This window comes from Rutidosis leptorrhynchoides, chromosome 4, assembly GCF_046630445.1.
Source record: "Rutidosis leptorrhynchoides isolate AG116_Rl617_1_P2 chromosome 4, CSIRO_AGI_Rlap_v1, whole genome shotgun sequence".
NCBI classification, from domain to species: Eukaryota; Viridiplantae; Streptophyta; class Magnoliopsida; order Asterales; family Asteraceae; genus Rutidosis; species Rutidosis leptorrhynchoides.
Window position 1 is genome coordinate 543311614 of NC_092336.1, and position 72089 is coordinate 543383702.

Genomic DNA, 72089 nt, shown 5'->3' on the forward strand with positions numbered 1-72089 from the left:
ACATGTTGTTGACTAATAACGGCTGCTAAGAGCAGATAATTGAGGTCTAATAATTGGTATTTATCAATAGTGAATACATCTAGAAGCTGCGTATAATACGGTTACATATACCCTAGGTATACGTGTAGAAATCTTGAGGAAACGGAACGAGAATTCAAATATAACTATCTTTTGTGAATATACTTATATTGTTTTATGTATTTAAGCCCTTTCAAAGTGATTAAATACGTATTTATACGATACTTGTATAAGCATTATAGGTTATAGGTATATATGTCAAAGAACGTTACGTATAGTTACCGTTTTGAAAACTTAAGTTAGTAGTCTCAAAGTATACTTATAACTCATTGTTATTAGTACACAATGAGATGTTAAACCATCCTTAGATCATGTTAAATATGTATAAATACATATATGTACACAATCGTATAATTATCGTATGTTATATAGTTCGTGATATCATCAATCAAATTGGACGGTCAAACGTTGTGTAAAACTCTTTTCAAAAACACAAGACTCAACAAATTGGATTACTTATCATGTTGGTAATGTTTAATTTATGTAAATATTAATCTTATATGTATAAAACGATCGAAAAATCCGGGTCGTTACACATTCATATCCCCAACTGCAAATTCATTAATCAAAACAAAAGCATTTTTTTTTTCTGTATGATACCTCTGTTCTTGGTGCTTTTTGTCAAAAATTCAAAAACGAATCCCATTTAAAAATCTATAAATGCCATCTTTTTATAATTCTTTTACTTAAACTACCTGCAAAAGCTCAGATTCCAATTCCTAATATCGAGTTAGAATTTCCGAGTCAAAGTTTTTGATATAAAAAGTCAAACATTTTTCTTTGATCAAATTCGAGTTATCTGATATGTTTTAGGATCAATTAAGGGTTTAGAAAGATTATAATGAAGTTTTTGAATATAATTCATGTTATAATCATAAGCTAAAAACACCTTTAATTCGAAAAATCAATTTTTTTTATTTAAGTCGAGCGACAGCGGGCAGCTTGTTTTAATTTTTTTATTATATTTTTTTTTCTCAATAATCATAAACACTTGTTTAAGTGTTGATATTAAATCCTAAAATGCAATTACTAATGGTTAGAGGGATTTGATCCCTGGTTCGGTCGACTGTTATGATGAAGAGGAGAAAGATGAGAAACAGATAGAGATAATATATATATAGATTTAGGTGAAGTATTTAATCAGAAAAACAGCACATGGTGCGATGGTTAAGGTATTTGTGTGCGAGCGAGAGGTCTCGGGTTCGATCCCGGCTTGGGGCTATTTTTTTTTAGAAAAGAATATAAAGGTAGTTCTCATTTATTATTATTATTCTTATTATTATTAGTATTATTATTATCTTTATTATTATTATTATTATTATTACTAATGTTATTATTATTGTTATTATAATTATTGTTACTAGTATGATTATTATTAAAAGTATTATTAGTATTACTAGTATTCTTAATTATTATTATTAATTATCATTATTATTTTTAAATAATAGTATTATCATTATTATTACTATTATTATTAGCAAAATATTTATTATCATTATCATTACTAACAAAATAACTAGTGACATTATCAAAATTATTATTTTCAACATCATTATTAAATCCAATTAATAGTATTATCATCATTATTTTTAGTATCATCATTATTATATTACCATTATCATTATGAATATTATTATTATTACAAAATAATACAACTCTTTATTCATTATCATTATTAAAAATATCATTTTTGATAAAACTATCATCTTTACTTTATAATTATTAGTAAAACTATCATTTGTATTAAAATTATTATTATTACCATTATTATTATAATTATTAGTAAATCATTATTATCGAAACTATTATTTTTACAAATAAATATTCTGTACATTGAATACACTTATTTCATACACTACAATTATATTTCATACAATTATATATCAAACATATTAACATTTTATATAAATATTCATATATAATAAATTAGGTATTTTAATATAATACTAATCAAACATATATATATATATATATATATATATATATATATATATATATATATATATATATATATATATATTAATATAACTACAGAAATATAACAATTGAAATAACATATATAAACTTATTCGATTACGAGTATATGTGTTAATATATATACTTGATATAGGTTCATGAATCCGCGGACAACTCTGCACTTGTTCAGTGCCATCATACTCGTAATTACTACGAAATATCATACAGTATCGTGAGTTTTCATAGCTCCCTTTATATATATATTTTTGGGCTGAGAATACATGCGAAACTTTTATAACTGTTTTATGTTAGACACAATTACTCAAACTTTTATGCTATATACATGCTTTGTCATGCTAAATCCCTGCCGTAATATCTTTAATTGCTGAGGTATAAGATACAAGCTTAGTTATTGTGAGTAGCGCTACTGAGAGTGACGTCTCTAGTCAGTTGATCATTGGTCTTTGGCTACATAATAATGATTCAACGACATGAATAACAAGTGTCACGGGGTAACTTTGTTTAGTCGCGATATTACAAACAGCAACTCTTTCGATTGATATATTTGGTATTAATCAACTTTAAACTGAAATCTTGTGGTCTAACACTATTATTGAAATCATTATTTATGATAAACCTATGAACTCACCAACCTTTTGGTTGACACTCTTTAGCATGTTTATTCTCAGGTCCTACATAATGCTTTCGCTGTATAATTGCTAATTGAAAGCAACATTTCAACGAGTCATTCATGGATAATTTGAAGGACTTGGATTTGTTAATTTGATGATGATTGCTTGCTATGCTTGGAGTCTTCATTACATATCATATCAATTAAAGACATTTAATGCGTTGTTCATTAAATACAATGTAATCTATTTATCTTCCGCTGCAAAACTCAATAAAACATCTCATATAGAGTCGTTCTCATTTATACAACTGTAATTTGATATAATTAGTCACAAATACCCCAGGCCCTATTTGGGGGTGTGACATTATTGTATATGGATCTTCTTGGTCCAGTTAACTGCAAGACTATCACAGGAGAGTTATACTGCTTGGTAGTTACGGATGAGTATTCTCATTTCTCTTGGGTTGTGATGCTGAAGCAAAAATCAGATACTTTCGAGCACATTAAAGTTTTAATTCTGAAGCTTGAAAGTTTGTATAAGTTGAAGGTTCGAAAGATTCGTACCGACAATGGTACGGAGTTTAAGAATAACAACATGATGCTATTTTGTAATGAAAAGGGGATGCAGCAAAAGTTCAGTCCTGCTTATACACCTCAGTCAAATGGGGTAGCTGAAAGAAAGAATAGGACGTTAATTGAAACCACAAGAACTATGCTAGCTGATGCGTGTTTACCTATTGTTTTCTAGGGAGAAGCGGTGAGCACGGCGTGTTATGTGATGAATAGAGTTTCGGTGGTGAAGAGACACGGAAAGACCTGTTATGAACTGTTACATAAGAGAAAGACTAACATTAAGCATTTTGAACCCTTTAGTGCTCCTTGTACTATTCTAGTACAAGACACTAGAGGGAAATTCAATTCAAAGGTTGTCTCTGGTATCTTCTTGGGTTATGGAAATCCAAATAAGCGAGTGTACAATACTGAATCTAAGTGTGTTGAAGAACGTTTTGAGGTTGATATTCAGCTTAACGCTCCTGCTCATGTTAGTAAAGGATTCGCATGACAATTTCAATATGATAAATTGTTTGACTCTTTCAACGTTCCACCGGAGGCTACAGACGATGAGTTACTTACTCAGATGTTGTATGATGCTCAGAATTTCACAGAGAATGTCATTTCTATTCCTCGACAGACTCAAGTTCAGACTTGAAGTTCTCATCAAAGTCTGATTCAGAGTCCGAGGCAAAGCATCAGAGTGACCATTCTAATGCCGACCCTAATGTGGAGATTGTGTATGAGACAGATGAAGATAGTGATTCAGAAGAAGATGAGGGTGTTAATCGAGCACGGTTGACAGGAGAACACTTAAATCCTCTTTATAATCAACCTCCAACTGTAACAGGGACTGAACAACCAACTGAAGCAGGAGGAGTACGTAGGTCAAATCGTGTTATCATGCCTCCAAAACGTTTAGATGATTACTATGTTGATACAAGAGGCATACCTCATATTGGGATTCCTCATGTCACGACTAATGAAGCATCTACGTCTGAAGTTCCTAATACATCTGAGACTCTAGTAGTATGTGAGAGTCAATCATTAGCAGAAGGTGTTGAATCAGAAAGTGCGAATGTGGTAACAGCCTTCTATTCCTCATTGAACAAGACAGGGAGAGTATTTGTATATGCTCATTCATGTTATGTGTAGGGATGGCAATGGATGTTCCATCCATGGATATCCATCCGATCCGATCCATTTATAATGGATATGGATATGGATGATTTAAATATTTTGTGGATCGGATATGGATTACAATATATCATCCATGGATATATTCATTATCACCCGAAATAAATCTATATATACATAATACGTACTAAAATATAGACATATAGATCTACATATCGATATACATATACATATAACCTATAAATTTTAAAATTATTAACAAAAATAAGGGTTATAAAAGTTACAATTACTAAACTGTTATTAATAATATTAAACCGTACATATTTATATTTGTTTAAACATATATTTTGCTTAATTGAAATCACATTCGGCGACAAAATAACAATCAAAACATGTGTAACAAACTAAAACATAAAGATTATACATTTACATTTGTTAAAATTTACATTTAATTTTCAAATCGTCGTTAGATTAATATTTTACTGAATATGCAATGGATATCCATTAACCCGCTTAATCCATTGGATATGGATATGGATGGATGAAACAAAACTAAACGGATATGGATACGGATATGGATGAACAAAAATTAAATGGATATGGATGTGGATATGGCATCACCCGATCTATATCCGATCCATTGCCATTCCTAGTTATGTGTGACGACCCAGAAATTTCCGACCAAATTTAAACTTAATCTCATTATAAATCTGACACAATAAGCAAAGTCTGTATTGTTAAAGTCTCATGATTTTGAACTCTTTTATATATTAAAATACCCTGTGACTATTCCCGACGATTCACGAACAACTAATTGTAAATAGATACATGTATATTTGAATATATATATATATATATATATATATATATATATATATATATATATATATATATATATATATATATATATATATATATATATATAATATATATATATATATATATATATATATATATATATATATAGGTAATAATTTGAAATATTAATTGAAATAATATATGAGTTAATTGTTGGAAATAAATATGTAAAATAATATGCGATATAATGAAAACTATTATTACAAATGTATATATATATATATATATATATATATATATATATATATATATATATATATATATATATATATATATATATAAATACTACTTGTAAATATATAAAATAATATTAAATCTATTTGTTTAAAAATATATAATATATATTTATGTGTTAAAACTTGTTATTTAAAACTGATTATATTTAGAGAGAGAGTAAATGGAAAATGATTGATTTCGAGCTTAATTAGTAAAAGTCAGTAACACTCGGTTGATGTTTTGTTAGTTTTAATATAGATATTGTACATGTTCATGAAGGATTGAAATAAAAGTTGGACTGTAAATTGATTACGAAGATTTTAGATTTGTCAAAAATATTTTTACCTTTTTAAGATTAAATATTAGCACTCCGTACATATAAATTGGAACAGAAAATAAATAATTATTGAACCTTTTTGATCAGGTTTCAAACAGTTAATGAGTGAAATAATTATATATATTTAACCTAAAAATTTGGGATTTTTAGGGACACTTTTATATTTTAACTGTTTATCAATGGACACGAGATAATACCCGTGTTAAAGTGTCGGAAGGTATTTAATTATAATGCTCCCGTGACTTAATCATTTATGTACTGTGTTTCAATTCTAATCTATCTAGTGAATATAATATAAATATATATATAATAGATACACGATACATGGAAAATAAAACATCTTTCTTCTCCTTGTGAGACTTAATTGGCTATAAAGGAGGATATAAAGCCCGATAACAACACGTAAATTACAAACCGTGTATGTTAATGTTTATCACAACATAAAGACACGGGAGAATTAAAAACACGATAACCCCAAGGGCGAAGTAGAAGAAAACAGATTCCTCCGGTGGAAGTTGGAAAAGGAGAATGATTGTGGCGATAGCCAGGATAAGGACAAGGATCAGAACTGAATTAAGCATTTTCACAAATATTTTGGATGTATGAACTAAGAAAGAAAGTATAGGAATGGTGAGAATAATAGAACGGAAGAGCTTAATTTATAATGAAAATATCAGACAGAGAAATCGAGGCAAATCACCGTATTTAATTATAGAGATCTTAATTTTCTTATTCGCCGAAGAATCAAATCTTTTAGATTTCGAAGATTTTCTTAAAATTCCTTGAATTCCGGAATTCATCCCTCTACGTCAAAAGTTAAGACGCACCTTATTTTCTAAATTCAACCACGTATAAGTCGAAAGTTATGACGAACTTTATTTTCTCATTTCACTCTTTTGCGATAACTTCACTCGTACGCTTCACAATAATCGGATCGTTTTATCTATATTAATCAATAATGATAAAACTCTATTTATCAGCTCATATTCGTCATGAAAACATTTTTATTGTTAGCCATGACCACCTTGCTCAAATTTCGGGACGAAATTTCTTTAACGGGTAGGTACTGTGACGACCCGGAAATTTTCGACCAAATTTAAACTTAATCTCATTATAAATCCAACACAATAAGCAAAGTCTGTATTGTTAAAGTCTCATGATTTTGAACTCTTTTATATATTAAAATACCCTGTGACTATTCCCGACGATTCACGAATAACTAATTGTAAATAGATACATGTATATTTAAATATATATATATATATATATATATATATATATATATATATATATATATATATATATATATATATATATATATATATATATATATATATATATATATATATATATATATATATATATATATATATATATGTAATAATTTGAAATATTAATTGAAATAATATATGAGTTAATTGTTGGAAATAAATATGTAAAATAATATGCGATATAATGAAAACTATTATTACAAATGTATATATATATATATATATATATATATATATATATATATATATATATATATATATATATAAATACTACTTGTAAATATATAAAATAATATTAAATCTATTTGTTTAAAAATATATAATATATATTTATGTGATAAAACTTGTTATTTAAAACTGATTATATTTAGAGAGAGAGTAAATGGAAAATGATTGATTTCGAGCTTAATTAGTAAAAGTCAGTAACACTCGGTTGATGTTTTGTTAGTTTTAATATAGATATTGTACATGTTCATGAAGGATTGAAATAAAAGTTGGACTGTAAATTGATTACGAAGATTTTAGATTTGTCAAAAATATTTTTACCTTTTTAAGATTAAATATTAGCACTCCGTACATATAAATTGGAACAGAAAATAAATAATTATTGAACCTTTTTGATCAAGTTTCAAACAGTTAATGAGTGAAATAATTATATATATTTAACCTAAAAATTTGGGATTTTTAGGGACACTTTTATATTTTAACTGTTTATCAATGGACACGAGATAATACCCGTGTTAAAGTGTCGGAAGGTATTTAATTATAATGCTCCCGTGACTTAATCATTTATGTACTGTGTTTCAATTCTAATCTATCTAGTGAATATAATATAAATATATATATATATATATATATATATATATATATATATATATATATATATATATATATATATATATATATATATATAATAGATACATGATACATGGAAAATAAAACATCTTTCTTCTCCTTGTGAGACTTAATTGGCTTCCACCATCCTCCAACAATACATCACCAGAACCACCATCATTATCTTCCTCCTTCGTTCATTTTTTCCACCTAATTTAACAAGTATCAAAACCCACTACTCACCACTTCTTTCTTGATTATTATCCCTCGTGAACTCACCATCACCACCTTGAAACATCACTCATACTCAGCTTGCTTCTTCTCCATATTAGCCTTCGAGACCACCATAACCTACTACCTAAAACCACAATCACCACCTTTGTTATCATCACTAATATCACTTGCAATCACCACCTTAACTCACCACTGTCGCCACTTTATTATTCCTGTTTGCAACCGTTTTCCCATCACCCATTCGCCATCTTCAACAACCACTTCGATCACCATGGTACATCACTCCTACGACCACCAACACCCTCGGCTTCCTTAACCACCATGACACCACACTCCATCACCTACACCATCACTCTCGATCATCTGTCACCACCATGCTTGAAACCATCCTCCAACCTCACTTTAAACGCCACCTGCCATCTTCTATTTCTATTACTTATTGATGCTACTGCGTACTATTCTGATCCTGATCAAACAGCAACTTCTGTTGCTATTTTCTGTCCAAACCCGCCACCAGAAGTCACCCATTAAACCACTATTAATCATCACTTTTAACCCCATCATAACCGCCACCCACAGCCTCACTTTCTTGCCTCGTTCACCGCTGTAAACAGTTGGATTAACAACCATGAAGGTGCAGCTACAGCTACACTATTTTTCTTCTGTTTCCCATTCGAGTAATACCCCAAATCCCATCCCAAATTACTGCTGTAAGTTCCTATTTATGTTCTTGTTAAAATGACAAAGAAGATGATGAAAATTATATCATGATGGTGGTGGAACATGTTATAATCATACTAATTATTTATTCATACAAAGAAGTATTATTTAAATTGCTGGTGAGCTATTCTTTATGCCTTTGATAGTGGAAGATGATGGAATGATGATGATTTGATGATGATGCGTGATGTTTATGTTTTTCTTTTTCCTGATGACCGCAATTGTTGATGAACCGAAAGTAGGACTCAAATTAGAATCTTAGACTATTCAGTTTTTTGGGCTAACCATTAAATTGGGCCAATAACAAATAAAGTTTAAGTGGGCCGATATGTTTATGTTATTGGACTAGGATCCATATCAATCAGGAAAACCACTACCATATATATTTCTGTTAGAACTAAAACGCGAACCAAGATGTTTATGTTAGTTTAAAGATGATGATTCAATAACTAATTAGTGTTTTCGGTTTATAGTCAGCTGAAGGAAAATGATGATGGTACCGAGTAGTGCATGATTTGATGATGATGTGATAACATGATCGATGATGTTTAGTATATGATAATGATGAAGTGAGTAAGACCGATGGTTATGATGTTAATTGATGATGATAGAATTAAGGACGATGATGATAATAGACTTGATGTTATGATGCTTGTTGATAACTGTTTGGTTATATTAAAATTTTAAAACGCATACCATAACTAGAACTCATGAGTGCTTTAATGGTTTAGGTGTGTAGTTAGGAAATGAGAGGTCATGGGTTCAATCCTTGACTGTGGCATTTTATTTTATTTTTGAATAAGAAGAGAAAGAAGAACATACAGACGTAAGGGTTATATGGTTTTAATCAGAGATTATTTCAGAAAAATATGAATCAGAGCTTTGGTTAAGGGTGTTATTCAAGAGGTCAGGGGTTCGAGCCCGAGCTGGGGCAATTTATTTTTTTAGAAGCCCTTCCCATTTAAGGTAGTCATTTTTATTTATTATTATTATTATTATTATTATTATTATTATTATTATTATTATTATTATTATTATTATTATTATTATTATTATTATTATTATTGGAATTACAAAAATTATCAATATCATTATTATTATTAACATATAACAATTTCATTTACTTTTATGATTAGTATTATCATTATTTATTGTTATTATTATTATTATTATTACAACAAATATTTTTATGCAGAATATATTCATTACCTATATCATAAATATACTAGTATTACATAATTTCATGTTTTTAACTAATATAATATTATTTAGAGTAATTAAATTATATATCATGTACATACTAAAACAGAGTATAAGTATTAATATGAAAATATATATAGACATTAGTCTTAATACAATATAAACTTAGTTGAGAAATATTATGTGTTAATATATATACTTGATATAGGTTCGTGAATCCAAGGCCAACCCTGCATTGTTCAGTTTCGTCGTATGAATATTTTTACTACAAAATATCGTATGGTGAGTTCATTTGATTCCTTTTTACTCTTTACATTTTTGGGACTGAGAATACATGCGCTGATTTTATAACTGCTTTATTAAATGCTTTTAAAATATATTTTGAACTGAGAATACATGAAATGCTTTTATAAATGTTTGACGAGATAGACACAAGCAAAACATCCCTCGAATGAATTATTATGCAGACAGAAGTTCTGTGGATTATTATTGAATTATGTGGACATGATAATTGCCACCAATTGATGTGAATATTTTTCCCTTGATTATTATTGCTTGGTAACCTAAGAATTAGAATCGTGTATGGCCCTAATTCACGCGAATCCTAAAGGTAGCTACCGGGTCTAACACCCCCACCCAGAATGTTCACTAGACGGAAGGGCTTGTGGGCGTGGTGTTTAGTACTTCGAAGTTTATATGATTATTATATAGACGAGATGTTCTATTTTGGGGATATTTTTATGCGCATTATATGTTAAGGTCGGTTACCAAGCCAAGTTATGAAAGCAATGAAAAGTGAATGTTATGTATCGAGAGAATGATTTTATACACAGGTTATGTGTATGTTATTTTTGTGCACGAGATATATGTACGGTTACTAAGATTTATGAAAGATGATTTCGTACACGAGAAAGGTGTACTGTATTTAAAAGATATCGCATGTACCTTACAGGTGGGTATAGGATTCGGGCCCATTTGTACCATGCAGCATTTAAAATCTTGTGGTCTATCAAAATGATGAATTTTATTATTTTATGATAAACCTATGAACTCACCAACCTTTTGGTTGACACTTGAAAGCATATTTATTCTCAGGTATGAAAGAAACCTTCCGCTGTGCATTTGCTCATTTTAAAGACATTATTTGGAGTCGATCATCGCAATGGGACCAGATGTTGGTGACTTCGTCCAGATGAATTAGGACGGGGTATGACATGTGGCATCAGAGCTGGTATAATTCCGTCCATGTGTGGCGGGTTAGTCGTAAAGGAGGTTCTCACAGTGTTACCTGTGACGAAGCATTGGCTCTTACTCCTTGCGATCCCTTACGAGGGTTGGCAGTAGCCGAGAGGCAGACCCTAAAATCAGTATCTGAGGTACACTCAGTGGTCACCAGGCGGTTAGCTGGGAAGGCACTGGGTGGGACGGTGGTTGTTCCCACTGTATCGACATGTTGTATCAGAGCGGTGGTCTAAGCGAACCAGGTCTTGCATTAGTGTGTCTAACTGATAGTTGTTTAGATGCATTAGTGAGTCTGGACTTCGACCGTGTCTGCATGTCAAAAGTTTTGCTTATCATTTTGTGTCAAAAATTACATGCTTATCATTCTTAGGGAATCATTTGCTTATCATCTTTAAAGTCTAGACACGTCTTACTGCCTCTATTGCATAGACAGTGTATAGATAAATTCATATCTTAGCGTATCTGTTATTGTTACCTTTGCCTGACAGCTTCCGTAAATTCCTCCGTAAGTTATGGGATTTTAGTATTATATATGCATGTGTAAATTATGTATTGCAGGGTGCTAATCTACATCCTATAATCTATTTCATATCGAAAAATCTTTCATCCGATCGTACGAGATGAATTCCTCAACCAGTTCGAGTCCCTCAGATTCCAATAGCTATTTCGATAGTTATTCCGACAGCTATTCCGATATGGAGTTTCACCTAAGCTCCGAAAGCAGTGTCACCAGAATGAATCAACCAATCATCCATCCCCAATTCATCTGATGAAATCGTAGCCTACTTAATCAATGGAGACGAGAAGAAGGCAATCCTTTCCACCAACCTGAAAGGACCCGTCCTAATCCACCTGGACAAAGTCATCAGCATTTGGTCCCATTGCGATGATCGGCTCCAAGTAATGTCCTTATATTGAGCAAATGCACAGCGGAAGACTTAATTCGTACCTGAGAATAAACATGCTTTAAAGTGTCAACCAAAAGGTTGGTGAGTTCATAGGTTTATCATAACAATCATTTCAATATGTTAATAGACCACAAGATTTCATAATCATAAACATAATACACTCGCAAGTGTATGTAAAGCATTCTAAGTGGTTGAGCACTTGGTAACCATACTTAACATTTAATCAACGTCGCATATTCCCTTTATTATGAAATCTCATTACACCGTACCAAGTGTAGTCACCCAAACGAAGTACTGTGCAACCGTTGAATACTGGTCGTCCAGTCCGGTTGGAGTTGTCAGGCCCGATAGATCTATCAACAGGATTCGCGTTTACAATACCCATGTAAATAGTAGTTACCAAGCTACAGGGAAATATGCCAGTGGTACAACTCAACGTAGAATATATTTTTAAGTACTTGTGTCTATTTTGTAAACATTTATAAAAGCAGCGCATGTATTCTCAGCCCAAAAATATATATTGCAAAAGCAATTAAAAAGGGAGCAAATGAAACTCACTTTTGCCTTGAAGGTATTTAATTCGACTTGGTCTCCGATAGATATCACGAACCTAACCATATATATAATATATCAACATATTTTCTTTTTAAGTAATCGTTACATATATATATACTTTTAATACTTTTAATATTTTCTTAGTCCGTAGTTAGCAGTCCGATGTTAGTGGTCCACAATTAGTTGCTTAAATAAAATAAATAAAGACCCCATCATATTCGTATTGATCAGAATTAATCTCGACCCATGGTACCATGTTGTCAAATGACGTGTTGCGTACATAAAGTACCGTGTTGTCAAATGACGTGTTGCGTACAATCATGAGGTCTTGTTTACGGGTGGTCCTGAAATATATAAAATCAAATCATAAGTAATTATATATAAAATATCATATTAATTAGAAAAGATATGATTAATTTACTTTTTCTCCAAATATTTTCGTAGCTAAACTAGCTTCGGATACCCAATCTTGTTTTAGTCGTAGTTTCTTCATTACAACTCCGTTTTTGTTGGTTCAACTTGCCACTTCCTTGGATTGAGTCAAATTTTAAGAATATGAACTGAAAATACCTTAGTTTGTATTCGAAATCATAGGTTATAGGTCAAACTTTGATGAAACTTATGAAAGTGATCATTTTCCATCATAAAAACAACATTTAATGATCATTTTTCTAAAAATACTTACACTTTGAGTTAAACCATGAAATTTTTATGTGTTAACATATTCATAAGAAATATCATTTTTCCAGAACATGAACTTCCAATTCAAAGTTCAAGATGGTTTTTAATTATCCAACCCAAAACAGCCCCCGGTTACACTCCGACGACGTAGATTCAGTTTTTAAGATGTTCTTTGTAAAACCAAGTTATATCTTGTTTGGTTAGCATATCATTATGATATATTACAGGTCTTGAAGTGTTTTAAAAGTCAAGTTAGAAGGATCTATTTAGTTTGCAAACAAGTTTGAAATCATTCAAACTATGTTCTTGTTGTTAAAATTTTATACCACAAAATAAGATAGCTATATGAATATGAATTGAATAAGATTATGAACAAGGTTACTACCTCAAGTTACTTGGACAAAGTTACTGTAAAAGATAAGAAATAATCTTGGAATCAAAGAGTGGTGGAGTTAGATCAAAAGGTTGGAAGTAAACTTCTTCAAATGGGTGGTTATTTTGATATGTTCTTGAAAGAGTTTTCTTATAGTGTTTAAGGCTTGTAATTGAAGCTAAATGATGGGGAAAATGCTTGGAGATGATCAAGTATGAAGTTAGGAGTATTTTGAGAGAGAAATGAGGGTGTAGGTATGAGAAAATGGAGTGAAGAAATGGTGTTCATTTATAAAAACATTTTTAGTTTATAAAGAAAGAAAAGGATTCCTAATTTTGTTTTCTTACTAACAATTCATACTACTTGACAAATTCTAGTTACCTCATATCTAGGAGAGTAATAATGTTGATTAGGATGTTGATTTGATGTGTATATACCAATAGTAAATACATATAGAAGCTGGGTATGATACGGGTACATATACCCTAGATATACGTATAGAAATCTTGAGGAAACGGAACGAGAATTCAAATATAGCTATCTTTTGTGAATATACTTATATTGTTTTATGTATTTAAGTCCTTAAAAAGTTATTAAATACATTATATATACGATACATGTATAAGCATTATAGATTATAAGTATATATATCAAAGAATGTTACGTATAGTTATCGTTTTGAAAACTTAAGTTAGTAGTTTCAAAATATACTTATAACTCATTGTCATTAGTACACAATGAGATGTTAAACCATCCTTAGATCATGTTAAATATATATAAATACATATATATACACAAACGTATAATTATCGTATGTTATATAGTTCGTGATATCATCGGTCATATTGGACGGTCAAACGTTGTGTAAAACTCTTTTCAAAAACACAAGTCTCAACAATTTGGATTGATTATCATGTTGGTATGGTTTAATTTATGTAAATATTAATCTCATACGTATAATTTGGTCGGAAAATTCCGGGTCATTACAGTACCTACCCGTTAAAGAAATTTTGTCCTCGAAATTTGATAAAGGTTGTTATGGATAACAATAAGAAGGTTTTCATGACAAATATAAGGTGATAATGGAGTTTTATCATCATTGAGTAATGTAGATAAAACGATTCGATTATGCGAAGAATATAAATGAGACTATCGTAAAAGAGTGAGATGAGTAAAATATATTCGTCTTAACCGATGACGTAGTTATGATTGATTTCCGGGATTTAAGGGATTTAAAGAGAATCTTACGTAATAAGATTTGGTTCTTTGGTGACTAAGGAAATCAGGATCTTCTTTGATTATATGCAATAATCTGTTTCGATTGCTCTGTCGGATATTTCACTATAAATTCATCCCTTCGTTTCCTTATTTTCCATGACTCACACCTTCTATTCTTTCTTCCTTGATTCTTACTTTAAAGCATTCATCAATATGCTCCATCCAGTCCTGATTCTTGATATACTCCTAACTTTTATATCTGTCATTCTTCTTTTTCATCTACCACCAGAAGAATCTATTTACTTCTACTATACTCTTGTGTTTATAGTGTTTCTAATTCTCCCGTGTCTCTATATTGCTATCTGCATCAATATACACGGTTTGTAATTTCGGGGTTATTATCGAAGTTTATATTCTTCATTATTTTTCGGAGCTTCATGCTTTCGTTTTCTCTTCCCGACTTCGAGTCAAGCGAGTAATGGTCCGGAATTCGTAGATATGAAATTCAGAATGAACATAGCTAATGCTCTAAGAAGAAAATGGTAATAGAACGATTTTGATTTGTTAAATTACCAGAATACCCTGGAGAAGACCGAGTCATCCAGAAAAATATTCTCTTGATATGTTTAGAGATTAGATAGAATGTAAGAGTCGTGTAAATGGCACATGATGACGGTACTGTGAATCATCATGCTTCATTAGAAACTCAGCATGACTTACTGTAATATAATGACGTTGATCAATTATCATTATATTATACTAATCCATGCTTCAGTTCCCAACACTACTTCAAAACATTCATATTTTAAACTCGAAGGTTTCAGAATTTAGAAACTAACACAGTTTCTTTTATGTTGCAGATATTACGGGGAGATAAATGATCTCAGATAAGAATAGTTGTGAAAATATCGCCAGAAATATGGAGGATATTTATAATAGAACATACGAGAATATCTTAGAATTTCTAATATCAATGGATGATGAAGAAGATTTGTCTGTGAAGGTTTAGAATGAGAAATAAGATGTTTGCTAATGATTTCAGCAGGCACAGAATCATTTGGATTCTTTGAAGGCAAACTTACTCTTTGTGATTTGTCCACGGCTTTCTTCATAGTTTCACATAATCCGCTTTTCGGTACTAAATTTTCTATCGAGCGTTCCTAACACTCCTTTCTTTATCATCAAACTTTTGGCCAGTAAGATCATCTACAACATGCTGCTTCGTCAGCATTTTCAAGGTTAACTGATCTGGGTCATCGGTTATCAAACCGAGGTAGTTTCAGGAGAATTGTGTTTTTAGAATGATTAATCGCTGATGGTAATATTGTGGAATATAAAAGGTTCCCCAGTAACAATAAAGAGTACGCATATATATCGCGGTTATAATAAAGTTGTTTCGGATGAAAAGTCAGAGTTGACTTGCTGGAGCTGTGACAAAATTAGCTACTTTGGAAAGGGATTGCAAAACGATCTTCGGTAATAACAATGTCAAAGGAACTAGAACAGATACGTGTCAAACGTTTACTCAGTTTCCGAGGATTTTTCAGGTGCATAACTATATGCATCAATCTTTTCTTCCGTAGATGAAGTGCGGTTGGTTTATCCTCTCGATTGAGGTGTTTTTAAGAATCATGATAGATTTGAACGCTGATTGTAATCGTCGAGATACAATGAGGTTTAAGATGAAATCAAGTGGCAATCTTGAAGAAATGTTTAGTTTCATATGTTATAATCAATATTTTAATTCATTTTAATTGTCCAATGTCATTAGTCCACAGTCGATAGTCCACAGTAACAGTCCAATAATTCATATATAGTTTAATATATAATATACGAATTAATTAATACGTGTCGTGACCCGTATACCTCTCAGACTCGATCACAACTCAAACTATATATATTATTGTAGAATCAACCTCAACCCTGTATAGAGAACTCGATCATTACTGCATATAGAGTGTCTATGGTGATTCCAAATAATATATATAGATGCGTCGATATGATATGTCAAAACATTGTATACGTGTCCCGATATTTAAAGTGAGTAAAATAATTACAGAAATTAAATGACGATAAATAAAAGTGCGATAATTAAATTGCGATAAATAAACTGCGATAAATAAAATGTAATCAGTTAGCTAGGAACAGTTAGCTGGAACAGTTAGCGTGGATTCTTAACAAAAATTTTCATAGTTACTTTGTTTGTTTCTAACAGATTTTATTTTGTCATATGTTTTCTTCATATGCCACTTGTTGGATTCTGGGAAGTCAAAATCCAAATATGAAATTGAATGAAAATGGTTATTCTGCAGTGAACGGATACGTATATCGGTGGTTGTAAGTAGGATAGTAAATGACTGTTGAATCAGCTTCGACGAATGTACAATGTAACTTATTAAGATGAAATCTAATTATTCCTCGGGTATTACCTACCCGTTAAAAAAAATTTCACCATTAATATTTTGTACAAAAGAACTTTTAATTACAATCTTTATGAAAACATATATACATATATATTTTCTTCAGATGAAATCATGAATTTAATGAGTTAATATGATATTAATCTCATTTGCTTTTCGGTTTGAGCTAGAATAAGAAATCTCTAAAACTTTTTGAAACCACATATTCTTCGCAGAATATCAATGAAGTTATGGATCAATACTTCATCGTTCATTATTGTTGGTACTCCTTGGTATCTATGGTGCGTATGATGTTGATGTTTGTGGGACAGATTATGATGTCGAGACGTGTGATGCGGATGTTGTTTGTTAGTGGTGATGATGGTATTGTTGATGTTATTGATGGTGGTGCTGATTATGCTGCTGGTGCTGCTGCTGGTGTTTGCAACCTTTGCACCATGTTCTCCAAAGCCGTCACGCGAGTGCGAAGTTCGTTAACTTCTGCTAGTACACCGGGATGATTGGCGGTTGGAGCGAGCGAATGAACAAGATTTGTAATATGGGATAGTATATAATCATGACGAGATACTCTAGAAATGAGAGAGAAAATGGTGTTTCGAATAGGTTCGCCGGTAAGTGCTTCAGGTTCATCGCCAAGAGGGCAATTTGGTGGATGGAATGGATCACCTTCTTCTTGTCTCCAGTGATTTAGTATATTACGAACCCATCCCCAATTCATCCAGAATAGATGATAGGAAATTGGTTGATCCATTCCGGTGACGCTGCTTTCGGAGCCCGAATGGAAATCCATAACGGCATAACTGTCGGAATCTGAAGAATTCGAACTAGATGCGGAATCCATCTTGTATAATGTGGAAAATGAATTTTTGGTATGGAATAGATTATAGGAGTTAGATTTGGTACTCTTCAATACATAATTTACATATGTATATATAATACCAAAATCCCGTAAATTACCGAAAATCTTTGAAAAGATGTCAGTCAAAGTTCGCAATAACAGATATGCTAAGATAAGAATTCGTCTATACACTATCAATGCAATAAATGCAGTAAAACGTGTCTAGACTTATGAATGATAAGCAGGTAATTTCCTAAGGATGATAAGCAGATGATTTCCGACTAGAAATGATAAGCAAAACTTTTGACATGTAGACACGGTCGAAGTCCAGACTCATTAATGCATCCTAACAACTACTAGTTAGACACACTAATACAAGACCTGGTTCGTTATGACCATCGCTCTGATACCAACTGAAAGGACCCATCCTAATCCACCTGGACGAAGTCATCAACATTTGGTCCCATTGCGATGATCGGCTCCAAGTAATGTCCTTATATTGAGCAAATGCACAGTGGAAGACTTAATTCGTACCTGAGAATAAACATGATTTAAAGTGTCAACCAAAAGGTTGGTGAGTTCATAGGTTTATCATAACAATCATTTCAATATGTTAATAGACCACAAGATTTCATAATCATAAACATAATACACTCGCAAGTGTATGTAAAGCATTCTAAGTGGTTGAGCACTTGGTAACCATACTTAACATTTAATCAACGTCGCATATTCCCTTTATTATGAAATCTCACTACACCGTACCAAGTGTAGTCACCAAAACGAAGTACTGTGCAACCATTGAATACTGGTCGTCCAGTCCGGTTGGGGTTGTCAGGCCCGATAGATCTATCAACAGGATTCGCGTTTACAATACCCATGTAAATAGTAGTTACCAAGCTACAGGGAAATATGCCAGTGGTACAACTCAACGTAGAATATATTTTTAAGTACTTGTGTCTATTTTGTAAACATTTATAAAAGCAGCGCATGTATTCTCAGCCCAAAAATATATATTGCAAAAGCAATTAAAAAGGGAGCAAATGAAACTCACTTTTGCCTTGAAGGTATTTAATTCGACTTGGTCTCCGATAGATATCACGAACCTAACCATATATATAATATATCAACATATTTTCTTTTTAAGTAATCGTTACATATATATATACTTTTAATACTTTTAATATTTTTTTAGTCCGTAGTTAGCAGTCCGATGTTAGTGGTCCACAATTAGTTGCTTAAATAAAATAAATAAAGACCCCATCGTATTCGTATTGATCAGAATTAATCTCGACCCATGGTACCATGTTGTCAAATGACGTGTTGCGTACATAAAGTACCGTGTTGTCAAATGACGTGTTGCGTACAATCATGAGGTCTTATGATTAATCCTCTCGTGTTGTTTACGGGTGGTCCTGAAATATATAAAATCAAATCATAAGTAATTATATATAAAATATCATATTAATTAGAAAAGATATGATTAATTTACTTTTTCTCCAAATATTTTCGTAGCTAAACTAGCTTCGGATACCCAATCTTGTTTTAGTCGTAGTTTCTTCATTACAACTCCATTTTTATTGGTTCAACTTGCCACTTCCTTGGATCGAGTCAAATTTTAAGAATATGAACTGAAAATACCTTAGTTTGTATTCGAAATTATAGGTTATAGGTCAAACTTTGGTGAAACTTATGAAAGTGATCATTTTCCATCATAAAAACAACATTTAATGATCATTTTTCTAAAAATACTTACACTTTGAGTTAAACCATGAAATTTTTATGTGTTAACATATTCATAAGAAATATCATTTTTTCAGAACATGAACTTCCAATTCAAAGTTCAAGATGATTTTTAATTATCCAACCCAAAACAGCCCCCGGTTGCACTCCGACGACATAGATTCAGTTTTTAAGATGTTCTTTGTAAAACAAAGTTATATATTGTTAGGTTAGCATATCATTATGATATATTACAGGTCTTGAAGTGTTTTAAAAGTCAAGTTAGAAGGATCTATTTAGTTTGCGAACAAGTTTGAAATCATTCAAACTATGTTCTTGTTGTTAAAATTTTATACCGCAAAATAAGATAGCTATATGAATATGAATTGAATAAGATTATGAACAAGGTTACTACCTCAAGTTACTTGGACAAAGTTACTGAAAAAGATAAGAAATAATCTTGGAATCAAAGAGTGGTGGAGTTAGATCAAAAGGTTGGAAGTAAACTTCTTCAAATGGGTGGTTATTTTGATATGTTGTTGAAAGAGTTTTCTTATGGTGTTTAAGGCTTGTAATTGAAGCTAAATGATGGGGAAAATGCTTGAAGATGATCAAGTATGAAGTTAGGAGTATTTTTAGAGAGAAATGAGGGTGTAGGTATGAGAAAATGGAGTGAAGAAATGGTGTTCATTTATAAAAACGTTTTTAGTTTATAAAGAAAGAAAAGGATTCCTAATTTTGTTTTCTTACTAATAATTCATACTACTTGACAAATTCTAGTTACCTCATATCTAGGACAGTAATAATGTTGATTTGATGTGTATATACCAATAGTAAATACGTATAGAAGTTGGGTATGATACGGGTACATATACCCTAGATATAAGTATAGAAATCTTGAGGAAACGGAACGAGAATTCAAATATATCTATCTTTTGTGAATATACTTATATTGTTTTATGTATTTAAGTCCTTAAAAAGTTATTAAATACATTATATATACGATACATGTATAAGCATTATAGATTATAAGTATATATATCAAAGAATGTTACGTATAGTTATCGTTTTGAAAACTTAAGTTAATAGTTTCAAAATATACTTATAACTCATTGTCATTAGTACACAATGAAATGTTAAACCATCCTTAGATCATGTTAAATATATATAAATACATATATATACACAAACGTATAATTATCGTATGTTATATAGTTCGTGATATCATCGGTCATATTGGACGGTCAAACGTTGTGTAAAACTCTTTTCAAAAACACAAGTCTCAATAATTTGGATTGCTTATCATGTTGGTATGGTTTAATTTATGTAAATATTAATCTCATACGTATAATTTGGTTGGATAATTCCGGGTCATTACACAACCGAATTCACCTCTTGGCGAAGAACCTGAAGCACTTACCGGCGAAGATATCCGAAACACCATTTTCAGCCTCATTTCCAGAGTATCTCGTCACGACTATATACTATCTCAAATCCTAGATCTTATTCATTCGCTCGTTCCGACCGGCAATCATCCCGGAGTAATACAAGAAGTCAACAAACTTCGCGCTCGAGTAATCAATTTGGAGAATATGGTGCAAAACGTACCAGCTTCAGCAACATCACCGGCATCAACAGTACCACCAACAACATAAGTTTCAACATCAAATGCCCAATATCTCATTCTGTACCTCGAGTATAATCATCGTTCTACGAATCATTCTACATTATTTATCTTCGTTCGACATGGAGATTATATAATCCTTAATGTTTTAGAGATTATATATTCTTATTCTAACGGTAAATCAAATGAGTCTAATATCATATTGACTCATTAAATCCATGATTACATCTGAGGAAAATATATATGCAAGTATATTTTCATAAAGATTGTAATTAAAAATTCTTTCATACAAACTGCTAATGGTGAAAATATTTTAACGGGTAGGTAATACCCGAGGAATATTTAGATTTCACATTAATAAGTTACACTGTACATTCTTCGAATCTGATTCAACAGTCATTTACTATCCTACTTACATCTACCGATATACGAATCCGTTCACCACAGAATAACCATTTTCATTCAATTTCATATTTGAATTTTGACTTATCAGAATCCAACAAGAGGCATAAAGAAGAAAACATTGGACAAAAGTAAAAATTTGTTAGAAACCAACAAATTAACTATGAGAAATTTTGTTATGAATTCACGCTAACAAAATCCTAGCTAACTGTTCGTAGCTAACTGTTAATTCCATATTACATTTTATTTATCTCAATTTATTTATCGCAATTTATATTCTCGCAATTTTATTTATCGTCATTTAATTTCTGTTATTTATTTTACGCACTTTAAATATCGGGACACGTATACAAGGTTTTGACATATCATATCGACGCATCTATATAAATTTTTTGGAATAACCATAGACACACTATATGCAGTAATGCTGGAGTTAGCTATACAGGGTTGAGGTTGATTCTACAATAATATATATAGTTTGAGTTGTGTTCGAGTCTGAGACATGTACACGGGTCATGAAGCGTATTAATTAATTTGAATATTATATATTAAGCTATATATGAATTATTGGACTGTTAACTGTGGACTATCAAATGTGGACTGCCGACATTGGACAATTAAAATAAATTAAAATATTGATTATAACATATGAAACTAAACAATTCTTCAAGTTTGCCACTTGATTTCGTCTTAAACCTCATTTGTATCTTGACGATTAAAATCTGCGTTTAAACCTTTCGTAATTCTTGAAAACACCTCAATCGAAAGGATGAACCAACCGCACTTCATCTACAAGAAGAAAGATTATGCATATAGTTATGCACCGGAAAACACTCGGAACCTGAGTAAGCGTTTAAAACGTATCTGTGCTAGCTCCTTTGGCGTTGTTATTACCGAAAATAACTTTGCAATTTATTTTCAAATTAGCCAAATTTGTCACAGCTCCAGCAAGTCAACTTCGACTTTTCATTCGAAGTAGTCTTACTATAATCCTGATATATACGATTACCCTTTTGATACCGGAGAATTCTTTTATATTCCATCATATTACCAGTAGACGTACCAGCAACCTCGTTGCTCCTTGGCTTAAATCTCTTTGACAAATCACTATATTTATCTATTAAAGTCTCATCATATACTCATCCGTATCTTGTAACAAGAATTGCCATACCAATTACCAGGAATCAGCAAATCTGTATTTTGAGTCTCGCAACGTTTCTACATCAACAGTTATATGTATCCATATAACATTTATCTCTTAGAACTATGATCTTCCATTCTGAAATTCTGAAAAGCACCCAGTCTGCGAATTAATGCTCTGAATTTTGAAAAGTTGAATGAAGCAACAAAAACTGTAAACGACCTCAACAGCCAAAAGTTGATGATAAAGAATTGTATGTTGACAAAGCTCAGAAAAAGTTTGAAACTAAAAAATTGATTGAGCAAACTACGAAGGAGTCTATGAACAAATCACAAGGACTAAACTTGTACATTAAGAATCCTGATGATTCTGTTTCTGATGAAATCTTTAGCGAATACCTTGCTTCTGCCTCCAAACTCTGGCGGATAAATTTTTTTCATCATCCTTCGATATTAGAAATTCCAAGATATCATCGTATCTTTCATTATAAATATCCTCCATATTTCTGAAGATATTTTCATAACTATTCTTATCTGAAATCATTAATCTCTTCGTGCTATCAGTGTTACATCATATAGAAACTATTAGTTTCTATATTCTGTAAACTTTCAAGCTTAAAATATGAATATTATTGAAGTAATGTTGGGAACTGATGCATGCGTTAGTATAATATAATGACACTTGATCAACGTGATTATATTACAGTAAGTCATGCTGAGTTTCTAAATGGAACATGATGATTCACAGATTATAACGTCATCATGTGCCATGTTACACGACTCTTACATTTTATCTGATATATAAACATATCAAGAACATATTTTCTTGATAGTTCTATCTTTCGTTGATATTCTGGTAATTTGACGAATCAAGATCGTGCTATTAACATTTATTTCTTAGAACATTAACTATGTTCATTTTGAAATTCATATCTATGAATTCTGGATCATTATTCGCTTGACTTAAAGTCGGGAAGAGAAAACAAAAGCATAGAGCTCCGAAATATAAAGGAGGATATAAAGCCCGATAACAACACGTAAATTACAAACCGTGTATGTTAATGTTTATCACAACATAAAGACACGGGAGAATTAAAAACACGATAACCCCAAGGGCGAAGTAGAAGAAAACAGATTCCTCCGGTGGAAGTTGGAAAAGGAGAATGATTGTGGCGATAGCCAGGATAAGGACAAGGATCAGAACTGAATTAAGCATTTTCACAAATATTTTGGATGTATGAACTAAGAAAGAAAGTATAGGAATGGTGAGAATAATAGAACGGAAGAGCTTAATTTATAATGAAAATATCAGACAGAGAAATCGAGGCAAATCACCGTATTTAATTATAGAGATCTTAATTTTCTTATTCGCCGAAGAATCAAATCTTTTAGATTTCGAAGATTTTCTTAAAATTCCTTGAATTCCAGAATTCATCCCTCTACGTCAAAAGTTAAGACGCACCTTATTTTCTAAATTCAACCACGTATACGTCGAAAGTTATGACGAACTTTATTTTCTCATTTCACTCTTTTGCGATAACTTCACTCGTACGCTTCACAATAATCGGATCGTTTTATCTATATTAATCAATAATGATAAAACTCTATTTATCAGCTCATATTCGTCATGAAAACATTTTTATTGTTAGCCATGACCACCTTGCTCAAATTTCGGGACGAAATTTCTTTAACGGGTAGGTACTGTGACGACCCGGAAATTTTCGACCAAATTTAAACTTAATCTCATTATAAATCCGACACAATAAGCAAAGTCTGTATTGTTAAAGTCTCATGATTTTGAACTCTTTTATATATTAAAATACCCTGTGACTATTCCCGACGATTCACGAATAACTAATTGTAAATAGATACATGTATATTTAAATATATATATATATATATATATATATATATATATATATATATATATATATATATATATATATATATATATATATATATATATAGGTAATAATTTGAAATATTAATTGAAATAATATATGAGTTAATTGTTGGAAATAAATATGTAAAATAATATGCGATATAATGAAAACTATTATTACAAATGTATATATATATATGTATATAAATATGTAAATAAATACTACTTGTAAATATATAAAATAATATTAAATCTATTTGTTTAAAAATATATAATATATATTTATGTGATAAAACTTGTTATTTAAAACTGATTATATTTAGAGAGAGAGTAAATGGAAAATGATTGATTTCGAGCTTAATTAGTAAAAGTCAGTAACACTCGGTTGATGTTTTGTTAGTTTTAATATAGATATTGTACATGTTCATGAAGGATTGAAATAAAAGTTGGACTGTAAATTGATTACGAAGATTTTAGATTTGTCAAAAATATTTTTAACTTTTTAAGATTAAATATTAGCACTCCGTACATATAAATTGGAACAGAAAATAAATAATTATTGAACCTTTTTGATCAGGTTTCAAACAGTTAATGAGTGAAATAATTATATATATTTAACCTAAAAATTTGGGATTTTTAGGGACACTTTTATATTTTAACTGTTTAGCAATGGACACGAGATAATACCCGTGTTAAAGTGTCGGAAGGTATTTAATTATAATGCTCCCGTGACTTAATCATTTATGTACTGTGTTTCAATTCTAATCTATCTAGTGAATATAATATAAATATATATATAATAGATACACGATACATGGAAAATAAAACATCTTTCTTCTCCTTGTGAGACTTAATTGGCTTCCACCATCCTCCAACAATACATCACCAGAACCACCATCATTATCTTCCTCCTTCGTTCATTTTTTCCACCTAATTTAACAAGTATCAAAACCCACTACTCACCACTTCTTTCTTGATTATTATCCCTCGTGAACTCACCATCACCACCTTGAAACATCACTCATACTCACCTTGCTTCTTCTCCATATTAGCCATCAAGACCACCATAACCTACTACCTAAAACCACAATCACCACCTTTGTTATCATCACTAATATCACTTGCAATCACCACCTTAACTCACCACCGTCGCCACTTTATTATTCCTGTTTGCAACCATTTTCCCATCACCCATTCGCCATCTTCAACAACCACTTCGATCACCATGGTACATCACTCCCACGACCACCAACACCCTCGGCTTCCTTAACTACCATGACACCACACTCCATCACCTACACCATCACTCTCGATCATCTGTCACCACCATGCTCGAAACCATCCTCCAACCTCACTTTAAACGCCACCTACCATCTTCTATTTCTATTACTTATTGATGCTACTGTGTACTATTCTGATCCTGATCAAACAACAACTTCTGTTGCCATTTTCTGTCCAAACCCGCCACTAGAAGTCACCCATTAAACCAATATTAATCATCACTTTTAACCCCATCATAACCGCCACCCACAGCCACACTTTCTTGCCTCGTTCACCGCTGTAAATAGTTGGATTAACAACCATGAAGGTGCAGCTACAGCTACACTATTTTTCTTCTGTTTCCCATTCGAGTAATACCCCAAATCCCATCCCAAATTACTGCTGTAAGTTCCTATTTATGTTCTTGTTAAAATGATAAAGAAGATGATGAAAATTATATCATGATGGTGGTGGAACATGTTATAATCATACTAATTATTTATTCATATAAAGAAGTATTATTTAAATTGCTGGTGAGCTGTTCTTTATGACTTTGATAGTGGAAGATGATGGAATGATGATGATTTGATGATGATGCGTGATGTTTATGTTTTTCTTTTTCCTGACGACCGCAATTGTTGATGAACCGAAAGTAGGACTCAAATTAGAATCTTAGACTATTCAGTTTTTTGGGCTAACCATTAAATTGGGCCAATAACAAATAAAGTTTAAGTGGGTCGATATGTTTATGTTATTGGACTAGGATCCATATCAATCAGGAAAACCACTACCATATATATTTCTGTTAGAACTAAAATGCGAACCAAGATGTTTATGTTAGTTTAAAGATGATGATTCAATCACTAATTAGTGTTTTTGGTTTATAATCAGATGAAGGAAAATGATGATGGTACCGAGTAGTGCATGATTTGATGATGATGTGATAAACATGATCGATGATGTTTAGTATATGATAATGATGAAGTGAGTAAGAACGATGGTTATGATGTTAATTGATGATGATAGAATTAAGGACGATGATGATAATAGACTTGATGTTATGATGCTAGTTGATAACTGTTTGGTTATATTAAAATTTTAAAACGCATACCATTACTAGAACTCATGAGTGCTTTAATGGTTTGGGTGTGTAGTTAGGAAATGAGAGGTCATGGGTTCAATCCTTGACTGTGGCATTTTTTTTTTTTTTTGAATAAGAAGAAAAAGAAGAACATACGGACATAAGGGTTATATGGTTTTAATCAGAGATTATTTCAGAAAAATATGAAGCAGAGCTTTGGTTAAGGGTGTTGGGTGTTATTCAAGAGGTCAGGGGTTCGAGCCCGAGCTGGGGCAATTTATTTTTTTAGAAGCCCTTCCCATTTAAGGTAGTCATTTTTATTTATTATTATTATTATTATTATTATTATTATTATTATTATTATTATTATTATTATTATTATTATTATTATTATTATTATTATTATTATTATTATTATTATTATTATTATTGGAATTACAAAAATTATCAATATCATTATTATTATTAACATATAACAATTTCATTTACTTTTATGATTAGTATTATCATTATTAATTGTTATTATTATTATTATTATTACAACAAATATTTTTATGCAGAATATATTCATTACCTATATCATAAATATACTAGTATTACATAATTTCATGTTTTTAACTAATATAATATTACTTAGAGTAATTAAATTATATATCATGTACATACTAAAACAGAGTATAAGTATTAATATGAAAATATATATAGACATTAGTCTTAATACAATGTAAACTTAGTTGAGAAATATTATATGTGTTAATATATATACTTGATATAGGTTCGTGAATCCAAGGCCAACCCTGCATTGTTCGGTTTCGTCGTATGAATATTTTTACTACAAAATATCGTATGGTGAGTTCATTTGATTCCCTTTTACTCTTTACATTTTTGGGACTGAGAATACATGGCTGATTTTATAACTGCTTTATTAAATGCTTTTGAAATATATTTTGAACTGAGAATACATGAAATGATTTTATAAATGTTTGACGAGATAGACACAAGCAAAACATTCCTCGAATGAATTATTATGCAGACAGAAGTTCTGTGGATTATTATTGAATTATGTGGACATGATAATTGCCACCAATTGATGTGAATATTTTTTCCTTGATTATTATTGCTTGGTAACCTAAGAATTAGAATCGGGTATGGCCCTAATTCACGCGAATCCTAAAGGTAGCTACCGGGTCTAACACCCCCACCCAGAATGTTCACTAGACGGAAGGGCTAGTAGGCATGGTGTTTAGTACTTCGAAGTTTATATGATTATTATATAGACGAGATGTTCTGTTTTGGGGATATTTTTATGCGCATTATATGTTAAGGTCGGTTACCAAGCCAAGTTATGAAAGCAATGAAAAGTGAATGTTATGTATCGAGAGAATAATTTTATACACAGGTTATGTGTATGTTATTTTTGTGCACGAGATGTGTGTACGGTTACTAAGATTTATGAAAGATGATTTCGTACACGAGAAAGGTGTACTGTATTTAAAAGATATCGCATGTACATTACAGGTGGGTATAGGATTCGGGCCCATTTGTACCATGCAGCATTTAAAATCTTGTGGTCTATCAAAATGATGAATTTTATTATTTTATGATAAACCTATGAACTCACCAACCTTTTAGTTGACACTTGAAAGCATGTTTATTCTCAGGTATGAAAGAAACCTTCCGCTGTGCATTTGCTCATTTTAAATACATTATTTGGAGTCGATCATCGCAATGGGACCAGATGTTGGTGACTTCGTCCAGATGGATTAGGACGGGGTATGACATTATGTGTGTCAAATTGAACCAAAAGATGCTTTTGAAGTGTTGAAATATGATGAGTGGGTTAGTGCTATGCAGGAAGAGCTATTACAGTTTAAACACTTGAAGGTTTGGAGACTTGTCAATCCACCACATGGTTGTGAACCCTATGGTCTTCGATGGGTGTTGAAGAATAAGAAGGATGAACAGGGTATCGTGATCAGAAACAAAGCTAGGTTAGTGGTAAAGGGATATCAACAAATCCCTGAGATTGACTATGATGAGGTTTTTGCTCCGGTTGCTCGACTGGAAGCAATTAGAATTTTCTTGGCTTTTGCATCTTTCATGGGTTTTAAAGTATTTCAGATGGATGTGAAAAGCGCGTTTTTGTATGGAGAGATCAATGAAAGAGTATTTGTTGAACAACCACCTGGTTTCGAAGATCCTCATTTTCCAGAAAAGGTTTATCGACTTGAAAAGGTACTTTATGGTCTTCACCAAGCTCCTAGAGCGTGGTATGCCACGTTGTCCAACTATATGCTTGAAAATGGTTTTAGGAGAGGTGTCATTGATCAGACACTTTTCATCAAGAAGAAGGGACAACATCTCATGTTAGTGCAGGTTTATGTTGATGATATTATCTTTGGGTCAACGGATCAGGGAATGGTTGATGAGTTTGAGAAGGTCATGCAGCGGAAGTTCAAAATGAGTTTCATGGGAACTATAAAGTTTTTCTTAGGTTTGCAGGTAGCTCAGACGGATAAAGGCATCTTCTTGCATCAGACCAAGTATGTTGCTGATATTCTGAAGAGGTTTCAAATGGAAGCAGAAAGACCAGCTAAGACTCCGTTGTCAGTGAATCATGGGATCTCACCTGATTGTGAGGGTGCTCCAGTGGATCCTACGTTATACAGGGCTATCATAGGTTCTCTAATGTATCTTACAGCCTCTCGACCAGATATTATGTTTGCGGTTTGTCTGTGTGCTCGTTATCAGGCGAATCCTAATGTTCATCATATGTTAGTGGTTAAGAAGATTTTGAGGTATTTGAAAGATACACCGAGTTTAGGGTTATGGTATCCGTGTGAGGATGGGTTTGATCTCACAGCTTATAGTGATTCTGACTATGGCGGTTGCAATAAAGATTTCAAATCAACGTCAGGAGGTTGTCAGTTCCTTGGTAGCAAACTAGTTACTTGGCAGTGTAAGAAGCAGATAGCAGTGGCTCAGTCCACTTGTGAAGCAGAATATATTACCGCGGCCAGTTTTACATCACAGGTTGTCTGGATTCAACAGTAGCCACGAGACTATGCTTTGCATATTTCTAACACTCCTATTTATGTTGATAATACTGCTGCTATAGCTGTCACTAAAAATCCCGTAAATCATTCTAAAACGAAACATATAGGGATTAAATACCATTTCATTAGAGATTGCTATGAGAAAAAGTTGATAGATGTAGTGCAGATAGACACTACAACCCAAAAGGCCGATCTCTTCACTAAAGCTTTTGATAAATCACGCTTTGATTACTTGTTAAAAGAGATAGGCATTAAATTGCTTAAAGACGTGGTTTCTGAAATTGAGGTTCCTAACACAGAGGAACCTAACCAAGATACTGAGTTGTGATGGCTTGATACTACTTGTATAGTATGTGTAGTTTGCATGGTATTTTGTAGATCATTTGCTTATTTTCTTTTCGTTTGCATGATAGGTTAGTATTTCATGATATTTCTGCATGCTTGCTTATGTTTTTGGATAGTTTTATACTTTTGTACAGAGAAAATCAAAAATCCATAAAAATCGAAAAAACCGGAAAAACAAATAAAAATTGAAAATGGAAAATCATTAAAAATTGAAAAGCCTGAAAATGAGTTGCTTACTCTATGTTGTGGGAAAGTGATTGCAATACTGAACTGACATGTAAGTTGTGGAAAACAAGTAATACAGAATGATTGATAATGTATTGGTAGACTTTATTGGCCTAATTCTAGATAGAGATGATCACACTAATAAAGCGTAAATATCATGATGAGGAAATCATGGAAATATTTACAGCGGTTGAGGGTAGTCACCTACTTATCACTGAATATGTACTGAGAAATGATTGTTCAGAAACTCAACAGACGGTTGAGGTCTCCCCTACTACGATTTATACTCGGTAGCAAAGGATAATTTTTGTGAGTCCCCAAGGTGAGCATACTTTGTCTAGAGTGCATACTTGTTTCTATTTACCTTTAATGCTTCGACCGATAGTCAACAACATTTATGTCGGGTATCCAAAGGGAGGTGTTCTCTCTAGATGGGTTGAGAAGTGCAATTCTGTATCACTGACATAGAATGATTTGAACAACGCAACATTATTGGGTTATAGACTTCAACATCAGAAGATTGATTTTCTGTGCAGATACCACAAAAGTCAAAGACAATGGGGAATCATCATGTACAGTTATATTTATTTTATTTATTTTGTTTACTTTTTGTAATCTAGCTTGGAGATAATTGCAAAATCAAAAAAAAAAAAAAAAAATATGGCTTATGTTTTGTTACTCAAGTTGTAAATACATTGATGCACCACATTATTGCAAGAGAATCATGGATCAAGAATTGAACATGGTTGAAGGATTCTACGGTATTTTTATCCGAGACATGTTTGGATGTTTAAGTTATCTACATCCGAGGGGGAGAATTGGATTGTGTCGAATCATCAAATATAGAGAACTTAACACATTCTGTGATATGGGATTGTACCTATTGACCTAGATAGCAGGGAATATCGGCTGGAGGATACCTTAGCGTTCCATCACTCAAATATATATCACTACCATCCATCTAACACCGTACATAATACGATTTCCGTTTAAGTATGGGGTTTATAGCGGCTGGTATGCGTTCTCTCAAAGTATGCAATAAATTTGAGATAAACAATGTTATCTGAAACGAAAGGTATAAGTTTAAGGTAGAAGCTCATGGCTGACAGGGTTGCTAGAAACATCGTGAGATGATTCTGTTCAATCAAATTGAAAGTACATTGATGTGATAAGAGGACAACGTCAATATATTTGTGCTCAATTGTTCTACCTCAAACATCGTGCGATCTCAAATGAGGACTGACTTCGTGATCAAAATCTAACATTGCAAGATGTTAAAGTAATTAATTCTAACGTGATCATCAAAATCTAGCGTGAAAGTTGATAAATGTTTATTGATATATTTGAAAGTTATTCTTATCTGTTTCATTAAACCTGAATTAACATGTCAACATAGTTCAGTTCTGATCCCCGAAATCAAAAAGATCAAATCAGCTTGGTGTGTCAACTCACAAAAATGTGTGTTATGTTTTAGTGTGGTTCATGATAAACTGCTTCATCTGATCTCATGACAATAACATATGATTTGTGATTATGTAATTGATTGATATATTTGATATTATAAGCTGAATGTTTTTAGACGTATGATGTTAAAGATTTGATGAATATGTCTTTGCTGATCATGACACACTGGATCTTGTAATAGTAGTTTGGTTTATAGCCTTGCATGTGCATTTATATCTGAAAATCCAAAAATAGTTGCGGTATTTGTTATTTGCATGTGCATTTATGTTTTAAGTTTAGACATGGCAAATCAGTTCTTGGAAAGGTTTACTGTGAAAGGAATCCTATGTTTTACGTTAAACTTGAAAAATTGTTTAGAGTTTAAAAGAAAAAAGTATGTTTGTTTTTATACTATGGAGATCAGTCCCAGGGGGAGTGGATGTGAAAAAGAAGGTAAAGTTTGAAGGTGAAAAGTTTTAAGTTTTAAAATTTTCAAAGCTAAGACTACCGGCCGACAGTCTTTACCCTCGGTCGAAGGACTCTGACACTCGACCGATTGTCTACACCAACGGGCCGAAGGACAAGACCATCGGCCGATGGTCACTGTAATGGTATATAAATAGGGAAGTCGGGTTACATTGTTAGGTTACACACCCTACACCCTCTTGCCGTCGTTTTTCGCTGTTACTATCGTCCTAGACCATATCCCAACCGAATACAATCATTATGGCGTCGATTATATCAACATATTGTTGGTAAGATTGATCCCAAGGTGAACTAAGTATTCGATTCATCCTAGTTTAGTGTTTTCTGCCTCTAATTTAGTTATTACGTTTGATCTAAGATCCTAGTACGTCTACAGTAACAACAAATGATATTTTGCAGCGACTGGGAGTCAAACCCCTAACCCCCATATGAGAAGTCAGGTCACCACCACGACGCCTACTCGTTGTTTGCTTGTGCTTATCATTTTTGATAATAATCATTTTTTCGATAATTTTCGTTGTTGAAGAAAGAAATAGTAAATTAATTAAAAAGAACACTCTCAAATATTGTTGAAGTATTTCAATGTAAAGTATGTCAATTTAATCAACATTTAATATGAGGTCTCTTATGTTACATTTAATCGACCAACACTCAATATGAATATGAGGTCTCTACGATTACATCACCAATAGTCGGTCAAAATCTGTAATTTCTTTAATGTGTCTTTTGAAAACATACTACGTATAAGTTATAACTATATATGAGCTTGTATAAGCACTTTTGAAACTCATATAAGTGTATACCTCTGTAACAAAGTGCTACGACATTTAAAACCTAACAATGAGAGAGTTGATGGATAACGACAAAGTCGAACAAAGATTTTCAACTTATATTAACTTGTTAATCTCTTAGTAAGAATTACTATAATAAAACTTATTTTCAATATATTTTTGTAAATTATAATAACTTTTAAACTTGAAATATCATATTATATCGAAAAGATCACATAACATTTGTTGTTACTAGTTAAAATATAATTACACATTCGCGATTAATAGTAATGGTTTGAATGAGCTTAATATTTATTGACAAAAAACCAACCATGAAATTTAGAATTATAAAATCTTCAATCTTGTTATGTAAAGAACTACGGAGTATAAAATACCGATGGCAAATTGTAACGGAATGGGAATAGACCTCGAAAGGCTTCATTGGCGACTGAAAAGCTTGGCGTTTATTTTCCTAAGGGGTTATTTATATGTTGTTCTTGTTGCTTTTGTGGATTATATTGCCTTTATGACATTTCTTGTATCGGCTTTGTTAGAGTTTCGTCGTTTGTGTTGTTTTAGCCTTTTCTTATTGTTGTTGATTGCCAATTTGCTTGGTTTTAGGTGTTTCGGCTCATACTTAGATAGCTCTGTTGTTTAGGTTGTTTTCGTTTAAGCTTTCTAGGTTAGAGGCGTTTCTTTCGGGCCTTTTCTTGTACATTATTTTTTTTTTTATGAAAGATCTCATATATAAGTTTTTGTTTTTTCCTAAAAAAAAAAAGAACTACTACTAAAGGTGTGTTTGGCGTATAGCTTGTAAGAGGTTAGAGAGTTTATAAGAGTTTCCACTTATGATTTTAATAAGATTCAAGTTTTAAGTTTGGTTTGGTGGAATATAAATGTAGAGCTTATGAAATTCACAAGCTCTAGAAAAATAAGCTCTATAAATAGCTTCTATTGGGTGTTTGACACACAAGTTTCTAAGAGCTTATGAGAGCTTAAGCTTATTTTTTTTTCATAATCTTCAGCTTCTAGCATTGTTTGGCAGAGAAATATTTCAGAGCTTATAAAAAATAAGCTTTGAAAAAATAAGCTAGTTGAAGTAGCTTATGAAAATAAGCTAGAAAACTTATTGAAGTAAAATTACATAATTAGCCCCTAACTCATTTTTTAGCTCCAGCTACAAGCTAGTTTCATTCAAATCCAAACGCACCCTAAGAAAACTAAGAGCTTATAGATTTTAAATTACTAAAAACCCTTCATAATTATTTAAAATATTATATTATGATTATTGTATTTTTTTAGTCAATTTACAATAATAAACTCAAGATTGAACTACTTCATCAAACACTCATAAAAAATGATACAAAAACTCGAACTTACAACTATAAATTAAGATAAGCTCGAGCTTTAGTTCAGACCATTAACTTTACTCCAACTATAATATGCAACTCCAACTAGTTTCGAAGTATTATTGTTACTTCTCTCTAATTTCCTTTCTCTTAGGTATTGTGCAAACCTTATCTTGATTCCTTTCTACTCCGGCCAACGTTTATCTCCGATCTATCTCTTTTGTTCACCATCTTCTGTATTAAAACATCACATTTATTTACTCACCTTTTATATCATCAACAACTTTACTTTTGTTTTCTTTTTTCTTAACCCTTGATCCATCTGTTTGTGCGAAGCAACCATCATAACTTCTTCTACTACTTTCTTCTTCTTCATCTCCGTGACTACTACCAACACAGGTTTGTAAGCTTTAATTCGTTTTCCTCACCGACCACCGGCATCTCGCCGGTGGTCCAGTGTTACTCGCTTTCTATTTGAAATAAGATCCACCGTTTTTCTCCTTTTCCGGCGACGGCTTTTGCCGGTTTGGCTTCTCCGGCCACAAGGCCGGTCTCCAGGTAGCGATCTTGTTAGGGTTTTCCTTGGGATCTGGCTTCCGGTTCTTGGTTTGGGGTTGTCTTGTCGGTTTATCGCCGTCGGTCGGGGTGGGGAGCTTCGGCTCAGGTGGCTCTTTTACTTTCACTGCTGGTTGTCATTCTTAGTGGGTTTGTAGGCAGCGAGCTCCTCGTCTGGAACTCTACTTCCCGATTGGTCGGTAATCGGTTATGGGATGGGGTGGGGGCGATTTGGGCAGATCTGTGGTGGTGTGTGTGTTTTGTGTGAAATCCGGCAGTTTCCGATGGTCTTCTGCCGCCGACGGTGATGGGTTTTGGTGAATGCTGTTGGCGGCTTTAGGTGGCTGTTCACAGTAGTGGCTGGTTTCCAGGTGGCCGCGGGTGGTACTGGTGGCTTATGGTGGTGGACTGCGGGTGGTAGTCACTAGGTGGTGTTGGTGGTTGCTAGTCGTAGTTGGCCGCTGTTTGTTCGTCCATTTGGGACCGGGGGTTTGTAAATGTCATTATAAAAGTGGCGAAGATGACTGGTTCCTTCATGGTTTGATTCGGCTTTTGGTTCTGTTCGGTAGCTGCTGGTTTAGTTCATTCATTCCATCTTTCTCATCGTCGAGTCGTTTGCGGGTTTGATGTGGTTGCCGGCGTTGTTGACTTAGTTGACTTCGGTAAATAGGCCTCGGGTTAAGTGTTCTTGGGTCTCCTGGTGATTGGTTTGAATTTGCGATTTCTGAGGAGTACTGTTGCGGGGTTGAATTCGGGATCGAGTTTATTTGTTTATGTTTTAGACTTAGGTTTGGTGGGTTGTATTTGTTTGATTTTTCAGTTGTAATTCTTATAGTGCCTATGTGTGGCTCATATTGTTTAGAACGAACATAGTGTCTCTAAAGATTGTTATGATCTGTTTAATGTTGTATCACCGAAACCTCGATTCTTTAATATATATACTATTAATATTTTTGTCAAAAAAAAAAAAAAAAAAAAAATCCAACTAGTTTCGTGTAAACAAACGTTAATAAAATAAATCGTTTACTTTCAAATTGATTGTTCACCGGATGTGAACGTAAGGGGTCAGTGGTCAAATGCGTAGTCAACTGGTCAATAAACATAAGAAGTGAAAGATGAGACGTCTGTTTTCAGGATGTGTTGTCCTTTCATCATCTTTTTCATTTTTGTCCATATCAAACGTGCTGTCTTACAACATATACAGCAATCCATTGAACTAAAATGCTTCGAATTAAACCATACATATCAACAATTGCATTAATATCTTGTTGCACCAACAATTGGGCCCGACTGTTTCTAACTAGAATTCCAATTAAGCTGTCAAAATTTTAACTCAAACAACTCATTAGTGTATTATAGAAAAACCAATTAATGTATTATTTTAGTATCATTAATTAATTTGTTGGTGAAGCACAATCAATGAATTTACAAGTAGTATTTCCTTTTTCTCCTGAATTCGCCTTTATGAACTTGTAGGCTGTCACAAGGACTTGTTGCATAGAATTATTCATCAATGCTAAGTTTAATCGTTGAACAATTTCTAGAGGCTGATAAACAAATTGCTTGCTAGTGTAGGAATTTAAAAGAGCGGTCGTTCCTTCCCTTAGAAGTGTCCGATAAGGTTCGCCTCTACCATACATGCTTTGAAGTAACGTAATGTTTGTTCCGTATTGTGTTGAAGCCAATGGTCCAAAAACAAGTGCTACTGTTAAATTCGGGCTCAGTACATTCCAATAGCATTTGTGTTGGGGCATCATCCACATTCTAGTTCAAAACATCATAGGAAATTAGTAGGTTAGATCATATTTTAAATGAAGGGTAATATTTATACCATCAAATTTGATTTATACACAATACATTGTACATTTTGTTAAACTAAATACATCAGTGAGGTGTAATCAGTCACATATTCATATACAAATACATCATCATATGAAATATAAATGGATATTTTGAATGAAAACACATCCATTATATTGAAGTTGAATGCTTATTGTCACCGTAAACATATTCATTATATGAAATTGGAATGCATACCGTTGTTATTTTATTAAATTTTAAAATAAAAACTTTATTTTACCCAAACATTAATAGTATGAAATGTTTGTTTATCATATTCGATTTCAATCTTCAATATAACTAACATGTTCCAAGAGCAGATGCTAATAAGATTGCCAACATTGTACATCACATTTCTTTATTGGCTTTAACATCACATGTTTTGCTAGGTTCGTTATACTTTAATAGTTTGGTTCAAAAGTATTATTTATGTATGTTCTATTTTTTTGGTCATTGATTCTTTTGTTGGGTCTATATTTATTTTGTGTAAACATGTTCGCTTCAATGTGCTGACAGAAGTAGATTGTGTGTTTTATTAATGTCGAATGGATGATCAAACTTGGAAAGTATATTTGTATGATCAATTAAATTTTATGTTAAATGTAAAACAGATAATAAAACTTACTGGTATGGACACGCAGAAGAATTGAAGAATGGTTCTGGAGGCAACGGAGGTAAAGGCGGTAATGGTGGCAACTCTGGAAATGGTGATAATGGAGACAACTGAGTCACTGGTGGCGACAGCAGATGAACCTCAGGAGAAGGTGACACTGCAGGCGGCTGAGTAGGTGGCAATGGAGGCAAATCAGGCGACGGTGACATTGCAGGCAACTGAGTCATTGGCGGTGATGGAGATAATGGCGGCAATTGAGGTAGAGGTGGAAGTGGCGGCAATTGAGGTAATGGCGGCAGTGATGGCAATGGAGATAATGGCGGCATTGTTGGCCACGGAGTAAGTGGCGGAACATTGAGGTGAGGAGGAGGCGGTAGATGAGGGTCAGGTGAGGACGATGGTCGGCGACAGAAGGGGGAAGGCGTGGTAGGTTGAGCAACCAAGGGGTCCACCCTATACATTTGATCATCAAACAGTTTAAACATGAGTCTGAAGTCTTGGGCGGGACCGCCTGCTGCCCCGCAACCCTGCCCGTTGCCGGAGATCTGTGCCCGACAACTACTCATGTCCGATACACCTGGAAATGAAGTTGCGAACGCGCCTAACCAGTTTGTAGTTGCTTCCCTTAACACTGTGAACTGCCCGTTCTCACCCGGGCAAGTTAGTAATACTCTTATTCCTACAACATATCATCACAAACTTAAAAAAAACATTCAATGATAATTTTGTTTTGTTATAGGCTTACAGCTAATTATATTACTCTCTACATCTCAAAATAACTGTTCTATTTGACTTTTCAAAGTGTTTGTTTTTAAATTTTGATTTTAAATGCTTTTATTAGTGATATATAATATTTAATGAAAATCATATGATGAATGGATTATGCTTTTAATTGTGTTTTCATTGGTATAACTTTCATAAAATATTATATGATACAAACAAAAATATTTAATGTTAAAATTGTATAAGATAGACTTAAAAAGTAAAGCGGAACAGTAATTTTGTATTCCAATAATTTAAAATTATTTTTTCACATCCGCCGGATTATTTTGGTTGTATATATCCGACTTGGTTAACGTTGATTAAGCTTATAATTAAGGTGTTTAAGAAAGTTAAAAAGAGTATAACTCACCACCAAGAGGATAATCAAGAATGCTAATCTCCCCATCTTTGCATTGATCACAAAAGACGGTACCACTGACCATCGTATCTCCACGAGCTCCATCAATGGTCGCAACAACAACCAACACGAGACTTGTCACTACCCAGTTCATCATCATTACGACCACATTACATAAACAAAGTAATATCTAAACAAATCATTGTATAAACAAGCTAATAATAAGAATAACACTCTTTTAACCCTAAAACTGATAGTATGTATACAACCACTGATCCGTATGGTATAGGTTATGGAATTATGTAGTATTTGTGATTGGGTTGTGTGAGAGCAGAAAAAATGGTTTGATGTAGCTCACAACTACCCAACATATATATATATATAAATAAAGATGTTAAAATTTAACAGAAAAAGATTGATAAGTCATAAGTAGAAGGCAAGAGTGTTTGTGTGATCTAAAACATACACAATCTTTGCAGCCAGAAATTTTGGTAACAAAATTAACCAAATCGAACACACAAGAGACATGATTACATGACTCAAGAATGCACATATCCGATATTTATGCTCAAATAAATAAAAGGTTTGATACATGTACTCAAGTTTGAAGGGGGGGGGGGGGGGGGGGGGGGGGGGGGGGGGAAAACTGAGGTCATAACGACAAGAGAATAAACATAGATTAAAACAAGTATGCACATTAACCCTGCAAAATCACTCTACTCATCAAGTCTATGAAAAGTTGCAATAGTACCAACCAAAACATGAAAGAACAGAAAAAGAAACTTGCCACAAATCCAATTTGGACCACTCATTGCTCGTTTTTCCGATTCAAATCATCACTTTTGTGCATCTTCTTCTTTTTCAGGTTCTTCTCTATGTCCGTTATAGCTATTGTCACCACTATACATCATAAATAATATGAAATTTAGATGAATATATTCTTTTTATAAAGAACATGTATTTAAATCAAAAGGTATTTCTAGTACCACAAATACGAACTATGTAAGATGCTAAAACTTAAAACTGTCATGGAATATATTAACGCTTACCTTACCTATACAAATTTCAAAGTCAAAGAACAACTTAGCTCCGTCACTAGCTAACAATGGATAATATACCAAAGAGAAAATAAAACAAAGGTACGGCATGCAGGGCAGATCATAACATAATCATAAGAAATCATTTAAGAGGAAATCCATGATATGTAAGGGAAAGATATACTTAGAAATCATAAATCAAGTAGTGCAGTCTATACATATGACCATGGTGATCAAACAGCATAGAATATGAGGTGTTATTTGTTTTTAAAAATGTTTTTGTCTAATGATCTGCGGCGGACCAAGTCTATAGAGAGAAGATGTTGCCTAAAGGTATGCTGAATAGTGTAGACTGTTTGTTTTTATGCAGCAAAAATATCTGCGCGTTCGCAGACATAAGACATAATAAGATTTACAGACTGAAAAACAAACACCGGAGTGTAACATATGCAAAACAAAATACAGAAAAAAAGCAGCATGCAAACTAATCGGTCCATTATAAGTGCTTTACATACACAGCAAACCAAAAGAACTGCTTGAAGAAGGAAAAGTAACAAACCTACAAAAATTATTGCAATAATAAAGATATAAACCAAAAGAAAACTGCACATAATGCTATAAGTGGTTGTTAAATATAGATAAAGAATTTGTAAACGTATAAATGTGGTCACAAAAATTCACTCTTTTGACAAAATTTCATTCCTCGTCACTGAACTTTACATCAAATTTTACTCCTCGTCCTTTTTCTTTTTTTTGTGCATCCCTCGTCCCTAATGTATCACAATTCTACATCCCTCGTCCTTTTTCTCGACTCCTCGTCCTTTTTCTTTCTGTCAATTCTACATCTCTCGTCCCTAAAAAGGACGAGGGATGTAAAATTGTGATACATTAGGGACGAGGGATGCACAAAAAAAAAAAGGGACGAGAAGTCAAATTTGATGTAAAGTTCAGGGACGAGGAATGAAATTTTGTCTACAAAAAGCTTAATAAATCATCTAATTATCATCTCATGACTAGAAACAAACCTAGCTTAATTATAACGGCAATACAAGTTAACTAAGCAAATCAACAATGGCATACACATTAAACAAACAAACAAACAAACAAGGCATATTACACTGAACATGTAACAAGTAACAATCAAAGTATTATACTATTATATGAACCGAATTAACATGAAGTAATGCGAATATCAAACCTTGGTGGAGAAACATCAACAACTTCTTCTGTTGTATTCTTTCTCCAACTCCTCTCAGTCGAATCCTCATTAGACCTCGGCTTCCCACGACCCATCTTAAACCGATCAACCGAACCTAAATCTTTAATCTTGGTTACCTCAAGTTTCTCATCAATCTCTTTCCAATCCTCACCCTGTTCCTTCAACACCTCTTCCCTCGGCCTCGCATCCCGGATTCGCACCGCTCGTAACCTTCACCGTCTCCACTTCTCCAACAACCGACAACTTCCTAGGTTGAAAATTCAACCTAGGCCTACTCACATTCGCACCATTCACTACATCCAAATCACCATCACCTCTCCTATCCCTCTAACTATCAAACGCACCACCAAACTTTCGCACTTAACATCCTTCTTCCGCCCCCAATTATCCGAATTATCCGCCTCATTGTTCGATTCAAATCCCATTCCCATTCTTCTCAAACCCACCACCACCATTAGTCGATTTTTTCTCAGCACCCCAATTATCAGTTTCATCCGCACATACTAGGTCTCCTACCTTCATCATCGCCATTGCCATTACTCCTACCCGGTCCCCACCTCCAAGATTCATTACTATTCCTATAACTGCTATAAGATCTGACCCACTGCCTAATCTAGTTCTATCCAACTCTTCCGCGGTCCGTTGTCTCGGACCGGTGGGAAGCATCATCATATCCTCAGTTGTCAAACCCGTATTTGCTTTATAACTATTATTATTAACCTTACCAGTTACAAATTCACCGAGAGATAGAGTCGCACCTTTTTTTTTTTTTTTTTTTTTGGTTTTCGTTTGGGTTGCTGTCATCAAATCGGGGAAATCAGAAGACGCAGCGGGTGTTGGGGTTGTTGTTCTTGTTTGAGTTCGTCTTCGTGTTCTTCAGAATCTAAAGCCCGGGCGCCAGGTTTGGACCAAGCGCTCGTTACGGTCGCCGTCATGATTGCGTTTTGTTTTGTGTTTTCGCTGGGTTTTGTGGAGGAAGAAGAAAAATAGGTTTTTCAGAAGTATTCGTTTTATTTTTTTTTATTTTTTTAACAGTTTTTTAGCCCCGTGTTAATTAGATGATTAATTGTAAAATGCATATGTAAACGCAAAACGTCAAACGTAAAATAAAAATTTTAAACAAAAATGAAAACGTAAACGAAAAATGTAAATGCATATGCAACATAACCATAAAACGTAAACGTCAACGTAAATTGTAAATGTAAAATGTAAACGTAAATTAATACGTAGAAGTAAAGCGTAAAACGTAGACGTAAAGCGTAAAACGTAGACGTAAAGCTTGAAACGTAGGTGCAAAATGTAGGCGAAAAACGTTAAAGGCAAACGAAAAATGGAAAAACAAAACGCAAACGTATTTTGACATGTGACCCAACATGTCCAACTCGTTTTTCATGTATTGTCATCATAGAGGTTCTACATTCAGATACTAACGTCTAATACCGAAGAGCTACTTATGATGCTTGGGTCGAAAAGGAACACCATAAATGAATATTCAGATACGTTTTGTAAACATTGCATTCTTTTGAAAAGGAACACCATAAATGAATATTTAAATCAAGGGTTTTCGACATCTGATGATTTCTACATATAGACAATCACCGTAAATAATAGTTTACAATAGTACTTCCGTTGACAATGCAGTCAAAATAAGATACACGGTGATGATTTGGTGAATGCAACGTTTCCTTGAAAAATATGCCATGTAAGACTCCATGCACATAGCTTGTCTAACATATAAGCAAACAGCGGAAGACTTCTAGGGAACCTGAGAATAAACATGCTAACAAGTGTCAACACAAAGGTTGGTGAGTTCATAGTTTTAATGTTTTGCATAATCTGTACATAAAGGTGGATCACAAGATTTCAGTTGTTTCATCCAGAAATGTTTATCAAAATATTCTACAAGATTGAGCACCCTGGTAACTAAACTTAACGTATATATAATTTGTACCCTTTGTATAATTATCTTAATAATACACGCAAACCAACGTGTACGCTTCTCAAATAGCATACGTCCGTTAAAAGGCTAGTGCTCTAGCTCGGACCGGGATATCAAGCCCTATGGATCCATATACTGCTACTCGCGCCCACCAGTTCTTATAACCGGCAGTTACTAGTTACCAAAGCTAAGGGATTTTCGGTTCAAACTCAGTATAGAATTTAGTATGTACTTGTGTCCATTGTTTTTAAAATAAAGTGCATGTATTCTCAGCCCAAAAATATATATTGCAAAATCATTTAAAAAGGGAGCAAACGAAACTCACCTTAGCAGCACATAAAGTTGTTCATCGTAATTTGACCGAAACTCGGAATATCAAATAATTGTAGATCTCAACCTAGAGAACATATGTTGGTCAATAAATGTCTATCAAGCTAGGTCAAGTCATAGTGTATCTCAATCCTAATGCTCGAGATTGACATACAAAAGTTATCAAAAGTCATTTCAAAAAGTCAATCTGATTCAATACTATAGTTGAATGATTATGATAATCGAAACATTTTAACATTTCACATAGTTTCCCAATTCTTGTAAAATTAGACTATAGTTTTTATAAGGCTTTAAAATATGATAAAATAATCAATTTTGACAATTGTTTAACAAAACAAGACGTGCCTTATATAAGGATTCATTTACTTGGCTAGTAATATTCAAAAATCCAATTTATCAATCTTACAAACAAGTTGTTTAAATATCCATTGCAGATTCAAAAGCAATTTTAATTAATGTCAATCATAATTCAGTTGATCATATCTTTTAATTCGTTCACCGAAATTACGCGATTTCTAAATGAAAAGTTATTGATTTTTCGTCAACTTTCCAAAAACATGCATATCATATACCTTTATCGGTAATATATGTATTTAATTCGTGATTCATCATAAACTGTTAAACGACGAAATTTAGCATACAAGCATGCATAAATATATATACTCGAGCACTAGATATGGATACACAATTAATATATAAAAGATAAGATATAAATGATCACGTATCAATATTGTGATTCAATATTGTAGGAAAGTACATCGACGCAACGGAGATGATAAACACTAGGTTTGACTTGCCAATAATACCCATGAACATTACCCATAACCTCTATAGTTATAACCCATAGTTTTCCTAGCTCTATCCCGCTCGAAAACCCATTTTTGAAAGTGACACGCTCATAACCCCGTCGTAGTATTTTATGTATAATACTAATAATAATACTCCTAATTATAAGATTAATAATAATATTAATCTTGATAATAATAATAATAATAATAATAATAATAATAATAATAATAATAATAATATGTAAGTGTATGTGTGCGAGAGATAGAGTGATACACCAACTAAAAAAACGTTCGAGCTTTATAGACCTGGCCTGCCCACCATAGCCATGCGATCGCATGGTTTGTGTGAGGGGATGCCATGCGATCGCATGGCTCCCATTTCCAGCTCACATCTGATTTTGTCCTAACGCTTGTCGACATATTTAAATATAATATATATAATATATTTAATTTATATAATTATTTATATATTATATTATATTTACGTGCATAGTTAATTTGTAACTTTTGCTCCGATAAGTTGTACGTCGTTACTCGACTTATGTCCCGTTTCCGGTTTTTAAATGTCCTTTCGTACGCTGAGAAAACTCACTCTTTATGTTTCGTGACTCATACCTTTGTCAAATTATATACTTAAATTATCCATAAACTATATCAATAGAATTGTAACTTATACACTTGAGTGTTTTGGTCATTTACTTCTATAAATCATCGTCTCGTAGTATATACATATACATATATACATTTTCATTTTAAAATAGTGTTTTACTGTAGCAAAGTTTTTTTACTGTAGCAAATAGTGATTTTCGAAAACACTGTAGCTTTTCGGGTACTGTAAAAATTCGAAAATACTGTAGCAAATTAGTGTTTTGCTGGTTCATCTTAAACGTTTTAGTTAACTTATCTAAATATCAATCGAATCAATAATTGAATGTTACTATCATTTACAAAATAACTTGGAATCATATATATATATATATATATATATATATATATATATATATATATGTATATGTATATGTATATATATATATATGTATATGTATGTATATATATATATATATATATATATATATATATATATATATATATATATATATATATATATATATATATATATATATATATATATATATATATATGCACATTAAGTTATATATATATATATATTGTTCGTGAATCTTCGAGAACAGTCAAAAAATAATTGATTACATGAATATAGTTCCAAAACTTTGAGACTCAACATTACAGACTTTGCTTATCGTGTCGAAAACATTAAATCATTTTAAGATAAAGTTTAAATTTGGTCAAAAATTTCCCGGTCGTCACATTTATGAAATGATTATTTTTCCGACACATTTTTGTTTCCACCGGATTACTTCCAAAGACGATATCGTATGAGCAAGCCTTTATTTCTTCGTATATGTCAAGGTATATTGATTTTTTCTCAAACCCTGATTCCTTCGTATTTTAAGTATTATATTCAAAAACACGATGCTACTGGATTACTTGGTTTTAATATCGTTCAAAAAATAATATCCGTCATACAACAACTAGCATATGCGGCTTCCGCCGATCTTTTTGATAAGTATTTGCATATGTGTGATCAAACTTCGTATGATTGTTTAAATAATTTTTGCAAATGTATTTTTCACTTGTACACAATCAGATGTTTGAGGAAACCAAATGCACAAGATGTGCAACGTTTGATCGCTAAACATACGAAAATACATGATTTTTCGTGGATGCTAGGAAGTGTCGATTGTATGCATTGGTTATGGAGAAATTGCCCAGAACGTTGGAAGTGTCATTATACACGAGGTGATCATGATGTCCTGACAATAATGCTTTAAGTGGTAGCTTCGTATGATGGGTGGTTTGACACGCTTTTTTTAAACCGCAGATCAAATAGGATATGAACGTACTTAATCAATCCGATTTGTTTCACGATTTATTACATGGTGAAGCTCCACCATTTACCTTTACGGTTAATGGATGTACGTTTAATAAGGGTAATTATTTGGCGGATGAAATTTATCCGGAATAGTCAACATTAGTGAAGTCCTTTAAAAATTCGATAGACCTGAATCCTGAAAACCTCAAAACTCAAAAAATATCAAGAATCGACAAGAAAATATATTGAATGCGCATCTGGAATTCTACAAGGCTGATGTTAAATTGTTCAACATACGCCAAAACCATATTATATAAAAAAAATTAGAAGAATTATGCTAACTGCGTGATTTTAAATAATATGATAACCGAGGAAAATGACTGTGTATTTTGTTGACTCGAGGAGATTTATCGTCCGGTTCGGCATACACGAAGAACAATCCAAGAAAGGGTTGACGCGGAACTTCGGGTGGACGCGAAAATAAGAGATGCATGCGTTAACTACTACGAGATATGCTTGTGGAACATGATCAATCATAGATTGAATCAATCAAGGATTGAATGCAATGAGGGGTGGATGTAGTGACCCGAACTTTTCCATGTTTATATATATATATATATTAAATGAAATTGTTATTTACATGATTAAGTGTTTCCAACATATTAAACAATCAAACTTGTTAAGACTTGATTAATTGAAATAGGTTTCATATAGACAATTGACCACCCAAGTTGACCAGTGATTCACGAACGTTAAAACTTATAAAAACTATATGATGACATATATATGGTTATATATATAGTTAACATGATATTATAATAAGTAAACATATCATTAAGTATATTAATAATGAACTACATGTGTAAAAATAAGACTACTAACTTAATGATTTCGAAACGAGACATATATGTAACGATTATCGTTGTAACGACATTTAACTGTATATATATCATACTAAGATATATTATATATCATAATATCATGATAATATAACAATTTAACATCTCATTTGATATAATAAATAATGGGTTAACAACATTTAACAAGATCGTTAACCTAAAGGTTTCAAAACAATATTTACATGTAACAACTAACGATGCCTTAACGACTCAGTTAAAATGTATATACATGTAGTGTTTTAATATATATTCATACACTTTTTAAAGACTTCAAAGCACTTATCAAAATACTTCTACTTAACAAAAATGCTTACAATTACATCCTCGTTCAGTTTTATCAACAAATCTACTCGTATGCACCCGTATTCGTACTCGTACAATACACAGCTTTTAGATGTATGTACTATTGGTATATACACTATAATGATCAGCTCTTAGCAGTCCATGTGAGTCACCTAACACATGTGGGAACCATCATTTGGCAACTAGCATGAAATATCTCATAAAATTACAAAAATATGAGTAATCATTCATGACTTATTTACATGAAAACAAAATTACATATCTTTTATATCTAATCCATACACCAACGACCAAAAACACCTATAAACACTTTTATTCTTCAATTTTCTTCATCTAATTGATCTCTCTCAAGTTCTATCTTCAAGTTCTAAGTGTTCTTCATAAATTCCAAAAGTTCTAGTTTCATAAAATCAAGAATACTTCCAAGTTTGCTAGCTTACTTCCAATCCTGTAGAGTGATCATCCAACCTCAAGAAATCTTTCTTATTTATAGTAAGATATCTTTCTAATACAAGGTAATACTCATATTCAAACTTTGATTCAATTTCTATAACTATAACAATCTTATTTCGAGTGAAAATCTTACTTGAACTTGTTTTTCGTGTCATGATTCTGCTTCAAGAACTTTCAAGCCATCCAAGGATCCTTTGAAGCTAGATCCATTTTTCTCATTTCCAGTAGGTTTATCCAAGGAACTTGAGGTAGTAATGATGTTCATAACATCATTCGATTCATACATAAAAAACTGTCTTATTCAACGTTATAAACTTGTAATCACTAGAAGATAGTTTAGTTAATTCTAAACTTGTTCGCAAATAAAGTTAATCCTTCTAACTAGACTTTTAAAATCAACTAAAAACATGTTCTATATCTATATGATATGCTAACCTAATGATTTAAAACCCGGAAACACGATAAACACCATAAAACTGGATATACGCCGTCGTAGTAAAACCGGGGGCTGTTTTGGTTGGGATAATTAAAAGCTAAGAAGAACTTTGATTTAAAAGCTATACTTCTGGAAAAATGATTTTTATTATGAACATGAAACTATATCCAAAAATCATGGTTAAACTCAAAGTGAAAGTATGTTTTTCAAAATGGTCATCAAGATGTCGTTCTTTCGACGGAAATGACTACCTCTTTCAAAAACGACTTGTAACTTGTATTTCTGACTATAAACTTATACTTTTTCTATTTAGATTCATAAAGTTAAGTTCAATATGAAACCGTGGCCACTGGAATCACTCAAAACGGATTAGAAACGAATAAATGGCGAGTAAAACAAGATTGATAAAAACTACTCATTTTACCTACGTGAAAGTTAGTAATAAATCTATTCCAACCATAACCTAATTAACTTATATTGTATATTATGTAATCTTGAGATACCATAGACACGTATACAATGTTTCGACCTATCATGTCGACCCATCTATATATATATTGCGGAACAACCATAGACACTCTATATGTGAATGTTGGAGTTAGCTATACAGGGTTGAGGTTGATTCCAAAATATATATATAGTTTGAGTTGTGATCAATACTGAGATACGTATACACTGGGTCGTGGATTGATTCAAGATAATATTTATCGATTTATTTTTGTACATCTAACTGTGGACAACTAGTTGTAGGTTACTAACGAGGACAGCTGACTTAATGAACTTAAAACATCAAAATGTATTAAAAGTGTTGTAAATATATTTTGAACATACTTTGATATATATGTACATATTTGTTATAGGTTCGTGAATCGACCAGTGGCCAAGTCTTACTTCCTGACGAAGTAAAAATCTGTGAAAGTGAGTTATAGTCCCACTTTTAAAATCTAATATTTTTGGGATGAGAATACATGCAGGTTTTATAAATGATTTACAAAATAGACACAAGTACGTGAAACTACATTCTATGGTTGAATTATCGAAATCGAATATGCCCCTTTTTATTAAGTCTGGTAATCTAAGAATTAGGGAACAGACACCCTAATTGACGCGAATCCTAAAGATAGATCTATTGGGCCTAACAAACCCCATCCAAAGTACCGGATGCTTTAGTACTTCGAAATTTATATCATATCCGAAGGGTGTCCCGGAATGATGGGGATATTCTTATATATGCATCTTGTTAATGTCGGTTACCAGGTGTTCACCATATGAATGATTTTTATCTCTATGTATGGGATGTGTATTGAAATATAAAATCTTGTGGTTTATTGTTACGATTTGATATATATAGGTTAAACCTATAACTAACCAACATTTTTGTTGACGTTTAAAGCATGTTTATTCTCAGGTGAATACTAAGAGCTTCCGCTGTTGCATACTAAAATAAGGACAAGATTTGGAGTCCATGTTTGTATGATATTGTGTAAAAACTGCATTCAAGAAACTGATTTCGATGTAACATATTTGTATTGTAAACCATTATGTAATGGTCGTGTGTAAACAGGATATTTTAGATTATCATTATTTGATAATCTACGTAAAGCTTTTTAAACCTTTATTTATGAAATAAAGGTTATGGTTTGTTTTAAAAATGAATGCAGTCTTTGAAAAAAAAACGTCTCATATAGAGGTCAAAACCTCGCAACGAAATCAATTAATATGGAACGTTTTTAATCAATAAGAACGGGACATTTCAGTGGAATGGGGTGTTGATAATGTGTATGGGACCTTATGATCGTCTTTCACCAACATCGAGTGATCAATCACCATGTCCCGGTCTTTATGGATTTACCTTAATCAAAAATGTGATGATTCTCAGGCAAAGTCACGAGTAATTCACAAAGGCTAGAGCAAAACATCCAAAATCAATAACCTAAAATAAGAGGCCAAGCTCCCTATTTATAGGTTTGAAATATTCACGGAATCAATGTCTGCGCATTCTCTATTGATCCGCATTAACTATGCGGGACATCTTGGCAATATTTGGTTTATGCGGGCTTCCGCAGTGCAATAATATGATATGAGCGGTTGTTGCTTATTCACGCAGCTTTGATTGCACTTGCCTTTATTTTTCCTTTTGCACTTAAAATATGCATATACATGTCTATGTATATGATCAAGTCCCCCCAGTTTATTGTGTTACATTTTTGCAAAAAAAATGTAGCATAATAAACTCTAAAAAATGTAGTTAAAGATGTTTCAAGAATCCGCAATCATTATTGCCGTAGCGAATATGTTACCGTTAGACTTATCCTGGCATAGTAACGACTATATTATCATTCCCGAATTAGTGTCACATATTTTATAGTCGCTAAATTGAGCCGTTGGAGTTCTCAATTGACCTATATATATTGGCAAACCATAATTTTAGAAAATTTACATTGCCATCTTTCTTTCTCTTATTTGCAAAATAAATCAACCATCTATTTACAACTTCAAAACACCGCCATTCTCAAAATGAAGATTCAAGAGATTAATCAGAAGGAGAACCCTAAAAACTTTATTGTCAATCGACTAAAGAGCCCATAATCGAAAATTCCCAAATCGTCGGCCAAGAAGGATGCTTCGAATGAAACCGAAAGAAATAAGCGAAAACTTATTTCACCCATTCCTTTTTAAAAGAAAAGGGCCAGGCAAAACGCGAAAAATATGGTTGAAAACCCAGTGATTTCAGACTACAGCTCCCAGCCTAAGACCAGTAAGTGTGCTTACGTGTATTAGTTTATCTTATGAATATTGTTTGTCAATGTTATTTAAGCTCTCTATTGCGCTTTTATGCAGCAGACCAAGCTAGCAGCCCTGCTGAACCAAGCCAACTATCCCTCGTTAAATATGAAGACACATTCCGCACTCCGCCAAGCGTGATAAGCTCAGTGAAAATCGATGGTTTTCCTGGGTATTTATGCGCCTCATCATCTGCCACAATGGAGCAACACCAGCAGATGAAACTGGAGATTCCAGATGACCTTCGTCATGAATTCGCTAAACTGTCATCTGCAGACGCACACAACTGCTTTGTGCAAAACTTCTACATGGCTTTTAACTTTGCGTTCGACGTGATTGCTCGGAAAGAGCAATTTTATGACGTTCTAAAGAGTGAAAAACTCAAATTTGAAGCGGAGCATTCCAAATTGGTCCAATCTGAGAAGAAATGTTCCGCCCTTTCCGCAGATCTTCAAGCTTCCAATGAAGCTGCGGAAAACTTGAAGAAGCAATTGTCTACCAAGGCAATTGATGAAAGTAATTTGAAGGCGCCAATGTGGCCTTGAAAGAAGAACTTGTCAAACTCACCACCGAACGCGATAAAGCCTTTTCCGTAAGGCCACTGCGGAGTTAAATTTTTCGATACTGCGGCAGCACTTGACCTTTTTTTGGGCAAAAAGTAATGGATTCCTACCCTGTCTCTCAACATTTTGAGACCTACGTTGCTGCGTTGCAGCAACGTGAATGGGTGAACATTTTGACATAATTTTCGCAAGTTTGTGATGTACCAGATTCGCTTCCGCAAGAATTAGCGGATCTCGTTTGCCCTCCTGAAGAGGCGCAAGAAATTTTTGAACGTGCAAAGGCAGATATAAGCGAAATCCCCATCCCTCGACTTAGATAGTGAAGAATATGGATGATTTTGTAAGCGCATGTTTGATGTAATTAGCTTTGCAGCTATCTCTACGATTTATTAATAAAGTTCCTTTTCAATTTCAATTGCACTCTGACGTGTAAAGCAGATCTGAACGTGCAACTCGAGCTGTAAAGGGAAAATGGGGTAGGTGAACAGTGCGCGCCGCGCACTCTCTTTTGTGCGCTTGGCGCACCCTACTTTCCAGCAACTTTTCTTCCTTTTTAAGCCCCTTTCCACCTTTATTCTAAAGGACACCAGTTCACAGTCATTTCATAGGCTAAGGTTACGATTCAAGGTGATCCTTGGAGTAATTCAGGATCACCTAATCCATCATTTCGATCCGGAATCAAGAATCATCATGATCATCATCCAAGATTTCTTCAAAAGGTCGATTCTTGTTAGTTCAATGAATTCTATCTTTATTTCCAGTTTGTTATTGTCTTTAAATATGATTGTTAGCTCATTCTTTTTATGCTTGTCAAGATAAATAACCGAGATATTGAATGTTTGTTTTTGATTGATTGTTCTTATGCACGATAGTTTGATGTTTGAATACAAGAACCATTCTTGTTAAGTTTAATCTTTTCGATTCAATTAGTTGGTATATTTGTTTAACCAAGAAACATCATCTTGTTAATTTAGTATATCGATTTACACCTAGTGACAAGTGTTTGCCCGTCTTTTACCAAAAGGGGTAAGTTGCGTTCAAACGATTAATCTATATAGGAATGTAAGAACGACTCTTGTAGATACTTTCGGATAGCTTAATTGATATGTGTAGTTGTCTAGGAGAACGATCAATTCCCTAGAATATGTTATACATATTTTCACTACTCAATTCCATATAGCTAATAGGTGTTAGAAATTTGCCTTATCTAGTGACGTTTATAGGGATTCTATTACTACACTTAATTGATTACTTGGGTTGGGTGAATTGAGCATTTAACCGGGCCAAGGGGATGAACTAAGCTAAACCATTAGTTGAGATAGGAGTGGATCATGATCAACACATCATTGGCATGATCATCATTCAAGTCTTTAGACTAGTTGAATTAGTTGATTACAAATAGGAGGTCTTAGATGACAAGAACATCACTTGCATCGTGTAATCCCGTTTGAGTGTTTGCGCAAGATTACTCTTGGTAAACCGATCAATTAGTTCTCGTGCATAGTCAATCAATCCGGTCTTAATCCATAATAACATTCAATATCGAGGGTAAAAAGTCTAGATGAGCATATTCCTTTAATTTGATATAAAAACTATCTTTTCATTTTTATAAATCTAAAATACCAAAAATATTGTCTTTTAAACTTATTCCTTTATTAATTTGCCCATCGTTAAATGGCAACACAATATCTTGTATTTGTTTGATTTCATTTTATCTAGTTAAATCCCAATTTAGTTTATACAATCTTAACTTACACATATAACTGTCCTTGGAACGATACACGGATTTTTACCATTATCTATACTACTACACGATTGGGTACACTGCTCGTAGTTGTGTAATAGTTCTAATAACCGGTGTTTTTCCTAATATAAATTATATATCACGTTTTGCACATCAAGTTTTTGGCGCCACTGTCGGGGACAGTTGTGTCAAGATAAGAATTGTTGACTAAGTTGTGATTATTATTTTTTAGATTTTATCATTTTTTCGTAGAATTTTTATTATATTTTTTTATCACTGTTTAGTGTCGGTGCTTTTATTCTTTTCTAGTTTTTGTCAGTTGCAGGGAAATGGTTGACCACAGGAATATGACAATGGGTGAGAGAATGAGAGTAGAACGAAGGAAACTAATCAAATTATATTTATCTCCTAGTGTTACCAACAAGGGTTACCAAGAGAAAGAAAAAGATGAAGTTGTGGTTAACACTAAAAACATGTCTATGAAAGAGAGGATGATAGTCGAAGGTTGCTGCCCGTGTTTTTATGGGTCTTGGCAATGTTGCATGAATCCGGACGTAAAACATTCGAGTCCCCTACCCACTATGCAACTTTTTACCGATCATTATGCAACTTGTTACCGATCATTATTCACCGTTGATTCTGTTTCCGTAACATTGAAATGTGACAGAGTCCAGTCCAGCTCCACAACTTATAACTTCACAATCTATTGTGCAAAATGAACTGGTTGTTGAAAAATGTACTCGTTTAGCTCCACTTTCTGAGCTTTTGCAGGATTTCCCCGAGTTACATTCTTACTCTTCTAGTTATATAGATGAGATTGTGGTAAAGGAGGAAGTCGGTTCGCTACTCGTTCTCATGGCTAATGGCTATGAACCTACAACTGAAGAATTAAAGGAATTGAAGCTGGAAATTGAGCCCCGCTCAATAGTTGAGATTCATAGCGGGTCCACGCTTATTCCAGAGGATGTCAATTTGAGGAAGACAATCTATAAAGACCAATTTGACCAAGATCCACCAATAAGAATAAAAGTTTTACTCAAAACCGCACTTGGAGGGGAGTCATGTGTTAACCCTTGGGTTAGGTTATCCTTTTTCGGGAAACTAAAAAAGGATTTATCACATATAATATACACCACCCGAGGTGTAAATGATTGGCTCACTATTCTGATTCGTGGAACTTTTTCCACCGACTTCATGTCTCGTCCGAAAAAGTATGGGAGAGATTAACCCTACTAGGCATTAAATTTGGGGTCGAGTCGAGTGCATGATGCGTTAATAAAAGTGCACGATGTTTTTCAAGGTTTTAGTAACACTAGGATTAAAATTCAGCAAGGTACCTATCAAATTAGAATTTGTGTGATGAAGATCAAGGAATGAAGGATGCACCATCGCTCACCTATATTCCACGATCTCCGGTTTTTGAACCTAGGTTTTTCGAACTCCTTTTTTCTCACTATTGCCCTCTCGAATTTAAATTTTACTGATTTTAGTTAATGAGGGCATTACTTAATCTTAAGTGTGGGGGGAATCGATGGTATAAATTCTCACGGGTATTCAAACGGTATTCAACTTGGCTTATTTTCGTAATTTAATGGGAAATTTTAAAATTTTTGAAGTAAAGGCCTTAATGGAAAAACCAAGTGTTGGGGATTTTACCATCTTTTCGAATTTCTATCACCAAATTTTGCAAGAAAAGTGTTTTAAGGTACTTTTGGCTTGAAAAAGAAAACGAATAAATGTCACTTAACTAAAAGGATGCATCTAGTTCATCTTTGAAGGAAGTAAAGTCTTCCGAATTTTTACCTTACTTGATATAGCAAACTTCCTAAACTATATCATTTCATACCAATATCATATCACGATATAAAGGTACAGTGGGAAGGGAAAGTCTTGAACTTTTAAACCAAAAAATAAACTTGGTAGGGTAAATCCAAGTCGCTATCTACTGCAAGACCGATTACGGTGTATAAGCTGGAGCAGGATCTGTCCCACGCGATAGCTTAGTCTTCGCAGTTTTAACCTTTGATCTAAAATGTACAAATTGTCATGAAAGACCGATATTAATATCGCGTCAGGGGGCACCCGGTTAAGAGTTCCATGATACTACAATCATGGAGGAGGATAGCTTGCTAATCGCCGACTGAGACTTCGGTTTTCAGTTACCCTCAACCGGATTTTGAAGTTAAAACAGGAAAACGTGTCTAGTGTAAAAACTAGCATGACATTTTTAAAATCATAAAACGTTTTCTTAAGATCCAATTTTCCCTAAGGATCCAAATTTTTCAGAACTTGCAACGAAGTTCACTTCTCCCGATTACTCCAAATGTGTGCGTGTGTCTCATATAGCGTGAGTTTTGTGTTCCAAAATAACGTATGTGTTTTGTGTACTTCGTATGACTAGTGTAAACTTGTGTACTATATCGTGTGTGTGTGACTTCCATTATTGTGTTCTCCAATAAATATGTATGTTTTCTATTTTATGCTTTGTATTAATATAGCAAGAGTTAAGTGTGGGGGGTTTGATATTGCTTAAATTAGACATATCTTTAGTCACAATATCGAGTCCTGTTGTTATTTATTTCGTATGTAAACATAGTATTTCCGTTTGTATTTCATATTATTGTAATATAGTCTAGAATCATTGTAAACTTGAAGAAATATCGAAGATTATGAATGATGCTGCTCAGGGATCGAAAATAAGACCAGAAATCCACAAAAGTAAGGTGCGCGCCGCGCACCACTAGCAGTGCGTGCCGCTCACAAAACCAAATTTTGATCAGAGAATCTCCAGAGACGAAATAAGAGAAAGCCAAGGGAGTGCGCTCAGCTCACTCAGTGCGCTCAGCGTACTTCCTCCGCGCACTCTGGCGTGTAAAGCAGATCTGAACGTGCAACTCGAGCTGTAAAGGGAAAATGAGGTAGGTGAACAGTGCGCACCGCGCACTCTCTTTTTTGCGCTTGACGCACCCTACTTTCCAGCAACTTTTTTTCCTTTTTAAGCCCCTTTCCAGCTTCATTCTAAAGGACACCAGTTCACAGTCATTTCATAGGCTAAGGTTACGATTCAAGGTGATCCTTGGAGTAATCCAGGACCACCTAATCCATCATTTCAATCCGGAATCAAGAGTCATCAGGATCATCATCCAAGATTTCTTCAAAAGGTCGATTCTTGTTAGTTCAATGAATTCTATCTTTATTTGCAGTTTGTTATTGTCTTTAAATATGATTGTTAGCTAGTTCTTTTTATGCTTGTCTAGATAAATAACCGAGATATTGAATGTTTGTTTTTGATTGATTGTTCTTATGCGCGATAGTTTGATGTTTGAATACAAGAACCATTTTTGTTAAGTTTAATCTTTTCGATTCAATTAGTTGGCATATTTGTTTAACCAAGAAACATCATCTTGTTAATTTAATATATTGATTTACACCTAGTGACAAGTGTTTGCACGTCTTTTACCAAAAGGGGTAGTTGCGTTCAAACGATTAATCTATATAGGAATGTAAGAACGACTCTTGTAGATACTGTAGAGACCCATCCTAATCCATCCGGATGAAGTCCATATCGATTATAAACGATTCACAACAGTTGATTACATCGCGAGGTACTTGACCTCTATATGATACATTTTACAAACATTGCATTCATTTTTGAAAAGACAATCTTTCATTTACATCGAAAGTTGACGGCATGCATACTATTTTATAATATATCTAACTATAATTGACTTAATAATAATCTTGATGAACTCAACGACTCTAATGCAACGTCTTTTGAAATATGTCATGGATGACTCCAAGCAATATCTTTAAAATGAGCAATTACACAGCGGAAGACTTCTTTCATACCTGAGAATAAACATGCTTTAAAGTGTCAACCAAAAGGTTGGTGAGTTCATTAGTTTAACATAAATAATCATTTCCATCATTTTAATAGACCACAAGATTTCATTTTCAGTTCTCATAAATATACGTCCCATGCATAGAGACAAAAATAATTATTCATATGGATTGAACACCTGGTAACCGACATTCACAATATACATATAAGAATATCCCCATCATTCCGGGATCCTCCTTCGGACATGATATAAATTTCGAAGTACTAAAGCATCCGGTACTTTGGATGAGGCTTGTTGGGCCCGATAGATCTATCTTTAGGATTCACGTCAATTAGGTTGTCTGTTCCCTAATTCTTAGATTACCAGACTAAAAAGGGGCATATTTGGTTTAATAATCCAACCATAAAATGTAGTTTTAAGTACTTGTGTCTATTTCTTCAAACATTTATAAAATCAGCGCATGTATTCTCAGTCCCAAAAATATATATTGCAAAAGCATTTAAAAAGGGAGCAAATGAAACTCACAATACTGTATTTTGTAGTAAAAATACATATGACGATATTGAACAATGCAGGGTTGGCCTCGGATTCACGAACCTATATCAGTTATATATATTAAAACATATAATTAACATGTAATAATAATCAATCCCGTTTATATATTATTTATTTAATTTAGTAATATATTTGTTATTTTTAAAGGTTATATATATATATATATATATATATATATATATATATTTTGTATATTAATATTTATATATATAGTTATATTAATATATTTATAGATTGATAATATTATATTATAAATTAATAATTTGTATATAAAAATAATACTAGTTATGATAAAATTCATGTTGATTCTAATAATAATAATAATGTTAATAAAAAAATAAAAATGCTTTTAATATTAATAATAATGATAATACTACAAAAAATAAATAAAAAGTTATATGTTAATAATATTACTAATATTTGTGATAATAATAATATTAATGATATTAATAATAATAATAGTACTTTTACTAATAATGAAAATAATAACGAAAATAATAATAATAATAATAATAATAATAATAATAATAATAATAATAATAATAATAATAATAATAATAATAATAATAATGAGTAATAAGTAAACTACCTCAAAGAAGTATTCCTAAAAAAAAATGTCCAAGTCCGGGTTTGAACCCGCGACCTCTCGTTCACCCATCAAACACTCAAACCAACACGCCAAATCTGTTTTTCTATTTTTAATCAGATACAAATTATTTACAAACCGTATTGTCTGTTTCCCTATTTCTCCTTCATTTAATCGTACAATATCACCATCTCCATAATCATAATCATTATCATTATTATGATCATCACTATCATCATGAACCTCATCATCTAATCGTGTAACCATGGCATCCGTATTATCATCATCATTTTTATCATCATGACCTAACCATAGTCATTATTCTAATCACTTCATCATTCAGCCTACAATTCAGTTTCCTCATCATCATTTGTTAACGGTATTATCGTGAATCATAAACATCATCCTGCAACATCCCATCGTGCCATCAATCACAGGAACCATCTTCATTATTCGTTAAACAGAAGCAAAGTGTATAGCATCAGTTTAAGCAGCGAAACAGGAAGCTGTAGCAGTCATTCTTCAATTGTTGTTCGATCAGAAAGGAAAACTAAAATATATGAAGCAGAAGAAACGAGTAGCATCACCATCATCTTTCTCATCATATCCTACTAATCATCAATGTGATTCATCAACAAATCACAATCATGATCATCCTATCTAAAATTTTGATTTGGCCCAAATAGGAAAAGAGATATATATTGGCTTAACAACAGTTTCACAAGTCCATTAACATCTAACCCACACTATCGGCCCAACTTCATGATAATGAAATACGGCTCAATTGAAAATCAACAAGCAGCAATACTTTGGCCAAATTCCAAACAATAGTTGGTGACAAGTAGGGTTTACATGTTTGTTTGCTCCCTTTTTCTTTTATACGAATATTAGACAGAAACAACAATGATTCAATAAAAAGCAATCATCCTCTTACTTTATCACATGGCCATAAGCTAGCAAAAGGAAAAAGGACAAGTAGCAAAATTAAAATAAGTCTTGGTGGGGAATTAAATTAAATTTCGGTGGAGTGTGGGGTTGATCAAGAAGAAAACCGACAGAATATATATAACTTTCATCCACAAAGTCAAAGTTACTAAAAAAATGTAGGAAACGTCCATTTTCTGCAGCAGTAATCAAACATATGGTGTTGTTTTGGTGATCGCTGGAATGAAACAGAAGTACAACAGATTAACGAGTAGTAGCAAAAAAATAATAGTAATATAGTAGCGAGTGTTGGTGCATGATGAGAGTGAGGGTGTCGTAGATAGTGAAGGATGGTGGTTGATAATGCTAAAAACAAACATATATTTCATAGCATTATTCCTCAAGAAAGACAAGCTTTTAGTTGCAATTGTTCTATTTACAAGTGATATTCGTTTAAATAATAAAAGGTGAAGACAAAAGACAGATTCGACGAATTGAAGACGCAAACGACCAAAAAGCTCAAAAGTACAAAAGACAATCAAAAAGGTTCCAATTATTGATAAGAAACGTCTTGAAATTACAAGAGTACAAGATTCAAAACACAAAGTACAAGATATTAAATTGTACGCAAGGACGTTCGAAAATCCGGAACCGGGACCAGAGTCAACTCTCAACGCTCGACGCAACGGACTAAAAATTACAAGTTAACTATGTATATAAATATAATATAATATATAATTAATTATATTAATTATATATATATTATATTTATAAATAAAAACCGTCGGCAGAGAAAGACTCCAAAGTGTGAGCTGGAATTTCAAACTCCGCGACTCGCGGAGTTTGAAGGCAAAATATGCCGCGACTTCAAACTCCGCGACTCGCGGAGTTTGAAGGCAAAATATGCCGCGAGTCGCGGAGCCCCAAAATGAAATTATGCCTATAAAGCCAACCGAATTCTGATCGTAAAATCCATCTTTTTTCCTTCCTCATTCATACGTAAAATTTATATTTATATTTATAATTTATATTTTAATTTTAATTATAATTCTAATAATAAGGGTATGTTAGCGATTATTGTAAGGGTGTAAGTCAAAATTCTGTCCGTGTAACGCTACGCTATTTTTAATCATTGTAAGTTATGTTCAACCTTTTTACATTAATGTCTCGTAGCTAAGTTATTATTATGCTTATTTAAAACGAAGTAATCATGATGTTGGGCTAATTACTAAAATTGGGTAATTGGGCTTTGTACCATAATTGGGGTTTGGACAAAAGAACGACACTTGTGGAAATTAGACTATGGGCTATTAATGGGCTTTATATTTGTTTAACTAAATGATAGTTTATTAATGTTAATATAAAGATTTACAATTGGGCGTCCCTATAAATTACCATATACACTCAATCGGACACGATGGGCGGGGTATTTATATGTACGAATAATCGTTCATTTAACCGGACACGGGAATGGATTAATAGCCACTAGAATAATTAAAACAGGGGTGAAATTACATTCAAGGGTAATTGGTGTAATTGTTAACAAAGTAGTAAAACCTTGGTTTACACGCAGTCGATAACCTGGTGTATTCATTAAACAAAGTATTAAAACCTTGTTACAATTCGAATCCCCAATTAGTTGGAATATTTAACTTCGGGTATAAGAATAATTTGATGAGGACACTCGCACTTTATATTTATGACTGATGGACTGTTATGGACAAAAACCAGACGGACATATTAAATAATCCAGGACAAAGGACAATTAACCCATGGGCATAAAACTAAAATCAACACGTCGAACATCATGATTACGGAAGTTTAAATAAGCATAATTCTTTTATTTCATATTTAATTTCCTTTATTTTATATTTAATTGCACTTCAAATTATCGCACTTTTATTTATTGTTATTTAATCGCACTTTTAATTATCGTACTTTTTAATTATCGCAAGTTTATTTTATCGCACTTTTATTATTCGCAATTTCATTATCGTTATTTACTTTAAGTTTTAATTTAAGTCTTTTATTTATTTAATATTTTACATTAGGTTTTAACTGCGACTAAAGTTTTAAAATCGACAAACCGGTCATTAAACGGTAAAAACCCCCCTTTATAATAATAATATTACTTATATATATGTTTGTATTTTTATAAAAGTAAACTAATATAGTGTTGAGCTTTGTTTAAAAAAGATTCCCTGTGGAACGAACCGGACTTACTAAAAACTACACTATTGTACGATTAGGTACACTGCCTATAAGTGTTGTAGCAAGGTTTAAGTATATCCATTCTCTAAATAAATAAATATCTTGTGTAAAATTGTATCGTATTTAATAGTTTTTCCTAGTAAAATATAAACTATTTCGTATACCTTAGCTTTGACATCAAGTATTTTTGGCGCCGCTGCCGGGGAAATCTCTTAAAAGGCGGAAGCGGAACGCTAATATAAAAAAAAAAAAAAGATTTTTATTTTACTTTTATTAAAAGTCGCTTTTGTAAAAATACGTTTTAAAAATTCGAAAATATAAAAAGAAAAACAAAAATTTATATATTTTTAAGAGTTTGTTAAAAGTTTTATAAGTTTCTTTATTTTTATTTTAGTTTATAAAAAATATAAGTTTTATTTAAATATCTTTTATTTATAAAAAAACAGAAAAAAAAATAAATAAATAAATAAATAAAGAAAAACGCGTTGAAATTATAAGCTGTCATCTGAATTTCTGAACCCCGCGACTCGCGGGGTTTTCTTTATAAATTACCGCAACTCGCGGAGCTGCTCTGACACGCGAACAGGAAGCCCTAATCCTGCATTAATTACGGATAATTATTAATTATTATTATTATTTAACCCTAATAATAATTATTATTATTATTAGTTTTATTTTAACTTTTACTTTTTAATTAATTTGTATTTAGTATTAATTAGTTTAATTAAATTGTAAAATTAGTAGTTTTATTAAATAAATAATATAAAAATAATATTTTTATAAAAATTGTAATTTTTACAACTTTTTGTATATTTTTATATTTTGTCCCTTTTTAATCGTTGTAGCATAATATTTGTATTTTTCGCTCATATTTAATTTTAAACTTAGTTTTTGCTATAGTTATTTTTACTCCTAGATTTTTAGGCTTTGCCGTAGAATTCCTTAAGTGCTTTTTCTTTAGACTAAGATTTAGGTACTTTAAAATTTTGCGACGCCTTTTTAAGTTTTAGTTTCTTTTTAAGTTATTTTCATTTGAGATTTAGTTTTTCCTGTAAGCTTTAATATTTTTAGACGACTTTTACTATGTACCAATTATCATTCCAATTAGTAATATCAATTTGCGATTATAATTTTAAGTTAGTTGTAGTAATAAGGTTAGGTTAGTCAAGTATTTTTAAGTTTTTATAAGTTTCTTTTATTTTTTCGTCACCTTTTATTTTTCAACCATTTTTTCTTTTTCGACCTTTTGCGACGAACTCTTTTTCTCTCTCATTTCTCGCTATTCTAGTTTTAGGACATAGATTTTTTCTACTTCTTATCTAAACTTTCTTAAAATTACGAAAATTTATTTTAAGTGGTTAAATTAATAGACATTAAAATTTTCTGGTTCGTAGTAATAGTTGGATTTGTACGTGGACCGGGTTATTGGAGCCAAACAGTCCTCAATTATATTAAGACCAAACGAATCCTGCCCCTCTGCTGCATCTTTTGGCTATTCGAAACGTGGGCAAAATCAGAAAAGTCTATTAATTGGATAACTTATTATAATTTTTCTTTCCTTTTAAAAACTAATAGGATATTCAGTGAATGCACCGAGCAAGACGTTCATCACCTTTTGTATGTTCACCACCTGTAACTAGATCAAGACATTTAGCAAATATAACCACCGTTGATTTTTCTTTAGAATCGTCATCCAGTAGACCAAGTACTTCAGTTCAAATTTCCGATAATCCATTTTTTGAACCCGACCTCACAATTGAGAATCCGGAAAATATTCAGGAACGGTTCGTAGATCCTGAACCATTAAACTTTCCTCCGGAGCCACCAATCATTCAAACAGAGAGTGTTGAGGAACGAACCATTAAATCAGAATCATCTAGTGATACCGATTCAACAAATTCAATTATGGAGAATCTGGAACCTTTAAGTATGGAAGACCGAATGAGAGCTAAACGCACTGGCCAAGGTCACGCAATTACTCATCCAGACATTAATGCACCAGATTATGAAATCAAAGGACAAATTCTACACATGGTGACTAATCAATGCCAATTTAGTGGTGCGCCTAAGGAAGATCCAAATGAACATCTACGTACCTTTAATAGGATCTGCACACTATTTAAAATCCGAGAAGTGGAGGATGAATAGATATATCTCATGTTATTTCCCTGGACTTTAAAGGGAGAAGCCAAAGATTGGTTGGAATCATTACCTGAAGGGGCGATTGATACATGGGACGTTTTAGTTGACAAATTTCTTAAACAATTCTTTACTGCATCTAAAGCCGTAAGACTTCAAGCAGAAATTGTTACGTTCACACAGAAGCCAAATGAAACTCTATATGAGGCGTGGACTAGATATGGAAAGTTGTTAAGAGGATGTCCGCAACATGGTTTAGACACCTGTCAAATAGTACAAATATTCTACCAAGGATGCGACATCACTACAAGAAAAGACATAGATATAGCAGCTGGTGGTTCTATTATGAAGAAAACCGAAACTGATGCTTACAAAATTATTGATAATACTGCTTCCCACTCACATGAGTGGCACCAAGAAAAAGACATCATTAGATCATCTAAAGCAGCTAGAGCCGATTCTAGCCATGACTTAGATTCCATTTCTGCAAAGATAGATGCTGTAGAGAGACGAATGGAAAAGATGACTAAAGATATTCACTCAATACGAATTAGTTGTGAGCAGTGTGGAGGACCACATTTGACAAAAGATTGTCTCAGTATTGAATTAACAATGGAACAAAGAGAGAATATTTCATACATAAACCAAAGGCCTGGAAATAATTATCAGAATAATTATCAACCGCCAAGACCGATTTACAATCAAAACCAGAATTATAACCGAAATATTCCATACAACAACCAACAAGGTCCTAGCAATCAACAAGTATCCAATAATACTTACAACCAGCAAAGACCTAATTTTCAAAACAAACCACCACAACAAACCGATGATAAAAAGCCAAATTTAGAAGATATGATGACAAAGCTAGTTGAAACTCAAACACAGTTTTTCACATCTCAGAAACAAACCAATGAACAAAATGCTCAAGCATTTAGAAATCAACAAGCTTCTATTCAAAATCTGGAACAAGAAGTGAGTAACCTAGCAAGGTTAATAGGTGAAAGAAAACCGGGAAGTCTACCTAGTGATACAAATGCTAACCCCCGGAATGAAACAGCTAAAGTCATTACCACAAGAAGTGGTACAACACTTAAACCACCTGAAATACCTGTAACTTCTGATGAAACTATTCCTACTCCACAAGAACCACAACCTGATCAAGATAAGGAAAAAGAACCGGTAGTTGAGAAGGTTAATGAAGATAACAAAGTTAAGGATAAACCTTATGTTAAACCATACCAACCACCACTTCCTTACCCGAGTAAAATGAAGAAAGAGAAACTTGAAGCCGAGCAATCCAAATTTTTGGATATGTTTAAACAGATAAATGTAAATCTTCCTTTCATTGATGTGATTTCAGGAATGCCAAGATATGCTAAATTCTTGAAAGATCTAATCTCAAATAGAAAGAAAATGGAAGAACTCTCGGCTGTTACTATGAATGCTAATTGTTCAGCAGTGCTGTTGAATAAGATACCAGAAAAACTATCTGATCCAGGAAGTTTCACAATTCCATGTTTTCTGGGTAGTCTTAGTTCAATAGAAGCATTGGCAGACTTAGGTGCTAGTATAAATCTAATGCCGTATTCACTATACGCTAAACTAGACCTTGGAGAATTGAAACCAACCAGAATAAGCATACAACTAGCCGATAGATCAATAAAATATCCTAGAGGGATAATGGAGAACATGCTAGTTAAAGTTGGTACTTTAGTATTTCCAGTAGATTTTGTTGTTTTGGACATGGAATAAGATTCTCAAGTTCCACTCATATTAGGAAGACCATTCTTAAACACGACTAAAGCAATGATAGACGTGTTCGGTAAGAAACTGACCCTAAGTATAGAGGATGAGAGTGTTACCTTTTCAGTCGATAGAGCAATGCAACAACCACAATCTGCAGATGATACATGTTATTATATTCAAACTATAGATGCACATGCAGAATTATTAGAAGAATTTCCAGAATTACAAGGAACAGGAGAATGTTCTTTAGGAGAAGGTAATAAACCAATTGATGAAGCTGAAATGTTAGCTACACTTATAGCTAATGGATATGAACCAACAACAGAAGAAATTCAAATGCTAAAAGAAGAAGACAGATATCGATATAAATCATCGATAGAAGAACCTCCGAAATTAGAGTTAAAGCCACTTCCAAACCATTTGGAATACGCTTATTTACATGGTGAATCTGAATTACCTGTAATAATATCGTCTTCTCTTACTGAAAATGAGAAATCACAACTCATTTCTGTGTTAAAAGCTCATAAACCAGCCATTGCATGGAAGATTCATGATATTAAAGGAATAAGTCCTTCGTATTGCACACATAAAATCCTTATGGAAGAAGGTCATAAAACGTATGTGCAACGCCAACGAAGACTAAATCCTAATATGCAAGATGTAGTTAAGAAAGAGATTATTAAACTGCTAGATGCAGGTTTGATATATCCAATTTCTGATAGTCCATGGGTAAGCCCAGTTCAATGCGTGCCTAAGAAGGGTGGCATGACTGTCATTACAAATGAGAAAAATGAGCTTATTTCTACTAGGACTGTAACAGGATGGCGTGTATGTATTGATTATAGAAAATTAAATGACACCACCAGAAAAGATCACTTTCCCTTACCTTTCATAGATCAAATGTTGGAAAGATTAGCCGGAAATAGTTACTATTGTTTTCTAGATGGATTTTCCGGATATTTTCAAATTCCAATAGCACCCGAGGATCAAGAGAAAACCACATTCACGTGCCCTTATGGTACTTTTGCTTACAAACGCATGCCATTTGGACTTTGTAACGCCCCTGCAACCTTTCAAAGGTGCATGATGGCGATTTTTCACGACATGATAGAAGAATGCATGGAAGTATTCATGGATGACTTTTCAGTCTTCGGTGATACATTTAAATCATGTCTAGTTAATCTGGAACGAATGCTAATTAGATGCGAACAATCAAATCTAGTACTTAATTGGGAGAAATGCCATTTCATGGTTAAAGAAGGCATCGTTCTTGGACATAAAATTTCAAAAGAAGGAATTGAAGTGGATAGAGCTAAAGTAGATGTAATTGCTAAACTTCCACATCCCACCAATGTTAGAGGAGTTAGGATTTTTCTAGGGCATGCCGGTTTTTACCGACGTTTCATAAAAGATTTTTCAAAAATTGCCACTCCTATGAATAAACTCCTAGAAAAGGATGCTCCATTCATCTTTTCAGATGAGTGTATCAAATCTTTTAATATTCTTAAAGAGAAACTCACTAATGCACCGATCATGATAACACCAAATTGGAATCTACCATTTGAACTAATGTGCGATGCAAGTGATTTTGCAATGGGAGCCGTTTTAGGACAAAGGATTGAAAAACGATTTCAACCTATATATTATGCTAGTAAGACGTTACAAGGAGCACAAACGAACTATACAACTACTGAAAAAGAACTCCTTGCTATTGTCTTTGCTTTTGACAAATTTCGTTCATATCTCGTTCTAGCAAAAACGGTGGTCTATACCGACCATTCTGCTCTTAGATACCTATTTTCAAAACAAGATGCTAAACCAAGATTAATCCGTTGGATCTTACTCTTACAAGAGTTTGATATTGAAATCCGAGATAAAAGAGGAGCAGAAAATCTCGCCGCTGATCATCTTTCTCGTCTTGAAAATCCCGAATTAGAAGTTCTGAATGAATCGGCCATACAAGACAACTTTCCTGATGAATATCTATTGAAGATAGATTATAAAGAAATCCCATGGTTTGCAGACTATGCAAACTACTTAGTTTGTGGATTCCTTGAAAAAGGATTATCGTACCAAAGACGAAAGAAATTCTTCAGTGATATAAAACACTATTTCTGGGAAGATCCACATCTGTTTAAAAGTTGTCCCGATGGAATAATACGCCGATGTGTATTTGGAGATGAAGCTAGTAAAATTTTAAACCATTGTCACACAGGACCAACAGGAGGGCATTATGGGCCTCAACTAACAGCAAGAAAAGTTTATGAAGCTGGATTCTATTGGCCTACAATTTACAAAGACGCACACCTTCTTTGCAAATCCTGTGATGCATGTCAAAGGGCCGGAAAAATAAGTCAACGTGATGAAATGCCACAAAATGTCATCCAAGTATGTGAAGTATTTGACATTTGGGGTATTGACTTTATGGGTCCATTTCCAAAATCTCATAATAATCTATATATACTCGTAGCTATTGATTATGTATCTAAATGGGCGGAAGCACAAGCTCTCCCAACTAACGATGCACGAGTTGTAGTCAACTTTTTAAAACGTCTTTTTGCAAGGTTTGGAACACCGAAAGCTTTAATAAGTGATCGGGGTACTCATTTCTGTAATAATCAACTTGAGAAAGTTCTTAAAAGATATGGAGTAACTCATAAAATCTCCACCGCATATCATCCACAAACAAGTGGACAAGTTGAAAATACCAACCGAGCTTTAAAACGTATTCTAGAGAAAACCGTAGGATCAAATCCGAAGGAATGGTCCATTAAATTGGAGGATGCACTCTGGGCTTTTAGAACAGCCTACAAAACTCCAATTGGAACCACACCTTTTAGACTTGTTTATGGAAAAGCATGTCATCTTCCAGTAGAAATTGAACACAAAGCATTTTGGGCTTTGAAGACATGTAATCTTGATTTACATGAAGCTGGACGTCTACGATTAAGTCAACTAAACGAATTAGAAGAATTAAGACATGAAGCATACGAAAATTCGTTAATCTATAAAGAAAGAACGAAGAAATGGCATGATAAAAGAATCAGAAGTTCAAAAGAATTTAAAGAAGGAGACAGAGTTCTTCTTTTCAATTCACGATTCAAGCTATTTCCTGGAAAATTGAAATCAAGATGGTCTGGACCATTCATAGTCAAAAGAGTTTTCCCATACGGAATGATAGAATTAATAAATTCAAATGGGATTGAATTTAAAGTTAATGGTCACAGAGTTAAACATTACATACATGGTCCGATGGAAGTCGACAACGAAGTTAATCACAATTTCGACACCACAGCTAACTAAGTGTGGGGAGAATCAAGTCTTTAAAGGATAATATGTATTTCTGTTAGAGTTAGATTGTCTGTTTTCGTGTAGTTCTCGAAAATGGAACCCGAATGGTCTTTCCCTAGCAGACCCTAAAGAACTAGTCTTCTCCCCCCATTCTGAATTTTTAATTTTTTTAGGTTTTTACAAAATGAAGACTGCCTGTGAGCTAAACCATGGTCTAATGCTACACGCTTTGATCACTAAACGTAATAATGACATACTACCGAGTGAAATAGTATCAGTAATCAGAGAAAGAATGGACGGAGTTAGAAAAGAATCCAGATGCGAAGATAATAAGTTAGAATTTGGTAAAGGAAAATCAAAATCCGCAGCGAAAAGAAGAGCACGACACCTAGAAAGATGTCACAAATGCGAAAAATGGTCACATGGAGGTAAATGTTCAAATAATCAAACCTATTCAAATACCGAATTTGTTACTTTATGCAGAGACGGACCGTTCATATGTTTAAAAGAAAAGACACTGAATGCTCGAGGTTACGCCTATGTAGCCATGGAAAATCAATTAAACCGACTATCTTATGAATGGGATAGATCATATAACTAAGAAATCTATTCCACAGGTATGTCTGTACAGTTTTTATTTTTATTTTTATTTTTAACCTTTTGATAATAAACGCTAATTTGTTCGCTAAAAAGTATTAAATTGGTATTAAATAAAATTAGGTTTGGCGACCGAAATTATTGATATCATTCAAAAATTTATTACATCACTGCAAAATTTAACGTTTATTCTTAAGGTATAAATATCTTTAATCAATCAACACAAAATATTTCAAAAATTCGTCATGAGTTAAATTAAGTCTTGGAACTGAAATTACTTTACCGAAAAGAGGGGCGCATATTTTTGATAATATTTGATTGATTAAAGTGGGATAAAAAGACAAAAAGATTTTTAATTTTATTTTTACCATGTTTTTTTTAAAAAAAAAATTAATATTTGAACCCTTTATAAATATTGTAAACTTTGTAAAATCAATATTTTTAAAATTGTAAATATTTGAAAAAATTAATATAAGTTTGGTGTGAATTTATAATATGAATTTTTAAATTAATATTGGTGTGAACTTTTAATTTTTAAAATATGAATTTTTAATTTTATGCATTTCAAATTTTGAGTTTGGTGTGAATTTTTAATATTAATTTTGAATTTTATATTTAAGTTGTGTGAATTTAAAAACAAAAATTTACTTTATCTCATTAAGTTAAGAATATGATTTTTAAAATTCATCGTAAGTTGAAGACTAGGTCTTTGAACCGAAATTGCTTTACCCGAGGGAGGGACGAGAACTTTTAATATCATTATTTTTAATCTTATTGAATTAAAGTATGCCAAAAACATTGAAAAAACCCAAAAATCTTAGCTTTTAAAACAATCGCTACAAAAAGACAAATTTTAAAATTTTGTCGAAGAACGGACTAGGACATCGATCCGAAACGACCTCGTCCTAAATAACAAGGGAAACAAAATTTTAAAATTAATTACTTAATTGTTTTAATAAGTTAATGATTATATAAAAAAAAAAAAAAAAAAATACCAAACTCCGCGAGTCGCGGAGTTTGGAGGGTTAATCCCCGCGACTCGCGGGAGAGTCGGATTACAGAAAAAAATAAAGAGCTGCAACAGCTCAGTTTCACACACCCAAAACAGAAAATAGCTGCGAAATACTCCGAAAATACCCGAGAAAAAACCCCCAAAATCACAATTTTTAACCGTTAATCACCAAATCTTTTGCTAAAATCATGTTGAGAAGGATGCTATCTAAGAATTACTCAAGAAAAACGGTAAATTTCTACACCTAAACACCATTTAATCCGAAATTTGGTGTTCTTGAGTCATTTTTTTCCCAATTTGATTTTGATGCTTTTTAGTGTAATTAAACTTAAATTGTTTTTGTATTATGCTTGTATAACTTAGATTGATGCTGTTTAACATAATTAGAAGCCTTAAACTTCAAATTTTGAGTAATCTAGGGTTTGTGTTCTTGAGCAAATTTGGGGCTTTTTGATATAAACAGGTTATGGCCGATTTTTGTCATGAATTGTTGCTAAAATAAGTAGTGTAACATGTCTAGGTAGTTGAATGATCCAAACTTTGAGCCTAAACATGATTTTGAGAATTAAAGTGGACTTTTTCAAGTCTAAAATTCATGAACTTGATTTTTGAAAGATAATGCCATTTGAAACTTGTTTAATTGCTAGTAATGATTATTTTGACATGTTATTTGAGTTGAATGATTATGAACTTGGCGAACATTTTCGTATATGCTTATTTGAAAAAGTGTAGATTTGATGAAAATATGAAAATGAGCTTAAGTTTGATATAAATTGATAATGTCATTGTAATTATTTTGATTGATGATTTTGCTGAAACTAATGCATATTTGGATGCACAAAAATTATGTTTGATGTGTTTTGCAGAATGAAAGGGGTGAATCTTCATCCCAAGCCCGCAATGCTCCTGCTGAGAATTTGGAACAACAGGAGGTGGATAACTACTACAAGCAGGATATACCTCATCCAGTCATGACCTTTTCCGATATGCACTTGGAAGAGTTGCACCCGAACCTGAGATTTGACAGACTTTGGATAGATTATCCAAAATATCAACGGGGTTTGCATACTCTTCATTCTAAGGTTGTTGAGGTACCGAGGGTCATAGAATGGGGACCCTTAGAAGCTGTAGAATTGGCCGGGCCAATTAGGGAATTACTTGTACAGAGGTATGGTAATTCTTCTTTTAATGACTGGGTACGTTTATTCACCATGCGTAGACCTGTATATAAAGTATGGTGTGAAGAATTGTTATGTAGTATAGAGTTGAATGATCGGGTAGCTAGTTTAACCGATCGTTCTTTTATTAGATTTTTGTTAGGCGGTTCGATGCGCCACATGTCTTTACTGGACATGGCTCAGGCTTTACGTATATATACGCCTGAGGAGTTAGCGTCTACCGATTGTAGAGGATTGATACTAAACGGTAGAAAGATAGATGAAAATTTTGATACACACGGTGTGTGGAGTCAAATGACAAGCCATCACCGTTTCAAAGGGGGAAATTACTCTTATTTGGATATAGATAGAGCCGAATTAAGAGTGATACATAGGTTTTTAGCTAATTCGATTACACAAAGGGGTAAAAACAAGGAAAAGGTAAATGAACAGGATTTGTTTTACCATA

At 32.8% G+C, this 72089-nt stretch overlaps 1 protein-coding gene and 1 pseudogene across 1 annotated transcript; both read right to left on the minus strand.

Annotated features, from left to right (window-relative positions):
- Positions 1-36990: 36990 nt before the first annotated feature.
- On the minus strand, positions 36991-39563 carry LOC139842646 (uncharacterized). Its single transcript, XM_071832763.1, has 3 exons — positions 39181-39563; positions 38061-38727; positions 36991-37360 (listed from the first exon to the last, which is right to left on the minus strand). The coding sequence occupies exons 1-3, from the start codon at positions 39326-39328 to the stop codon at positions 36991-36993; spliced, it is 1185 nt and encodes a 394-aa protein (XP_071688864.1). The 5' UTR covers positions 39329-39563.
- Positions 39564-39823: 260 nt separating this feature from the next.
- LOC139845123 (eukaryotic translation initiation factor 4B3-like) lies at positions 39824-42413 on the minus strand (annotated as a pseudogene).
- Between the last annotated feature and the right edge of the window lie 29676 nt (positions 42414-72089).

What these genes read in the sequence shown, in the direction of transcription:
- LOC139842646 (XM_071832763.1), bottom strand. Translation starts at nt 39,328, where the DNA reads ATGATGATGAACTGGGTAGTGACAAGTCTCGTGTTGGTTGTTGTTGCG. An exon ending in TCTTGATTATCCTCTTGGTG is followed by an intron (nt 38,728 to 39,180) that starts GTGAGTTATACT and finishes GATATGTTGTAG; the next exon opens with GAATAAGAGTATTACTAACT. An exon ending in TCTTCTGCGTGTCCATACCA is followed by an intron (nt 37,361 to 38,060) that starts GTAAGTTTTATT and finishes GTTTTGAACTAG; the next exon opens with AATGTGGATGATGCCCCAAC.